Source organism: Trachypithecus francoisi, unplaced genomic scaffold (assembly GCF_009764315.1).
Source record: "Trachypithecus francoisi isolate TF-2019V2 unplaced genomic scaffold, Tfra_2.0 Lachesis_group0, whole genome shotgun sequence".
In the NCBI taxonomy this organism is placed as follows: domain Eukaryota; kingdom Metazoa; phylum Chordata; class Mammalia; order Primates; family Cercopithecidae; genus Trachypithecus; species Trachypithecus francoisi.
Genome location: NW_022681453.1, coordinates 84,659,333 through 84,731,421, shown reverse-complemented (window position 1 = coordinate 84,731,421; position 72,089 = coordinate 84,659,333). Strand labels below are relative to the sequence as shown.

Below are 72,089 nucleotides of genomic sequence, written 5' to 3'. Positions count from 1 at the left end.
TTTATTATCTTTCACCACAAAGTTCAGGAAAGTGCCCCAAGTGAAATTCATCCCATTCAAACGCCATCAATCTAATTCTTTATATTACAAATGACTGATAATATTGTGCCTGTTAGTGTATTTTCTTCCACAGTTTATTCCATCCCAGTTCTCCATGAGAGAACACTTTAACAATTGTGCTGCTGTCTTAAGCCGGGCTATCTTTGTTCCACTACCACCAGTGAGGTCCTCTGTCATCTGGCCAACTTATGATCCAGCTCTAAGATGTTAGCATGAGGCCCACTTTCTTTGCCAATAACCATTATCAACTATTATATGTTATTTACCTGGAAAGGAGATATTGAGGTGGAAACTGGCATGTGGATATTTATAGGGGAATGCATACCAGTGAGGGAAGGAAGGAGTCAGAATTAGACTGAAGGAACATTTAGCTTCAATGAAGTCACAAGAAGGCCTTGTGAAACTGGAATTACTTTTCTGATTTATCTTTAGTTGGGGAAAAGGATAGGAAAAATACAACTCCAAATAAGCCAGTCATTGGTTTTAGGCTGACCCTAGAAAGAATGTGTGATCTTGTCAGCCATATCTGGAAAAAGCTGTCAGCTGAGAGCTCTTAATCAGCAACAGTCTCAGAAGTTGAAGCGAGGGTTTTGCTGGTTGAGTGCAATATGCATTACCTTAAGGTTACCACTATTTTGTTTCATGTTACATGAATTCTCAGCAGTAGTTGATAGTCATGTGTATGAAATGACATGATTTGTTTTTTTTGTCTTCTTCTGGTTACATCTTTTTGTTTTTTACACTTAATGTATTCTTTTCTTGCTCTAAACTTGCTTTTTAGATTATCTCATCTATTCCCTGACTTAAATATCATCTATATAAATCAGGACTCTGTAATTCATGTCTCCAGTCCACATTTTTCCTCTGAGTTCTAGGCTCATATATATCCATTTGCTTGTTAGACAATTCTGCCTCATTGTCTAAAAGGTAATTCAAAATTAAATCTCAAAAGCAAAAGAACAAATTTTGATTTTATTCATTATCTCAGTCTAAATCTGTTTGTCTACCAGTTTCCTAATTGTCAGCAAATGTAATTACTATCTAGCCTGGTGATCATATCAGAAATCTTGAGGTTATTATTTATACCTCCCATGGTCCTCACCCTGAATCCAATCCATAATCAAAGAGTATCAGTTTTCTCTACTGCCTTCACCTTATTTTGAGCTACCGTATTTGTATTCTAGACAAAGTCAATAGTCTCCTTATTGATTTTTTTGATTCTATCCTTTTCTCCTCATCACTTTCTTCATTCAACATTGACAGTAAACCTCTCAAAGCATAAATCAGGTCATTTCACTGCCACCATTGCAATAATTTTTAAAATATTATTTATAAATTAACATCTCTTTATTATGGCCTACAAAACCCATCTTGCTTGTGGCTTCTCATTATCTTGGCTTCCCCATACTAACAATCTATATTTCCATTTCATCTCCCTATTCTTATTTCCTCAAATTCAGCAAGTTATTTCACATATTAGGGTCTTTCATATGATTTTTGTTTTTCTGCATCAAACTTTCTTGAGTTCTTCCTATGACTGACAGCTGCCTTCTTTTCTTCAGACTTTAGCTTGTCACGTTCTCAGAGAGGTCTTCCCTGCCCACTGTTTCTGCGTATAGCCCCCACACGGGAAGCTTGTTATTCGTTATGCCTGCACTGTGATCATTTATGTAACTTATTGCCATTCCTCATCCTATATTTTTTAGTTGTTTGTGGTTTCTCTACTCTAACAGACTTTGAGCTTCACGCAAATGTAGACTTCATCTACTTTGTTGTTTTTGCTGTTCGTTTATGTGAATATTTGCCTGAAATATAGTGGACTTTTATTATATATTTTATGAATATACATAAATATCAATTTACTGAATACAAATTGGGTTTTACAGATGAATCACAGAAAGCTTGTGCTGCTGTGGGCATGTCTACATTGTAGATACCTAATACAACCTGAAAACAAGCACATTTACATTTTCAAATAAATCATTTTTAGCCACATGAATGGGAAGCTTCCAGTAAAAATTTCTAGTCTTATTGTGAGTACAAGGTTGGAGTGAAGCCATCAAAAATAGTATCAAAGTTTAATAAAATTAACACATCAGATATAACACATTTAATCATTCTATTGAAACTATTTTACCCTTATTTGACAGCAAAACTACTTATAGATCAACCGCAAGGGATTTTGAGATATTTAGGATTTAAAAAAAAAGAAAATTACCAATACTTCTGCAATCAAAGGAGAAGCAAGTGAATTAATCTATATGATGCTTTACAGTTTTTTTATAGTTTTCTGAAATTTGAATATTTTATAATGAAATACATATTATTGTGAATATTTGGTCATTCTATTATTAATTGTTCTATTATATTTTTACACCTCATTTTTTACTGAGGCCATATATAATCTTGACAGCCTTTGATTTCTTTCTACTTTGCAGCCACTTTCTACATCCTTATACTCAAGGGCAGCAATATCACGAAACTACTTTTAAATGCCACAATCTAAAAAAAAAAAATCAATTTGTTATTTTATACATACAACATTGGGTATATTTCATTTATTCTGTTCATAGGAATGAGAGTGTCTTAATCCAAGATCATATTTAATATTTCTAGAGAGAGATTTCATTCATGATCTTTCCTGTAGCCCTAGATTAACTACCAATTGCTACCATTCGTTGGTTTGAGCTATTTAAATATTTCACAATCACCTAGATTTGCTTCTTTACACAACCAATTCTTTTTTATTATTATTATACTTTAAGTTCTAGGGTACATCTGCACAACCTGCAGGTTTGTTACCTAGGTATAGGTGTGGCATGTTGATTTGCTGCACCCATCAACTCGTCATTTACATTAGGTATTTCTCCTAACGCTATCCCTCCCCCAGGCCCCCACTCCCCAACAGGCCCCAATGTGTGATGTTTCCCTCCCTGTGTCCATGTGTTCTCGTACAAATTCCATTTACGAGTGAAAACATGCGGTGTTTGTTTTCTGTCCATGTGATGTTTTGCTGAGAATGATGGTTTTCAGCTTCATCCATGTCCCTTGCAAAGGACATGAACTCATCCTTCTTTACAGATGCACGGTATTCCATAGAGTATATGTGACACATTTTATTTATCCAGTCTATTATTGATGGACATTTGGGTTGGTTCTAAGTCTTTGCTATTGTAAGTAGTGCCGCGATAAACACACATGTGCATATGTATTTACAGCAGCATGATTTATAATCCTTTGGGTATATACCCAGTAATGGGATTGCTGAGTCAAATGGTATTTCTAGTTCTAGATCCTTGAGGAATCGCCACACTATCTTCTTTAACGATTGAACTAATTTAAATTCCCACCAACAGTGTAAAAGTGTTCCTATTTCTCCACAATCTCTCCAGCATTTGTTGTTTCCTGACTTTTTAATGATCGCCATGCTAATTGGTGTGAGATGGTATATCATTGTGGTTTTGATTTACATTTATCTGATGACCAGTGATGATGAGCATTTTTTCATATGTCTGTTGGCTGCATAAATGTCTTCTTTTGAGAAGTGTCTGCTCATATCCTTTGCCCACTTTTTGATGGGTTTGTTTTTTTCTTGTAAATTTGTTTGAGTTCTTTGTAGACTCTGGATATTAGCCCTTTGGGAGACGGTTACATAGCAAAAATTTTATCCCATTCTGAAGGTTGCCTGTTCACTCTGTTGATAGCTTCTTTTGCTGTGCAGAAGCTCTTTAGTGTAATTAGATCCCATTTGTCAATTCTGGGTTTTGTTGCCATTGCTTTTCGTGTTTTAGTCATGAAGTCTTTGCCCATGCCTGTGTCCTCAATGTTTTTTTTTTCTTTCTTTCTTTTTTTTGAGACAGAGTCTCGCTCTGTCACCCAGGCTGGAGTGCAGTGGCACGATCTCGGCTCACTGCAAGCTCCGCCTCCCGGGTTTATGCCATTCTCCTGCCTCAGCCTCCCGAGTAGCTGGGACTACAGGGGCCTGCCACCTCGCCTGGCTAGTTTTTTGTATTTTTTTAGTAGAGACGGGGTTTCACCGTGTTCACCAGGATGGTCTCAATCTCCTGACCTCATGATCCGCCCATCTCGGCCTCCCAAAGTGCTGGGATTACAGGCTTGACCCACAGCGCCCAGCTATGTCCTGAATGTTATTGCCTAGGTTTTCTTCCAGGGATTTTATGGTTTTAGGTCTTACATTTATGTCTTTAATCAACCTTGAGTTAATTTTTGTATAAGGTGTAAGGAAGGGATCCAGTTTCAGCTTTCTTCACATGGCTAGCAAGTTTTCCCAATACCATTTATTAAATAGGGAATCCTTTCTCCATTTCCTGTTTTTGTCAGGTTTATCAAAAATCAAATGGATGTAGATGTGTGGTGTTATTTCTTAGGCCTATGTTCTGTTCCATGGTCTATATATCTGTTTTGGTACCAGTCCCATGCTACTTTGGTTACTGTAGCCTTGTAGTATAGTTTGAAGTCAGGTAGTGTGATGCCTCCAACTTTGTTCTTTTTGCTTAGAATTGTCTTGACTATGTGGCCTCTTTTTTTGTTTGGTATAAAATTTAAAGTAGATTTTTTCCAATTATGTGAAGAGAGTCAGTAGTAGTTTGATGGGGATAACACTGAATCTATAAATTACCTTGGGCAGTATGGCCATTTTCATGATATTGATTCTTCCTGTCCATGAGCATGGAATGTTTTAACATTTGTTTGTGTCCTCTTTTATTTCATTAAGCAGTGGTTTGTAGTTCTCCTTAAAGAGGCCTGCCACATTCATTGTAAGTTGGATTCCTAGGTATTTTATTCTCTTTGTAGTAATTGTGAATGGGAGTTCACTCATGATTTGGCTCTCTGCTTGTCTGTTCTTAGTGTATAGAAATACTTGTAAATTTTGCACATTGATTTTGTATCCTAGGAGCTTGCTGAAGTTGCTTATCAACTTAAGGAGATTTAGGGCTGAGACGATGGGGTTTTCTAAATACACAATCATGTCATCTGCAAACAAAGACAATTTGACTTCCTCTTTTCCTAATTGAATACCCTTTCTTTCTTTCTTGTGCCTGATTGCCCTTGCCAGAACTTCCAATACTATGTTGAATAGGAGTGGTGAGAGAGGGCATCCTTATCTTGTGCCATTTTTCAAAGGGAATGCTTCCAGTTTTTGTGCATTCAGTATGATATTTTCTATGGGATTGTCATAAATAGCTCTTATTATTTTTAGATATGTTCCATCAATACCTAGTTTATTGAGAGTTTTTAGCATGAAAGGCTGTTGAATTTTGTTGAAGGCCTTTCCTGCCTCTATTGAGATAATCATGTGGTTTTTGTCATTCATTCTGTTTATGTGATGGATTAGATTTATTGGTTTTTGTAAGTTGAACCAGCCTTGCATCCCAGGGATGAAGCCAACTTGATAGTGGTGGATAAGCTTTTTTGTGTGCTGCTGGATCCAGTTTGCCAGTATTTTACTGAGGATTTTTGCATCGATGTTCATCAGGGATATTGGCCTGAAATTTTTTATACTGTGCCTCTGACAGGCTTTGGTATCAGGATGATGTTGGCCTTATAAAATAGATAGGGAGGATTCCCTCTTTTTTTATTGATTGGAATAATTTCAGGAGTAATGGTACCAGCTCCTCTTTGTAGCTCTGGTAGAATTCAGCTGTGAATCTGTCTGGTCTTGGACATTTTTTGGTTGGTAGGCTATTAATTATTGTCTCAATTTCAGAAACCGTTATTGGTCTATTCAGAGATTCAACTTCTTCCTGGTTTAGTCTTGGGAGGGTGTATGTGTCCAGGAATTTATCCATTTCTTCTACATTTTCTAGTTTATTTGCATAGTGGTGTTTATAGTATTCCCTGATGGTAGTTTGTATTTCTTTGGGATCAGTGGTGATAGCCCCTTTATCATTTTTAATTGCATCTATTTGATTCTTCTCTCTTATCTTCTTTATTAGTCTTGATATCAGTCTATCTGTTTTGTTGATCATTTCAAAAAATCAGCTCCTGGACTCATTGATTTTTTGAAGTGTTCTTCGTGTCTCAATCTCCCTCAGTTCTGCTCTGATCTTAGTTACTTCTTGCCTTCTGCTAGCTTTTGAATTTGTTTGCTCTTGCTTCTCTAGTTTTTTTAATTGTGATGTTAAATTGTCAATTTTAGATCTTTCCTGCTTTCTCCTGTGGGCATTTAGTGCTATAAATTTCCCTCTACATACTGTTTTACCTGTGTCCCAGATATTTTGGTACATTGTGTCTTTGTTCTCATTGGTTTCGAAGAACATCTTTATTTCTGCCTTCATTTTGTTATTTACCCAGTAGTCATTCAGGAGCAGATTGTTTTGTTTCCATGTAGTTGTGTGGTTTTGAGTGAGTTTCTTAATCCTGAGATCTAAATTGATTGCACTGTGGTCTGAGAGACAGTTTGTTGTGATTTCTGTTATTTTACATTTGATGAGGAGTGTTTTACTTCCAATTATGTGGTCAATTTAGAATAACTGTGATGTGGTGCTGTAAAGAATGTATATTCTGTTGATGTGGAGTGGAGAATTCTGTAGATGTCTATTAAGTCTGCTTTGGGCAGAGCTGAGTTCAAGTCCTGGATATCCTTATTAAACTTCTGTCTCGTTCATTTGTCTAATATTGGCAGTGGGGTGTTAAAATCTCTCATTATTATTGTGTGGGAGACTAAGTCTCTTTGCAAGTCTCTAAGAACTTTCTCTATCAATCTGGGTGCTCCTGTATTGGGTGCATATATATTTAGGACAGTTAGCTCTTCTTGTTGAATTGATCCTTTTACCATTATGTAATGGCCTTCTTTGTCTCTTTCGATCTTTGCTGGTTTAAAGTCTGTTTTATCGGAGACCAGGATTGTAACCTCTGCTAATTTTTTGCTTTCCATTTGTTTGGTAGATCTACCTCCATCCCTTTATTTAGAGCCTATGTGTGTGGGATGTGTCTCCTGAATACAGCATACCGATGGGTCTTGACTCTTTATCCAATTTGCCAATCTATGTCTTTTAATTGGGGCATTCAGCCCATTTACATTTAAGGTTAATATTATTATATGTGAATTTTATCCTGTCATGATGCTAGCTGGTTATTTTGCCCGTTAATTGATGCAGTTTCTTCATAGTATCAATGGTCTTTACACTTTGGCATGTTTTTGCAGTGGCTGCTACCGTTTGTTCCTTTCTATGTTTAGTGCTTCCTTCAGGAGCTCTTCTAGGGCAGGCCTGGTGGTGACAAAATCTCTCAGCATTTGCTTGGCTGTAAAAGATTTTATTTCTCCTTCACTTATGAAACTTAGTTTGGCTGAATATGAAATTCTGGGTTGAAAACTCTTTTCTTTTTTTTTTTTTTTGAGATGGAGTCTCACTCTGCCACCCGGGCTGGAATGCAGTGGCCGGATCTCAGCTCACTTCAGCTCACTGCAAGCTCCGCCTCCTGGGTTCATGCCATTCTCCTGCCTCAGCCTCCCCAGTAGCTGGGACTACAGGCACCTGCCACCACGCCCAGCTAATTTTTTGTATTTTTTAGTAGAGACGGGGTTTCACCGTGTTAGCCGGGATAGTCTTGATCTCCTGATCTCGTGATCCACCCATTTCGGCCTCCAAAAGTGCTGGGATTACAGGCTTGAGCCACCGCGCCCGGCCGAAAACTCTTTTCTTTAAGAATGTTGAATATTGGTCCCCACTCTCTTCTGGCTTGTAAGGTTTCTGCCAAGAGAGCAGCTGTTAGTCTGATGGGCTTCCCTTTGTGGGTAACCCAACCTTTCTCTGTGACTCTCCTTAAAATCTTTTCCTTCATTTCAACTTTGGTGAATCTGACAATTATGTGTCTTGGGGTTGTTCTTCTCAAGGAGTATCTTTGTGGTGTTCTCTATATTTCCTGAATTTGAATGTTGGCCTGCCTTGCTAGGTTGGGGAAGTTCTCCTGGATAATATCCTGAAGAGTGTTTTCTAACTTGGTTCCATGCTCCCCGTTACTTTCTGGTACACCAGTCAAACATAGATTTGGTCTTTCCACATAGTCCCATATTTATTTGAGGCTTTGTTCATTTCTTCTTACTCTTTTTTCTCTAATCTTGTCTTCTCACTTTATTTTGTCCATTTGATCTTCAATCACTGGTATCTTTTCTTCTGCTTGATTGAATCAGCTATTGAAGCTTGTGTATCCTTCAGAAAGTTCTCATACTATGGTTTTCAGCTCCATCAGGTCATTTAATCTCCTCTTTACACCGGTTACTCTAGTTAGCTATTCGTCTAACCTTTCTTCAAGGTTTTCAGCTTCTTGCCATTGGTTAGAATATGCTTCTTTAGCTAGGAAAATTTGTTATTACCAACATTCTGAAGCCTACTCCTGTCAACTCATCAAACTCATTCTCTGTCCAGTTTTGTTCCCTTGCTGGTGAGGAGTTGTGTTCCTGTGGAAGAGAAGAGGTGTTCTGATTTTTGGAATTTTCAGGCTTTCTTCTCTGCTTTTTCCCCATCTTTGTGGTTTTATCCACCTTTGGTCTTTGATGTTGGTGACATATGGATGGGGTTTTGGTGTGGATGTCCTTTTTGTTGATGTTGATGCTGTTTCTTTCCTTTTGTTAATTTTCCTCCTAACAGACAGGCCCCTCAGCTACAGGTCTGTTGGAGTTTGCTGGAGGTCCACTCCAGACCCTGTTTGACTAGGTATCACCAGCAGAGGCTGAAGAACAGCAAATATTGCTGGGAAAACCTTCCTCTGGATGATTCATCCCAGTGGAACACCTGCCTGTGTGAGGTGTATGTCAGCCCCTAATGGAAGGTGTCTCCCAGTCAGGCTACACAGGAGTCAGGGACCTACTTGAGGAGGCAGTCTGTCCATTATTGAGCTCAAACCCTGTTCTGGGAAAGTCACTGCTCTCTTCAGAGCTGTCAGGCAGGGACGTTTTAGTCAGCACAAGCCATCTGCTGCCTTTGTTCAGAAACTCCCTGCCCCCAGAGGTGGCATCTAGAGAGGCAGCAGACCTTGCTGAGCAGTGATGCATTCTGCCCAGTTCGAGCTTTCCTGCTGTATTGCTTACACTGTGAGCATAGGACTGCCTACTCAAGCCTCAACAATGGCGGACGTCCCTCCCCCTACCAAGCTCCAGCATCCCAGGTCGATCTCAGACTGCTATGCTAGCAGTAAGCAAGGCTCTGTGGGCCTGGGACCTGCTGAGCCAGGCACAGGAGGGAATCTCCTGATCTGCCGGTTGTGAAGATCATGGGAAATTCGCAGTATTTGGGCAGGAGTCTACCATTCCTCCAGGTACAGTCACTTATGGCTTCCCTTGGCTAGGAAAGGGAAATCCCCTAACCCCTTGCACTTCACAGATGAGACAAAGCCCCACCCTGCCTCAGTTTACCCTCCATGGACTGCACCCACTGTCCAACCAGTCCCAACGAGATGAACCAGGTACCTCAGTTGGAAATGCAGAAATCACCCATTTTCTGCATCAGTCTTGCTGGGAGCTGTAGACTGGAGCTGTTCCTATAGGCCGTCTTGGAAGTGACACTACACAACCTATTCTTATGGACCACTCCCTGCATTCCAGTTATGTTTCTACCCAGTGTGGTTACTCTATGCAAAAAAAGCAGACAAAAATCTCACCTTTGAAAAGCAAATATTATTAAAGGATGACAGACATGGAACCATAGTAAGTTGTATAGTCCATTAGTAGACATTAATTGTTACCAAAATAAACAAAGAAAGAGAGAAAACAACATGTAAGAGGAACTTAGAGTATGGTGTTGGGGAAAATGTTACTATTATGAATAGTTAACTTTCTTAAAAGGATACCTCATGAAGAAGTTATCTTTGAACAGGCTTGACATTAGTGAATAAAGGAGCTATCTGGATATATGAAGGAAGAGCATTTCAAAGAGAAGCAGCAGGTAATGGAAAGGCCCTGAGGTTGGTATATCCCCAGCATTTCTCAACATGACACAAGAAACCAATATACAAAGTGTACGAGAGAAGAAGAATAGGTCAGAAAGAAAATGTTTAGGACAGGGACTAGAAATGGGAGTCAAGCAGATCTCTTAATGTCTCAAATCTATAATACAGACTTTCATTTTTATTCTAATTTGATTCTGGAACTATTGGATGGTTCTGGGTAAAGTTGTGATGTTATCTGACTTGTTTTTTAAAGCCCATTTTGACTGCTGGATTAAGAAACTATGTTAAAAACCTAAGTAAGAGATAATGGTGGTTTTGACCAGGAGGAAAGTGGTTAAAAGTAATGCAATTCTGCATATATTTTGAAAGTAGAGCAAAAAGAATTTACTTTGAAAAATGATATCTGTCAGCAAAAGATATTTTATTTCTAATACTAAAATATATTTCAGGTTATTCTATTCCACATCCATAAGATACCTATCACAGGAGCATCCAGGCACTTTGCAGAGGAACTAAAGATAAAATACAGATAATTCCCATTATATCACCAATCTGGGTGATACTACTGTCAAAACCAATATTCTTATAAGATAAATATATGTGCATTGCCTATCTTGCAAGCGTAGACTAAAAATTTTCAGTTGGGTTAAATTTTATAAGTGATTTGAACATATATAGACAAAAACATCTCACATATTTTATAGATATACATGAATCTATAAATAAAGAAATGAAAGAAATACACAGCACCCAGATCTGTTACAGCAGAAAGGAAAAGAAGGGTCCATTAAATTTTTGCTGTGAGGTATGCAGTGGTAATAACTCATCTGCTCCCTGTGGTAATAACAGCTCTGTTGCCAACATTCAAGATTTTTTAAAAATACTATTTGTTGAAAATGAATTGTCTGAGTGTCAACCACCAGTATTTTTCAAATAGTAGTGTTTTATTTCCAGTTAAATTATCTTATTAGTTTTTCCTATCAGCATAGCAGAGCAGTGGCTACTACTATTCTTTCCCAAATTGGAAAAATGAATAACCAAGATACTCTTTTAAAAATATTCATTTCAATGTGTTTGCAGTATTGAAATAAAATTTAAAAATGCAAGTGACTCCAGATGACTGAAAATTTCTTCAATATATGTAAACAATTCACTTTATTAGGAAAATTATCTTCAGTGTACAGAAACACACTCATGCATATTCATATTCTATGTTTAATTTAACCTTTGAATTCTAATGTGTAATATATAGACATCTAACACATTTATTTTGTTTTCCTTTTATTTCACTCTCTCTGTTTCTCTCTCTTACCCATTTTATTTTTGTTTGTTTCTATTATCTGCTCTTCTAAAAATTTTAAGTGAAACAGAATATTATCTCAATATTTAAGTTGAGACCATTGTACACCTGATATCATGCAGTCATTTTTATTAAGATCACTAATATAGATGGATCTTGGTTGTTCTTTGGGTTATAGTAATAATTCTGTCAGTGAAATCAAAACAACTATTAAGCAGTCTATGCACAATTTAGAATTTACTCTTTCAATATAATTTTAAAATACAGAAAAGTCAACCATACTTGATATAATTTTAAGCATCTAATCCTAGAAAATTAGCAAAATAATATACAAAAATTCAGAAAGAATTGATGTATATTTACCATTGCAAAATATGAAATTAATATATGGCTTTTTCTTTTTTTATTTCTGATTAAATTATAGCTGAATTTTTATATTCCACACAAATGGATAAAAATAATAAGTGAAAAGGGAATTTGCTGATAGTATAAACACCTTATCTCAAGATTTAACTCTTGCTGCTGGGTCTTCATCTTTTCATGTAGGTACATTATTTACCATGTAACACTGAAGTTCCTCGCAGAGTTTCAGAGGACACTGTTCTCTATCTGGTTTTAGGTTTAGCCAAGTGATTTGATTTGCCAAATGGGGTGGGTGTGACATAAGGAGAACCTTAAGATGTGCTTGTGCAATGGGATTTTTCTTTTGTGTTTTTAACATAACCATGAGAAGAGATTTCCTCTGCTATCAGTTGCATCTTCAGCTTGGGCCTAAGAATAATTTCTTATGGCACATAGCCTAAAGAGGCTGAAGAAAAAAAAAAAAAAAATAGAAAACCTGAATAGAACTACAAGGAATAAAGATATTGGATAGATAATTAAATACCTATCAAAAAATAAAATGGTTTCACTGGAAAATTCCACCAAACATTTAAAGAAAGATTAATACCTATTCATCTCAAATTATTCCAAGAAATAGAAGAGAAGGGAATACTAGTTAACTTATTCTATGAGGCTAGTATCACAAGGACACCAGGATAAGACACCTGCTTTCACCGCTTTCACTTAACATAATACTAACAGTGCTGCTTAAAATATGACAAGAAAAAAAAAATCCAAAGACAAAAGGAAAAAGGAATGGCATTTTCTAGATAACATGAGTCTATACATAGACCATATTAAAGAATCCAGACATACCCAAAAACTGTTGGAGGTAATAAGTGAAGTATCAAAGTTGCAAGATACAAAATCAATACTCAAAAAATTATTTGCTTTACCATAAATTACCAATCAATGATCAGAAAAGAAAATTAAGAAAATAATTATATTTATAATAGCATCAAAAATGATAAAATACTGGGGACTAATTTAATCAAGATGGTACAAGACCCTACGCTAAAAACCACAAATCATTGCTGAAATTAAAGTAAATCTAAACAAATAAAAATATATTCCATATCCATTGACTGCATGACAGCATTTTTAAGATGGCAATGTTCCCTAAAGCAATCTATACATTCAAAGCAAACATTTATAAATATCTGCACAAAAATGCAAAATTTCTGCAAAAATTTATCTTTTTAAAACAGAAACAGAAATCCTAATATTTTCATAAAATTAAAAGGGTCCAGAATAGCCAAAACAATACTGAAAATAACAAAGTTAGAGGATTCACGTTTTTCAATTTTAAAACTTACTACAAATCTACCTTAATCAAAACAGTGTGCTATTGGCATAAGGCTAGACATAAGAGTCAATGAAATAGAATTGACTATTGAGAAATCAATACATACATCTATAGTAAATTTACTTTTGTCAGGGGTGCTGAGACCATAAAATAGGGAAAAGATAGATCTTCAACAAATTATGTTATGATAACTGATATTCACTTGCCAAACAAAAAAATTACCCTATACCATATATAAAAACATAACTAAAAATTGATTTAAAAAATCTAGATATGTACTAAAACTATGAAACTCTTAGAAATGTAAATGCAATTACATTTTAAGGACCTTGGATTTGTTAAGAGATTCTTAGATGTGACACCAAATGTACAATAAACAGTATATTAAAATAAATAAATACATTACACTTTATCAAAATTAAAATTATTTTTACATCAAAAGATATTATCAAGAGAATGAAAAGACAATCCACTGAATGAGAGAAAATATTTACACATTATTTCTCTGCTGAGAATCTAAGAATTCCTACAACTCAACAACTACTAAATAAACAATCCAATTTAAAAATTGGTAAAGGACTTAAACAATATTTTTTTAAAAGAAAGATATATTAATGGCACACAAGCACAGGGAACAATGCTCAATACCATTAGCTATTTAAGAAATGCAATTTAAAACCACAATGAGATACAACTTACCCAGGTTGTTAAAAGGAAAAGTTTTTGAAGAATGGTGCTACTCTAGTGAGCACACAAATAAAAAGAAAGTAAAACAGTCTTATTGCTGACATGGAGAAAATCTTAGTGGTCTGGATAAAAGATCAAACCAGCCGCAACATTCTCTTAAGATAAAGCTTAATTTAGAGCAAGGTCTTAACTCTCTTCAATTCTATGAAGCCTGAGAGAGGTAATAAAGTGGCAGAAGAAAAGTTTGCAGCTAGCGGGTGTGGTTCATCAGGTTTTAGGAAAGAAGCTGTCTCCATAATATAAAAATGCAAGGTGAAGCAGCAACTGCAGGTGTAGAAACTGCTGCAAGTTATCAGAACACCTAGCTAAGGATTTGATAAAGGCGGTTACATTAAACAATAGGTTTCTAATGTAGACAACACAACCTTAAATTAGAGGAAGATGTTAAGAACTTTTCATAGCTAGAAAGAAAAAGTCAATACCTAGCTTCAAAGTTTCATAAGAGACTGCCTCTCTCATTTGGGGTTAATGCAGCTTGTAACTTTGACTTGAAGTCAATGCTCATTTACCATTTTGAAAGTCCTAAGGCTCTTAAAAATAATGCTAAGTCAACTGTGCCTGTGCACCCTGTGCCCACTCCACCCACTCCACCCACCACATCCACCACACCCATCACACGGCCATTGTCAGAGCACTGGCAGGCACAAAGCCAGCCAGCCCGATCCCTTTAAGCGCCTTGCCCCTGCACCAGGGTTGCTGGCATGAAATTACACATGGAAAACAATGAATCCCCTCCCAGTGCTGAGGAGCCACTGTTGCAAGCCCAGCATGAACAAGACAGAGGGTGCATGCAGCCCTGGGCCTATCACCACCCTGCTCTTGTGCTAACACTGCCACCAGTACAAATGCATACACAGTCACCAGTGGGCCCCACCCAAAGCCATACTGCTACCACTGCTGCTGCAATGCCCACACAGAGGCTTAGAACCCTGGAACCTGGTAGTTTCCTGCCCCAGCTGGTAAGCAGGCAGCCTGCCATGCTGCTGCTGCTGCTGCTGGAATGTATGAATAAGGATGGATCTCACTGTCACTGCCTTTTGAAGTACTTTGGCACCTCCCATCAGAGTGTTGTGAACAGCAGTCTGGGAGCACCTGGACCCCTCCAGGGCAGCAAATTTCTAAGTTCAAGGATCAGAGGTCAAAGTCGGGAACCAATAACAGTCCCCTAGATTAGAGTACACAGCTCAGGAGTAGTGAGCTGAACCTTGGCCCCCTAAAATGTTAGAGTAATAAAACCAGCTGATTGAACCTACTTTATACACAACCAAACCCCAAGGTTATCTAATAGGATAAAAGCAAACAATAAAACTCATCCAAAGGACAGCAGCATCATGGATCAAAGGAATATCAGTCCAGAAAGATGAGAAAGAACCAGCACAAGAACTCTGACAACTCAAAAAGCCAGAGTGTCTTTTTTTATCCAAATGACCACATGAGTTGTCCAGCAAGAGTTCTTAACACAGTTGAGATGACTAAAATCACAGAAATAGAATTCAGAAAGTGGATACGAATGAGGATTTTCAAGATTCAAGAGAATGATGAAACCCAATCTAAAGAAGCTAAGAGTCACAGTAAAATGATACAGGAGCTGACAGACAAAATAGTCAGTATAGAAAAGAACATAACCAACCTTATAGAACTGAAAAACACTCTATAAGAATTCCATAGTGCAATAACAAGTATTAACAGAAGAACAGATGAAGTTGAGGGAAGAATCTCAGAGCTTGAGCTTGCTTTCTGAAATAAGACAGTTGACAAAAAAAAAAAAAAAAGTAGAACAGAAAGGAACAAACAAAACCTCCAGGAAATATGGGATTATATAAAGAGGCCAAATTTATGACTTATTGGCCTCCATGAAAGAGATGGTAAGAATGGAACCAACTTGAAAATTATATATCAGAATATCATCCAGGAGAATTTTCCCAACCTAGCTAGAGAGGCCAACATTCAAATTCAGAAAATGCAGAGAACTCCCACAAAATACTTCACAAGAAGATTATCCCTAAGACACATAATCTTCAGCTTCTCCAAGGTAAAAATGAAAGAAAACATGCTAAAGGCAGCTAGAGAGAAAGGACAGGTCACCTACAAAGGGAAGCCTATCAGACTAACAGCAGACTTCTCAGCAGAAACCCTACAAGCCAGAAGAAATTGGGGGCCTATATTCAACATTCTTTACAAAAACAAATTCCAACCCAGAATTTTATATCTGGCCAACCTAAGCTTCATAAGCAAAGGAGAAGTGAGATCCTTCTCAGACAAGCAAATGCTGAGGGAATGTGTTACCACCAGGCTTGCCTTATAAGAGATCGTGAAGGAAACACTAAATATGAAAAGAAAAGATTATTACCAGTCATTACAAAAGCACTCTTAAGTACACAGACCAGTGACACTACAAAGCAACCACACAAACAAGTCTGCATAATAACCATCTAACAACAAAAAGACCGGAAGAAATCCTCACATATCAATACCAACCTTGAATATAAACAGGCTAAATGCCCTAGTTAAAAGGCAGAACATCAAGCTGAATAAAGAAGCAGGACCTAACGTTATGCTGTCTTCAAGACACCCCTCTCACATGCAATGACACTCATAAACTAAAAATAAAGGGATGAAGAAAAATTTACCAACAAAATGCAAAACAGCAAAAAGCAGAGGTTGTAATTTTAATTTCAGACAAAACAGACTTTTTTCAATCAAAAAAGATTTAAAAAGACAAAGAAAGGGATTACATAATAGTAAAGAGTTCAATATAAAAAGAAGACATCACTATCCTAAATATATGCACACCCAACACTAGAGCTCCCAGGTTCATAAAGCAAGTTCTCAGAGACCTTCAAAGAGATATAGACTCCCACATCAGTAGTAGGAGACTTCAACAACCCACTGACAGTATTAGACAGATGATCAAGGCATAAGATTAACAAAGATATTAAGGACCTGAACTCGACATTGCACCAAATGGAGCTGATAGACATCTTCAGAACTCTCCACCTAAAAGCAACAGAATATACATTCTTTTCATTTGCACATGGCATATACTCTAAAATCAACCAAATAATTAAATATGAAACAATCCTCAGCAAATGCAAAAGAAAGAAAATCATACTAACCTCTCTCAGATCACAGTACAGTAAAAGTAGAATTCAAGACAAAAAAATTTCTCAAAGCCATAAAATTAATGAAACAATCTGCTCCTAAATAAAGTCTTTTGGGTAATAAATAATTTAATGCAGAAATCAAGAATTTCTTTGAAACCAATGAGAATGAAGACACAATATATCAGAGTCTCTGGGACACAGTTTAGGCAATGTTAAGAGGGAAATTTATAGCAGTAAATACCCATATCAAAAACTTAGAAAGATCTCAAATTTACAACTTAAGATCACAACTGAAAGAATGAGAAAAACAAGAGCAAACCAACCCCAAACCTAGCAGAATACAAGAAATAACCAACATCATCACTGACTTTAAGGAGATTGAGAAGCACAAAATCAACCAAAAGATCAATGAACCCAGGAGCGGTTTTTTGAAAAAAAAAAAAAGTAGTAAGATACATACCAACTAGCTACACTAATAAAAAGAAAGAGAGATGATCCAAACAAACACAATCAGAAACAGCAAAAGGAATATTATCACTGTCCACAGAGAAATACAATTAACTATCAGAGAATATTATGAACACCTCAATGCACACAAACTAGAAAATCTAAAAGAAATGGATAAATTCCTAGACACGCACACCTTCCCAAGACAGAATCAGGAAGAATTTGAATCCTTGAACAAACCAACAATGAGTTCTGAAATTAAATCAGTAATGAACAGCCCACCAACCAAACAGCCCTATGTCTGATGGATTCACAACCAAATTCACAATCAAATCAAAGAGTTGATACCATTCCCACTAAAAGTACTCCCAAACAGTGAGTAGGAGGAACTCCTCCCCAACATATTTTATGAGGCCAGCATCATCCTGTTACAAAAATCTGGCAGAGAAACAACAAGAAAAAGAAAACTTCAGGCTAATATTCTTGGTAAATATTGATGTGAAAATCCTCAATTAAATACTAGCAAACAGAATCCAGCACCACATGAAAAAAGCTAATTCATCACAATCAAGTAGGCTTTATCCCTGGGATGCAAGATTGGTTCAACATACACAAATCCATAAAGATAATTCATCATATAAAGAGAACTAGACAAAAACCACGTGATTATCTCAATAGATTCAGGAAAGACTTTCAATAAAATTAAACACCCTTCATGTTAAAAACTCTCAGTAAACTAGGTATTGAAGGAACATACCTCAATATAATAAGAGTCATCTCTGATGAACCCACAGCCAACATCATACTGAATAGGCAAAAGCTGGAAGCATTCCCCTTGAAAACCAGTGCAAGACCAGGATACCCTCTCTCTTCACTTCTATTCAACATAGTATTGGAAGTTCTGTCAAGGGAAATTAGGCAAAAGAAATAAATCAAAGGAATTCAAATAGGAAGAGAGGAAGTCAAACTATCCCTATTTGCAAATGACATGATTCCATAACTAGAAAGCCTTATAGTCTCAGCCAAAAACCTCCTTCAGCTGATAAACAACTTCAGCAAAGTTTCAAGATATAAAATTAACGTACAAAAATTACTAGCATTCTATATGCCAACAACAGCCAAGACGAGAGCCAAAACAGGAATGCAATCTCATTCACAGTTGCCACAAAAAGAATTAATATGCCTAGGAATACCAGCTAACCAAGGAGGTAAATACTATCTACAATGAGAATTACAAAACAGTGCTCAAAAAAATCAGAGATGATACAATTCAAAATACATTATTCAGAAGATTGAAATGGCCATACTGCCCAAAGCAATTTACAAATCCAATGATATTTCTATCAAACTACCAACAACATTTTCACAAAACTAGAAAAAAAGAAATAACTTATCTGAGACTGAAAAAGAGCCCAAATAGCAAAGATAATCCTAAACAAAAAGAACAAAGCTGGAGGTATCATGCTACCAGACTTCAAACTACACTACAGGGATATAGTAACCAAAACAGCTTGGTACCGGTACAAAAACAGACACGTAAACAAAGGCAACAGAATTGAGAGCCCGGAAATAAGGTCACAACGTACATCCATCTGATCTTCAACAAAGCCGACAAAAGCTGGCAATGGGGAAAAAAAATCTCTATTCAATAAATAAATGGTGCTGGGATAACTGGCTAGACGTATGCAGAAGATTGAAACTGGACTCCTTTCTTACACCATATACAAAATTCAACTCAAGATGGATGTATTAGTCAGGATTCTTTAGAGGAACAGAACTAATAAGCATATGAATATATAAAGGGGAGTTTGTTAAGGAGTATTGATTCACATAATCACAAGATGAGGTTCCACAACAGGCTGTCTGCAACCTGAGGAGCAAGGAGGCCAGTCTGAGTCCCAAAGCTGAAGAACTTGGAGTCCAATGTTCGAGGGCAGAAAGCATCCAGCATGGGAGAAAGATGCAAACTGAAAGACTAATATAATCTAGCCTTTTCACATTCTTCTGTTTGGTTTTATTCTGGCTAAGCTGGCAGCTGATTAATTTGTGCCCACCCAGATTGAAAATGGGTCTACCCTTCCCAGTCCACTGACTCAAATGTTAATCTCCTTAGGCAACACCCTCACAGACATATCCAGGAACAGTACTTTTGCATCTTTAAATCCAATCAAATTGATGTTTAATATTCACCATCACAATGGATTAAAGAATTAAATGTAAAACCCATAACTATAAAAATCATGGAAGAAAACCTAGGCAATACTATTCAGGAAATAGGCACGGGCAAATGTTTCATGACAAAGATGCCAAAAGCAATAGCAACAAAAGCAAAAATTGGCAAATGGAATCTAATTAAATTAAAAAGCTTCTGCACAGCAAAAGAACTATAAACAGAGTAAACAGAAAACATACAGAATGGGAGAAAATATATGCAAACTATGCATCTGACAAAGATCTGACATCTAGCATCTATAAGGAACTTAAACAAATTTACCAGAAAAAAATATTAAAAAGGTGGCAAAGGACATGAAAAGACACTTTTCAAAAAAAGACATATATACTGCCAGCAAGCATATAACAAAAATAAAAGCTGCATATCACTAGTCACTGGAGAATGCAAATCAAAACCACAATAAGATATTATCTCATACAAATCAGAATGGCTATTAAAAGAAAAAAAAAGATGCTGGCAAGAATGCAGAGAAAAGGAGGACATGTTTTTGGTGAGAGTGTAAATTAGCTCAACCATTGTGGAAAACAGTATGGTGATTCCTCAAAGAGCTAAAAACAGAACTACAGTTCAACTCAGCAGTTTCATTATTGAGTATATACCTAAAGGAATATATAATATTCTATCATAAAGACACATATGTACTTACGCTCATTGTGGCACTATTCACAATCGCAAAGAATGGAATCAACCTAAATGTCCATCAGTGGAAGTCTGGATAAAGAAAATGTAGTACCTATACAACATGGAGTACTATGCAGCTGTAAAAAGTATGAGATCATGTCTTGCAGGAATATGAATGGATCAAGAGGCCATTATCCTTTTCAAACTAAAGCAAGAACACAAAACCAAACACTATATGTTCTCACTTATAATTGAGAGCTAAATGGTAAGAACATTTGGACACAAAGAAGAGAACTGGAGCCTCCCAGAGGGTGTAGGGTGGGAGAAGGGAGAAGAGCAGAAAAAAACAATTGAGTACTAGGTTTAGTACCTGAGTGATGAAATAATATGTACATCAAACCCCCCGGCATGAGTTTACCTACATAACAAACCTTCATATGTACATCTGAACTTAAAATAAAAGTTATAGATAAAAAATAGTAAATTAATTTAAAAAGATAATACAATATTTTGGCTTAACAGGGCACTTAGTCAGCCAAGAGCTCTGAAGCCCTGATGGAGACATTCAAGGAGATTAATGTTTTCATGCCTTCTAACACAACATTCATCCTGCAGTCATGAATTAAGAAGTAATTTCAACTTTCAAGTCTTATTATATAAGAAATATACTTTGTAAGGCTATAGCTGGCACAGAGAGTGATTTCTTTGATGATTCTAAGTAAAATAAATTGAAAACCTCTGAAAAGAGTTCACTATTACACATGCCACTAATAACATTTATGATTCATGGGAGGAGGCCAAAATTTCACCATTAACAAGAGTTTGGAATAAGTTGATTTCAACCCTTGTGAATGACATTGAGGGGTTCAAGACTTAAAGTGGAGGAAGTAAATGCAGATGTGGTGGAACTAGAGGTGGAACCTGAAGTTGTGACTGAATTCCTGCAATCTCATTCTAAACTTAAATGAGTAAGGAGTTGCTTCTTATGCATGCTCAAAGAAAGTGGTTTATTGAGATCAAATCTACTCCTGGTAAAGATGCTGTGAACATTGTTGAAATTACAATAAAAGAGTTTGAAAATTACATAAATTAAATTGGCAAAGCAGTGGCAGGGTTTGAGAGGATTGATACTAATTTTACCAATTTACTATACTTATTAAATATCATCACATACTGCAGACTAGTATTCCACAGAAGAAAGAATCAATTGATGTGGCAAACTTCATTTTTGTCTTATTATAAAGAATTGACACAATGATCCCAATCTTCAGCAACCACCACCCTGATTAGTCAACAGCCATCAATATCAAGGCAGATCTTCTACCAGCAAAAGGATTGTATATGACTCACTCATGGCTCAGATAATTGCTAGCATTTTTTGGTAACAAAATATTTTAAGTTATATATTTATTGTTTTTTAGCCATAATACTGTTGCAAACTTATACTACAGAATAGTGTAAATATAACTCTTGTGTGCACTGGTGAACCAAAAAAATTGTATGACTCACTTTTTTGTTGTGGTCTGGAATCATATCTCTGAGATATGCTTTGTAGACAACCAAGACTTCTACTCCTCATATACACAGAAACTTACAAGTATCTTTCCACCATTTTTCTTATTTCAGTTTTTCTCTAGCATTACTGCACTTTACCCTAGTGTACCTTGTTAAGGGCTCCTGCTGAATCTTGTGCTTTATGAAATGCCTCATTCAAGAAATTTTATTTCTTTTACATCAAGACTCATTTGCCTTATATCATAGTGCCTGATACTTTGGCCCTTTGGAAGGAATTTTATAAGCCAACTAATGGAAACACATGTGGTCGAAAAAAATCAAGTGACATAATTTAGTAAACCCTTAACAGGTAGATTGTCTATAGCAAAAGTTCAAGTTTGGTTGGGATTATCAATTAGGTTTATAAGAGATGCTATATTTAAAAAATAATAACCTAATGAAATAGGAAACACATATTATGCCAGACAGAATTTAATATATCACTCTAAATAATAATAATAGTATAGTACATTTATTAAGTACTCACTTTGTTCCAAACACAGTGCTTAACTTTTTAATTCATTGTTATTGCATCTTCAAAATGATCTAATTAATTAGGTACTAATAGTATCTAATTTATACAGATGGGAAAACTTGAAGTCAGAGACTTTACAGGGTTTTCTCAAAATGATATTTATTAAATGAGAAAGATGAAATTTGAACCCAGATATAGCAGGCATTAAAGAGTGCTCTCCATTGAAACCATTAGATTGTCGTACTCTGCCTATTTCATTATGGGTGCATATAGAAATCACAGATAGTTATTATTTCATTTTCTTCCTTTTTAATTGCAATCCAAATTGTATTTTTAAACCTCAATTTTATTATACTAGTTAGAGAATATAGGCTCAGCCAGTTCAAGATGTTCTCTCTCTGTTTCCGAGGGTTGTTTCTGAGTTCAATTCAGTTTCAAGAAGTGTATGTGTGTGATGCAAAATATATTAGGTGTTTAATCAGAGTTTTCATCTATTCATTCTACCAGTGACTTTTCTATCATTATTCGATTCTAGTTTAACCTATGGTCCACTACTGGATTCTAGTTTAACCTATAGTCCACACAGCTGCCTGCTGTTTTGTCTGTTTATCTTATCCAGGAGTTTCCTTGGATCCAGCACCTCTCTTTCAGGTCCTTAAGAGTCCACTCTTCAAGCCATAGAAATCTTAAATATCTGATTAGCACTATTTTTACTTAATGTTTCAAAAATAATATTCCACCAGATAATAAATGAATATTTCTATCTCTTTAGCAACTCTATGCTTTTTGTATGTCTTCAGCAACTCTGTTAAACAAATGAACAAGCAGTTTTATACCCATTCTGCACAAGACAAAATTGAGGCTTTATACATTATCTAACTTTCTGAATGCTTTGTGACTAAAATCTGGTAGAATGAGAAAAATAATCCAAATATTATATATTCCCAATTTAGAGCTTTGAAAGTAAAACAAAAGTGCTGCATAAATCAATTGAAGAAAGTGATTATGTGTGGTCAGAAGGCTGAAGTACATAGGGAATAGAAGTATTGAACAAGATTAGAAGCAGCTTCATGACAAAAAGTGTCATTTTAAGTAGATAAAGAAATAAACAAATACCACATGCTCTCACTTATAAGTGGGAGCTAAATATTGGGTACACACAGACATAAATATGGGAACAGAAGGCACTGGGGACTCCAAAAGAGGGGAGGCAGTGAGGGAGGAAGGTTTGAAAAACTGCCTATGGAGTATTTTGTTCACTATTAGGGTGATGGGATCAATGGAAGCCCAAACCTCAGTATCATGCTATATACCCATGTAACAAACCTGTACATGTACCCCTGAATCTAAATGTTTTCTAAAACACAATATATCTTAAAAATCTCTCAAAATTCATTAATAGAAACCAAACTCCTATTTTTATTACATAGAATTATATTATATTGGTGTATAATAATTAATTGTATCAATTCCCTTTGAGGAACATTTGTTTTTCTCCTAATCTTTGGTTACAAACATTGCTACAATAAGTAAAATTATTTTACTTGTAATCAAGTACACATGAGGACCCATTCTGTAAAGAGGAATTGCTGGGTTGACAGAAGTAGGCTTCAGAAGGTGGATAATAACAAACTCCTTCGAGCTAAAGGATGCCTGAGCAAGTACATTTGCAATTTTGATAGATACTAACAAATTGGAGGGCTAATTATTTAATATCCATTATGTATTTTAGGATGCTCATTAAGAGTGGTATTGTAAAAATAAGCCACAACAGAAAATTTTAGTTACCTAATAGTGACCATTCCTATTGAATTTGTATCTATAAGGACTGTCAAAACATTGTCTTGGGTTTCTCAGAAGTCATACCTGATGCTTTGAAGTGGTAATATCTTCCACAAAGCAAGTGATCACTTTTTATGCTAGTATATCATTTCATGTTCACTCTGTAAAGAATTATAACTTAAGACATATAAATTTACTCCACACACACAAAAAAATAACATCAAATGATTTGGAATGGGTAAGTGGGTGGAAGAGAAGAAGGTGGCTGCAAAATAAGAATAAGAGTAATGGGGGTGGCTGGCAAGAGGGTCAAATAGGAACAGCTCCAGTCTGCAGCTCCCAGCGAGATCAACACAGAAGGCAGATGATTTCTGCATTTTCCAACTGAGGTACCGGGCTCATCTCACTGGGACTGGTTAAATAGTGGTTGTGGCCCACAGTGGGTGAGTAAAAGCAGGGTGGGGCATCATCTCAACAAGGAAGCACAAGGAATCAGAGAACTCCCTCCCCTAGCCAAGGGAAGCCAGGAGGGACCGTGTCATGAGAAACTGTGCATTCTGATTGAGACACTATGCTTTTCCCATGGTCTTGGCAACCCACAGACCAGCAGATTCCCTCAGGTGCCTATAACACCAAGTCCCTGGGTTTCAAGCACAAAACTGGGTAGCCATCTGGGCAGACACCGAGCTAGCTGCAGGATTTTTTTTTTCCTACCACAGTGGCACCGGGAATGCCAGAGAGACAGAACCGTTCAATCTCCTGGAAAAGGGGATGAAGCCAGGAGGCAAGTGGTCTAGTTCAGCAGATCCCACCACCATGGAGTCCAGCAAGCTAAAATCCACTGGCTTGAAATTCTCACTGCCAGCACAGCAGTCTAAAGTTGACCTGGGATGCTCAAGCTTGGTGAGGGGAAGAGCATCCACCATTACTGAGGCTTGAGTAGGCACTTTTCCCCTCACAGTGTAAACAAAGCCACTAGGAAATTCACAATGGGAGGAGCACACCACAGCTTGGCAAAGCTGCTGTAACCAGACTGCCTCTCTAGCTTCCTCCTCTCTGGGCAGGGCATCACTGAAAGAAACGCAGCAGTCCCAGTCAGGGGCCATAGATAAAACTCCCATGTCCCTGGTACAGAGCACCTGGAGGAAGGGGTGTCTGTGGGCTCAGCTTCAGCAGACTTAAACATTCCTGTCTGCCGGCTCTGAAGAGAGCAGCAGATCTCCCAGCACAGCTCTAATAAGGGACCGACTGTCTCCTCAATTGAGTGCCTGACCCCTTACCTCCAGACAGGGAGACACCTCCCAACAGGGGTCGACAGACACCTCATAAAGGAGAGCTATGGCTGGCATCTGGCGGGTGCCTCTCTGGGGCAAAGCTTCCAGAGGAAGGAACAGGCAGCAATCTTTGCTGTTCTGCAGCCTCTGCTGGGCATACTCAGGCAAACAGGGTCTGCAGTGGACCTCCAGCAAACTCCAACACCTGCAACAGAAAGGCCTGGTCTAGCTCAGCAGATCCCACTGATGTGGATCCCTGGATGTTAGAAGGAAAAATAACAAACAGCAAAGAACAGCATCAACATCAATAAAAAGGATGTCTACACAAAATCCCATCCAAAAGTCACCAACATCAAAGACCAAAGGTAGATAAATCCACAAGATGAGGAAAAAACAGTGAAAAAAGGCTGGAAATTCCAAATACCAGAACGCCTCTTCTCCTCCAAAGGATCACAACTCCTCACCAGCAAGAGAATAAAACTGGATGGAGAATGAGTTTGACAAGTTGACAGAGGTAGGCTTTAGAAGGTAGGTAATAACAAACTCCTTCAAGCTAAAAGAGTGTGTTCTAACCCAAAGCAAGGAAGCTAAGAATCTTGAAAAAAGGGTAGAGAAATTGATAACTAGAATAACCAGTTGGCACAGTGCTACTGCCAAATATATATATGTGTGTGTGTGTGTGTGTGTATATACATATGTACATACACACACACACACACACACACACATATTTAAGTATTTTCTTCAATTCTGTGGCTTGTGTTTACATTTTCTAAAGTGTGTTTTGAAGAATAGAAGTTTCTAATTTGGTGACACCTGTAAACTGTAATAGAAAGCTTGATTTTATTTTTATGTTTGTGGACAGCTTTCATGCCCAACACATGTCACTTTGCGTTGTGCCTCACTTCTATGAAAGCTGTTAAGAAATTTCAGGTACTCCGCCGGGTGCGGTGGCTCACGCCTGGAATCTCAGCACTTTGGGAGGCCAAAGTGGGCAGATCACGAGGTCAGGAGATTGACACCATCCCGGCTAACACGGTGAAACCCCGTCTCTACTAAAAATACAAAAAAACTAGCCAGGCGAGGTGGCAGGTGCCTGTAATCCCAGGTGCTCAGGAGGCTGAGGCAGGAGAATGGCGTGAACCTGGGAGGCGGAGCTTGCAGTGACCTGAGATCGCGCCACTGCACTCCAGCCAGGGCGACAGAGCAAGACTCCGTCTCAAAAAAAAAAAAAAAAGAAAAGAAAAGAAAAAAGAAAAAAAAAAGGGAAAGAAAAAAGAAAATTCAGGTGCTTGACTCCCTTATTTGGTGTTGGCAGGGAGTTCAAATCAAGCAAGCCCCAGCTCATGCAAGAAAACCCTAGCTCCACCTCATAATCAGAATAAAACACCAAAGCCAATCGCTTCTTGCTGTCTTAACTTTTGAACCTGCTTAGAAGCTTATGTTGATTTTCCCAGAGAGCCTCAATTATGAGAGCTGAGGCGGGAGGATCTCTTGAGCCCAGGAATTTGAGACTAGCCTGGGTAAAATAGCAAGACTCTGTCTCGAAATAATAATTATAATAATAAAGAAATTAGCCTATTTCTGTCCTCTTGGTGCATGTGTGACATCATCAGTCTTAATATTTGTATCAGTTGTCTATTGATACTGTAACAAATTACCGAACAAGTAAACTGACTTTAAATAGCACAAAGTCATTGTCTTATGTGTTCTATGTTTTAGAAGTTGCACTAGACGAAAATTCATGTAGTGGCAAGATTAATGAACTTTATGGAGTCTATGGGAAATAATTAATTGTTTTGCTTTTTCCAGCTTTTAGATATCGCTTGCAATCCTTATACGACAGCTTCTTTCTGCATCTTCAAATCCCCAGTATTGCATCTTCAAATGTCTTTCTGACTCTCACCCCTCTCCTTCCATATTCTACTTTATTCTTACATCAAGTCCACGCAAATAATCTGGATTATTTTCCCATTTTGAGGTCCGCTGCTTAGCGACCTTAATTCCATTTCCACCTTAATTTTCCTTTATTCCATAAATTAACATATCTGCAGGTTATTAATCCGCAGGTTAGATATTCCTTTTTGCCTAGATGTCCATAGGATTTTTAAACGGCACGATACTTCACACTTCGCTTTTAATTACTCGCTAAAAGTACAGGCTTTTTTCTTCTTTTTGCTTTGATGGTTTCTACCTCTTTTTATATTCTCTGCCAAAGTTGAAACATTTGATGTGTCTAAGTCTCTCCTCAGAGGTGTTTGGTACTCTCCGAAATTCAGTCCCTCTGGCCGCCCTGCAAGCTTAGCTCTTAGATAAGCTCAAAAGTATAGTTTTGTAGATTATTCTGCTTTTTCTGGTTTTTATTGTATGGCATTTACTTACAGCGTTTTAAATTTTATGTTCTTTTTTCTTTCTTTTTTTTTCTCTCTCTCTCTTTTTTTTTTTTTTTTTTTTTTTTTTTTTGAGTCGGAGTCTTCCTCTGTAGCCCAGGCTGGAGTGCAGTGGTGTGATCTAGATTCACTGCAACCTCCGGCTCCCAGCTTCAAGCCGTTCTCCTACCTCAGTCTCTGGAGTATCTGAAACTATAGGTGCCCGCCACCACTTTTTTTTTTTTTGTATTTTCACTAGAAATGGGGTTTCACTATGCTGGCCAGGCTGGTCTCAAACTCCTGATCTCAGGTGATCCACCCACCTCAACCTCTCAAAATGCTGGGGTTACAGGTGTGAGCCACTGTGCCAGCCTTTTAACATTTTAAGTCAAAATGCAACCTATTTACTCCTTAAAATTCCTTTCAATGCTAACATTTGGATCCACATGCAGAATGATCATGTAAATCAAAGTATTTACAGAGTAAGACCTCACTCTATGACTAAAACTATGTTTTCTTCTCAAGTAATAATAACACACATTTATTGAAAAATTAGAAGAGCCGTGAACAGTGCTGTTTTATATGCATTATTCTCATGTAATCAGCAAATCAACCCTTTGAGGAAGTTGCCTTATGATCCCCATTTATATAAGAATATCTTGAAGTGCCCATAGGCACACAGCTAGATAGAATGTGGCACAAAAAAAAAAAAAAAAAAATCCAGGTTTTAAAATTTCATACCTATACCCTTAATTATTAAGTAATAAAGTCCCCATTTAATAACATATTCTTATGGACAAGTCACAAATGTCTGCCTCATTTTATAAGTCATGACAAAGCCTAAAGTCAGATATCTGAAATATGTAATCACACAAGATCTTTCAACAAAGGCTCCATAAATGTGTGAATATAGTCTCAATCTTCAGTTATGAAAATCAGCCTTGCTCATGTTTTTGTATTCCTCTTTTTAATGGGACCCCTGTCACAAGTTTCAGGTTTATGCCAGATGGTTGTAAATGGAAAAACAAATAAAAGGGGAAATAAAATATCCTTTTGCTTCTGTTCCCTGGCCACATATATCCAATAAAAACAGTAGAGAGCAGATTAGTTTTGATAATTAATTGACTTTTAGCAAAGAGTATGTTACCTTAAGAAAAAATCTGACAAAAAAAGTTTTATGGGACACTAGGGAATGAGTGTCTTTTTAACAAAGTAAGAGAAAAGGAACTCTAAACAAAGGTAAAACTTATAATATATATTTCTAGAAATAAAGAGCTCAAATCAGTGAAGTTCTAAGTCTCTCATGGTACTGGAAGTTGGCTGGAAGTGGTGATAGTGGAAGAGAAATTTTACTGAACCATAAAAATGTCAAATGATTGAGCTCTCTTTTTGAACTATTCTTCAGTCTTGTCAGACTACTTTCTTTTATTATATTTAAGAATTCAACAGCCAAAAAGAAGAATCTATTTCCAAAAAAGCCAGAGGAAAACGGAAGTGTCTTCATTCCTTTTGCAAATATTCTCCCTTTTTATGAGAAAAGAAAGCCATTCTGACAGAAAAAGTGAAGAATATGCTCGCTGAATCTCTTTTATTGTACAATCCCATCTCTCTTCCTTTGTCTACCTTGTCATGTTTCATAGTCATTTCTTCACTTTTTATCATCAAGCTTTTTTTTACCTTTTTCTGATCTTTCCCATTCTTCTTAACAGTACCTTTTCTTCATCTCCCTTCACAAAATACACCATATTTCATCTTCACGCAATATATACTTTCTTTTTTCTTCACTGTTATATTAATTCCTTACTTCTAAATGGGGTAATAGGAAATTGAATCACTACCAATTTCCTTCTGGTCTAATTGGAATAGCAAAAAATCAATAACTGGGAATAGGTCAACCAAAGGTCTTATAGAACCCCATTAATCAATGAAATAACATCTAGTTGTGTGTGTGTGTGTGAGTGTATGTGTGTGTGAGTGTATGTGTGTGTGAGTGTATGTGTGTGTGAGTGTATGTGTGTGTGTGTAGATGTGGTAGTTTTTCTCTGTATGTTTTCATGTATGTATGCCTATGTGTGGTATAGATATGCTTGTGTATGTGTGCATATATGGTGTTTATGTGTACATGTTTCTGTGTGTGCTGTGGGCGTATGCTGGCAAAAATATCCAATATGTCGGTAACTCATGTCAGATCTTGCAAAAAATGTTGTCTTAAATATATTTTAAATAGGTTTATAGTGAGTTCAGAAACTCTATTTGTCTTCATTTAAAGTCTGATGTGGAAAAAAGTCAAGAAAAATATACTTGCAAAAGTAATTCCCTAAGAAAGGAAGTGGAAGGAAGTTTATGCTGCTTGCATTTTATAATTTAAAAAGTAGTTGTACTAGTTATATAAATTAAATATCCAAATATCTAGTGTTTTTCATTGTATACAGAAAAAGGTAACATCTGCTCACAAAGGTAAATAATTTGTTACAGAATCATTTTCTTCCACAGTGTGCTCATTGTGATACCAATGAGGCTTCTACAAATCCAATCCAATTAATTCATTAATATAGTTACAGGGAAAAATTTCCAGTGATAATAATGTCCTTATTGTATTGACTTAAGTGAAGTTCCACTGATATTTTCTGAAGGGTTATTATAATCAGGAGTCAAATACTTGCCTAGTAGATTCATCTGGTATACACAAGTAGCCATGGCTTCAGTGTAGGTCTTAAAAATATGTTTTAAATTTCATTTCTGTAGTATATTAATATGTAAGCAACAATACACTGAAAGTGCCATTTTCTGGACTAATGCTGAAAAGATGAAAATACCTATTCCAATAAATATTGCAATACAAATGAGTAAATAGTATTTCACTTGAAAACTGAAAGTAAATATCAAGCAAAATGTTGTTCTTAATACAAAATCTCTCATTAATGTTTCTAGTCTCCAGTCTTATTTTCAACATGCTTAGTGAACTATATGTTCCTTCTAAGAGATAGTTTGATATATTTGTCTTTCTCAGGAAAAGCAAGCATGAGAGGAGTAAGATGAACCGTGATGGTGTTTTCTGTTGTTATTAGTCTTGGTAGAAATCATGAAGAGCCTAATGTAGTTGAACTAAGTAAGCCATATGGAAACAAAAATAAGTCATATTCCTTATTGGATGCCACATAAATAAATTCTACATGTAAAAAGAACTACAATAGAATCGTAAATGATTCCCTCTGTTAAAGAAATACTGAAGGAAACATTTCAGGATAATACAAATAAGATAAATAAGAACATATAAAACTGAAACTTAATGGTATAATAAGTTTTATCCTATTGCAGTGATTTTTAGGTAAAACTAAATGCTAGAATATGTTTTTGTGTTTTAAGATTTTCATCAACCATCACAAATGAGTGAAACCAACATACTCAATCAGAAAATAAATTACACTGTTCTAACAACTATTTTTCCTAGATAACTTTGTATTAAACATAAAACTGAAACAAATGTTGACATCAAATAATCCAGAAAGGTTTAAGAAAATTATTACTTTTAAAAAATAACGCCAGGCGCGGTGGCTCAAGCCTGTAATCCTAGCACTTTGGGAGGCCGAGACGGGCGGATCACGAGGTCAGGAGATCGAGACCATCCTGGCTAACCCGGTGAAACCCCGTCTCTAATAAAAATACAAATCTAGCCGGGCGAGGTGGCGGGCGCCTGTAGTCCCAGCTACTCCGGAGGCTGAGGCAGGAGAATGGCGTAAACCCGGGAGGCGGAGCTTGCAGTGAGCTGAGATCCGGCCACTGCACTCCAGCCTGGGCGACAGAGCAAGACTCCGTCTCAAAAAGAAAAAAAAAAAAAAAAAAAAAAAAAACACTTGTGTTAGAAAGTTCGCAGTATTACAGATTGCAGAATAGATAGGAAAGTGGGGGAAAAAAAAATACATAGATTCCCCGTGTCTATAATTGCTGAGAAATTATCTGAATGCAACAAATTCCATAATTTTTAAATGTCAACCTTAAAGTATTGGAAAAATCTTCTATTTGTGCTGGTTATGAAAATCAGCTAAATGAAATCAAAATCTTAGAATGAATATTGTTATAGTCCTGTAAAATGATCTCCATATAGAAAAACACTATCGATCTCCAGGCGCAGTGGCTCATGCCTGTAATCCCAGCACTTTGGGAGGCCGAAGCGGGTGGATCATGAGGTCAGGAGATTGAGACCATCCTGGCTAACACGGTGAAATCCCGTCTCTACTAAAAATACAAAAAATTAGCTGGGCGTGGTGGCGGGCACCTGTAATCCCAGCTACTCAGAGGCTGAGGCAGGAGAATGGCATGAACTCAAGAGGCGGAGCTTGCAGTGAGCAGAGATCACGCCACTGCACTCCAGCCTGGGCAACAGAGCCAGACTCCCTCTCAAAAAAAGAAGAAAAAAAAAGAAAGAAAAAGAAAAACACTATCGATCAATGCATGATCTAGGAAATTATTTGAGTCCTATCTTAAAAATATGGAAGTCCATCTTCTCCTATTTTTTCTTCTTTATCATGTATCTTAGTGAATTTCAGCAAAATTGCACTTTATAAATAGTTGTGTTGACATCCTTGAGGGCAATGAATCTGGAAAGAAATCATTAGGAGTCTTTTGAAATATTTAGTGGAGAGGAATAGTAATTCTAGAAATATTTTGAAGGTAGAATCAATATGGTTTGGTCAACAATGGAATGTGTAAAGGTAATTACAAGGGGCTTATTTCTCATTTCACTTATTTCTCATTTCATGTATGATAAAGGTATCATACATTTATTTTAAAACAAAAATAATTTTAAAAATTAGATAAGCCGGCCGGGCGTGGTGGCTCAAGCCTGTAATCCCAGCACTTTGGGAGGCCGAGACGGGCGGATCACGAGGTCAGGAGATCGGGACCATCCTGGCTAACCCGGTGAAACCCCGTCTCTACTAAAAATACAAAAAAACTAGCCTGGCGAAGTGGTGGGCGCCTGTAGTCCCAGCTACTCGGAAGGCTAAGGCAGGAGAACGGCGTAAACCCGGGAGGAGGAGCTTGCAGTGAGCTGAGATCCGGCCACTGCACTCCAGCCTGGGCGACAGAGCGAGACTCCGTCTCAAAAAAAAAAAAAAAAAAAATTAGATAGGCCACTCATCTGTGTGTGAGTATGTGTGTGTGTGTATGTGTCATGAGATGTGACTCATGTTATGGGTGACACTATAATACTCAGTCAATTAATTAATGTATAAGCTAATTTTTATAGTAATTAATTATACTATCCAAACAAGTTTTATATCCTTGAAATTTTATTACAATGTATATATACCCTGTACATGCTTCTTTATCATTAATTATTCTCCTATAACATTATTTAAATAGGTATATATGTTGGTAAAATATTTGAATATAACATAAATTATTTAACCAATCCACTATTTTTAGAAGTGTAAATGGTTTGCAGCATTTTACTATTAGAAGTATTGCTGCAGTATACAATAATTTATGATACATTTTCAGAAATGAAATTAAAGGGTATGTTTTGTAAAACTTGATAAATATTCCTAAATGTTATAACCTTCTAAATAAATAAAATTCATATTAAAATTGTTAATTTTTTCTTAGACGGCAACTCTGAAATCAGCATGTGGCAAAGTGTTCTCTGTCTGGATTCAACTCTAATTATTAATAATGTGATGCAGAGTTGTATTTAAAGATTTTTAAAATAATTACCTGACAAGGCAAAATTATTATCCGTTGTTCTAATACTTGAATCCCTGTTTAAATTTCTCTAATCTTGTACTTAGTCACTTTTTACGTGAGCCAATATATTGGTACAAATTATATTACCTCCCAGGTACGCCACTTGAGAATGGAAAATTCTCTCACCAAATTCTTCTTTGCATTGATATTATTCTTTGTCTAGTCCTTGTGTATTGCTCTGGGGGCAAGCAAAAAAAGTTTAGTTTATCTTATTTTTAATATATACATAATTTAATAGGGTTTTGTTTCCACCTACTTACTACTTTCTTCTTCTTCTTCTTCTTCTTCCTCTTCTGGGTTTTGTTTTTTTTTTTTTTTTTGTCAACTTCATATGACATGATTTGAACTTCTGCCAGAGACTAGCCACTTTTTCCTTTACCCCCTGCTTATTTTTTTATTGTGGTACCTAGACCTAAAAGGAATCTCCCAGTTATCTTTTGAATAATAAAGAATAAAATTAAGCTTATCATTGCTAATTGATTATCATGCAACATGTATTTACATTTCATTTATTGGCATGAACACCTGTTAGATCAAATTAAGATTTATTTCAACTAAAATTCTTCCCTTTACCGTGATATTTAAAAGTCTATATATTTCTATTTTTATTCTGTGCCTATGTAGCTTCTATCTATCTATATCCCACATGCACCATGTTTCTTTGAGGCATGAATTAAAACATCCGGCGAACAGGGATACAAAAGCAATCATTCAACGCGGGATAGTCTAGCTTTTAAAATGTTATTTTTTGGCCACTTTATGGGATATGAAACCACCATTTTTTGTGCTATTTCCCATAATTTGGAGAAAATGCTACATATCCAAATATTATGAATAAATATTAAATTATTTAATAGCCTAACTAATCATATGACTTTTAATATGGCAACAAATAATACATGTAAAATGAAAAATTTTATCTGTAAATACACCTGGACATTTTTACTTTTGTAGAAAATTGTTGCTTGACTATGTTTCATACTGCCTCATTTTCATTTTCAGATTTGAAATTTTTTCAGCTCATTTATTTATTCAATAAATGTTTACCTCAGTAAAACAACTTTGTGACAGCAGTTTTCCAGGTACTGAGAATAAATCTGTAAATAAAACAACTCAATATTCCTATGCACATGGAGCGTACAAACTAGTAAGGAGAAACAGGCAATAAACAAACAATTTAAATCTATAGCCTGTCATATGATGATAAAGATTATGGAAAAATTCTAGCAGGGAAGAACATTAAAGAGGGCAAAGGCCAGGGTACTATTGTTAATAGGATGCTCAAACAAGATCTCACTAACAAAGTGCCATTTGTGTGAAAATCTCAAGGAGAAATAAAATAAATGAATCATGCAGAGATTTGGCTAAAGAGCATTTGAGATTTAGAAAATGAGCCAGACAGAATCCATGAGACAGGCACATGCCTGGCAAGGAAGCCAGTATGATTTGGGAGGGAATAGGATGTGAGGTTAGAGGAAAAAGAGAGGGCCAAAGAATGAAAATTCTTGTAGGTGACTTCTTGTAAATTCCTTGGCTTTTATTCTCGCAAAGATGAGAAACTATGAGGAGTTTGAGAAGAATGAGATTATTTGTCTTATATTTTTAACGGATCACTCTGACAGTGTTCGCTTGAGAATAGACTCTAGTGGGCTAAGAGTAGAAGCTGACACAGTGATAAAGTCTGGTGCTTTATTTTTGCAGCTTATATATGCTGGAATTTTATCTTGCCAAGTATTGCCTTATGTTGCTACTTATTTACAGCTGCATAAAATCCTTTTCCACAATGGCATCACCTGATGTTCTGTGGTTTTCTTCTATATTACAACGGATAAAAGATATGGCTCCCTTGAGGAAAGATAAATGACAAAGGTGAGTGGCAAGGTAATTACAGAAAGGTTCTCTCTATGTTTTATAAGCTTTAATTAAGTCCTACAATATCCTTCTCTAATGCACAAATACTGTGAAACCAATTTTGTGGAGGGTGAAATTGAGGCAACTGAAGTAACCAATCAAAAAAGTTCCAAGATCGGAATTGTTTTTCTCTATGGAAAATATGTGCATCCTTTTTGTAAGGATGAAAACCTTGTTTCTATCTCCATCAGTTTTTCTTACTATTTTCTTGATGCTTTGTTTTTGGCTGACAGACTTTCTTTTCCAGGAGATAATTAGGAAGTAGAGTCATGTGAGAAGCTGAACTGAGCTCTAGTGGTCATAACATGGTAGGTAAACTGTTGGAGATTAATTGCTTGCTGACACTGTCACTGCTGAGCACTCAGAATGTTTTAGCTTTACTGGTTTCATTAAATGTGCAGTAAGAAAATTGTTTGGGCTATTGAAAAATTATTCATGTAGCTGAAGGAAAACTAAGGATGTGAAGAAGCAAAGTTAGTGGCAAATCCCAGATATTTTAAAGGTGTTTCATCATGAGAGGCAGTTTAAATAATATAAAAGACATGTAAAGAATACTGACTATTGATTTTTTCCGGATTTTGATTCATTTTATAAAAATATTTTGAGGAACATGTCTTTTTTGTTGAGATCTGTGTTGTGCACATGGGAGATAAGAATGTAAACTAAGGTCATAGTCCAGAGCAGAAGCAAACAAGTCAACTACCTTGTATTTAAATGTAGCTTCTGCCACTCAATGTTTGTAATACCTTGTAAACACTACTAGACCTCTCTGTATCTCATCTCTTCGTCTATGAAATGATAATAATTATAACATCTTACTGAGTTTTGTAAGACAGAAATAGATAATATATATTCTTAGAACAAATATAATAAGAGCTCAATAAGTGTTACATGATTGGTATTATTGTCATATTCATATAAGGCATGTCCCTGCCTCAAGAAGTTTGTATTCTATCCTGAACTATAAAAATAAGGCCTTTCAAAGAAAATGTGACGTATGTGATAAAGCAGGTGGTTCTACAGAAGTTCAAATAGGAAAGGATGAGTAATCTGGTACAATGGCCAGAGAATGATGTAGAAGGCTTTAGTTGTGAGCCAAGCCTTGAAAAAAATGTATTAGAACTGTGGTTCCAACAGATACAGTTCAAGGAGAATGGCAGCTCAGAGGACAGAAGGAACCTGTGTAAAACTGAAAAAGCTGCAGTGAGTTTTCACATTTTATAAGAGAGAGGTAAAATAAGATCCTATGTTAAGGTATGACTCGACTATGGAGAACACAAAAGGCCACATAGGTGACTTAGAACATTGGAAGCTTTTGAGGAGATCTCACTTTATTTAAGAAGTGCTTACAAAATAAAATGGCAGCAGAGGCCAGGAGAGATGCCTAGTTGCAGTCTGAGTGAGCCAGTATGGGGCTGATTCAATAAAAACCTTCCAATTGTGAGCAGCCAAAGCTACAATGAAGGCAGTGGGACAAAAACAATTGTTTAAGTTTTCCTAAAAATTACTAAAGACTATAATAACAGAGTAGATATAGGGGAAGACACCGAGGAAGCCTGGGATGAGTGACAGTGGCTCCAAAATTTTAGATAAACTGGAAAATGTTGACAGAGACTGGGAAAATATCAGGAGTCACTGGAAGAAGGGGGTGAGTTGGACAGATTGGTCAGTTAAAATTTGGAAATGTTAAGATTACTATGACGTTGGAGATTCAAGTGGAAATTGACATCCATTGGACTGGAGTTCAGGAAAAGTAAGATAGATATAAAAAATAATATGAAAAAGATATAGAGTTTCTACCATGTATTCAAAGTAAAATAGTTTCAACATGTTTCCAGATAGATTTGTTTTATTATAACATTCAGAAAAGGATGGAAAAACCAGTTAAGTCTAATTATAACCTATGAACATGGGAAAAATTCATTGTTACATTAAGCAAGAAGTCAAAAAATAACAAATACTTAACCAAAAGTTCTCTACTGTAAACCCACTTTTCTTCTTTCTTAACCTAACATCTATGTATAAACTAAATCAAGCAGCTGAATGGGAGTTCCAGGCTGCAGCGAGCTATAATCGTTATAATCATGTCACTGCACTCTAGCCTGGACAACAGACAAAGACCCATCTCTTTAAAAAAAAAAGGATAGAACTTTTATTTTTAATTCAGAACCAACCATTCTTTCGTCTCTTAAGAACTTAAATTCTATTAAGTAGCTGGGAGTGGAAGAATAAATTGCATAAATCTATTTGGAGAAGTAACATGGAAAATTACAGTGTCACAGCCAGTATTTCCTTACATTTTATTGGTTGCGATCTCCACAGAGGATTTAAATAATTGAATTCGTTACTTTTTTAAAATTTGTATTTATTTATTTTGGGATGGAGCCTTGCCTTGTTGCCTAGGCTTGAATGCAATGGCGTGATCTTGGCTCACTGCAACCTCCACCTCCTGGGTTCAAGCGATTCTCCTGCCTCAGTCTCCCAACTAGCTGGGATTACAAGTGCTGGCCACCATGACCAGCTAATTTTTGTCTTTTTTGTAGCAGCAGGGTTTCACCCTGTTGACCATGCTGGTCTCAAACTCCTGACCTCAGATGACCCACCTGCCTCGGCTTCCCAAAGTGCTGGGATTACAGGCATGAGTCACCATGCCCAGCTGAATTTGTTACATTTTAAGAAAGTAGTTCTGCCCTATGAGACTTTGAAGCAGAGGTGCAGGTGAATGGAGGAGATACAGTGCTTTACACTAAATGGATCCAGCCAGCTATGGTTTCCAAGCTCTTGAGCCTGCTCTTTACAGTTTCCTTTAAAATGGTTATGTCTGCTCTGGGAAGGTAATGCCAATAATCAAGTTTATTAGATGTGTACATAATTAAAGTTAATAGTCCTTGAGAAGTGTCTTGAGGGCCCTTCAATGAGGAAAGGACATGAGATTTCAAGGCATGGGCTTCATAAAATCTCTTTTGGTTACTCAGATACATCCTGTAGTTTCTTTTTGTTTCAGGGTGAATTTGAGGGTACTTAGACAATTAGAATGTTACTGTGAATACATCCCTAAATTTATTGTTTATTATCATGTAATATACCTTATTTAAATCTCCTTGCAAATTTTCAAATTATTTCTAATGCACATAGAAAATATGGCGGATTTTTAAATATTTGGGATATCAAATTGATTAAGAATGTTAAATTCAATATTGAGAAATAATATGAATTAAAATATGTAAAATTTAAAGACTGTTTCAAACATGCCCTAAGCATTAAAATTTTCCTAAATTTTTTGTGAATCCCATTTTAAAAGTTGAGAATGAAGGAATTCTATTTTATGCTGATAAAAATCGATTGGAGTTCTCATACAAAGGTGGTCCCTCCCTTCACAAATTTAGTTGGGAAATTTCAAACACCATTCGGTGAGGATGCCAGGAATTATTAACTTCAAACTTTTCAGTCCCATCTCACACACATATCTTCACACAAAAAACTAAAGCACACAGTTACAGCAGATGTCACATAGCTAACAGTTGTGATCCTGGGATGTAAAATGTGACTTATATTAAAGGCTCTTTAATTATGCCCTTTGATTTTGTCATCATTTGAAATTTTTTACTGGTGAACTTTTTCCAAAGTGGCAGGTTCTTTCTATGGGTTTACTGTGAACTCTCTCCATGATTCTCTATCCACCTCTTTACTCTCTTCTCTTCTCACTCCTGTACATTTTTATTGATTACTTATATGGAGTATTTAGCTGTCTTTTTGTGTTTTGATCATCCTCTGTATATCAGAGATTAAGCTCACACTCAATAGTACTTACAAATTTATTTCCAATTATAAAATGATTTCCTGCCTATGATGAATTCTGGCATTATGTATTAAAATAGCAATTCGTATTTTTCTTTTCCCTACAAAATGTTTAAGTATAACATCATTCACATTACTTTATTAGGAATCTGGCTAAATATATTGCTTTACATTAGTGCAGTACAGCTCTGGACAAACTGTTTTTTCTCTTTTTAACTTCCTGGAATTTGGGGAAATATGGTTGCTCACACAATGAGTCTGGTCTTTTGTTTTCTAAATGTCCAATATGCTCAAAAAGGCACTGAAATCATTTAATGTAATATTTAAGCCCATTTATACTGACATTGCCTGAATGAATATGAAAATTTGCATTTCAGCTGAATATCCTCACAGTTTTAATCTACAAATTCTTTTTTTTTTTTTTTTTTTTTTTTTTTGAGACGGAGTCTCGCTCTGTCGCCCAGGCTGGAGTGCAGTGGCCGGATCTCAGCTCACTGCAAGCTCCGCCTCCCGGGTTTACGCCATTCTCTCGCCTCAGCCTCCCGAGTAGCTGGGACTACAGGCGCCCGCCATCTCGCCCGGCTAATTTTTTGTATATTTTAGTAGAGACGGGGTTTCACCGTGTTAGCCAGGATGGTCTCGATCTCCTGACCTCGTGATCCGCCCGTCTCGGCCTCCCAAAGTGCTGGGATTACAGGCTTGAGCCACCGCGCCCGGCTTAATCTACAAATTCTAAGACCTGTATAGTATTAAAATTTTCCCATATGATAAAGCAAGAAAAATAGCTATAAGTGGGAATTATAAAATGCAAGTATGTGGTACTGTCTTGGTCCATTTGTGTTGTTGTAAAGGAACACTTGAGGATAGGTAATTTATAAAGAAAATATATTTATTTGACTCACAGTCCTGCAGGCTGTAAAAGAAAAATGGCGCTAACATCTGCTTCCAGTGAGGGCTTCAGACTGCTCTCACTCATGCTGGAAAGCCAAGAGGAACCAGCATGTGCAGAGATCACATGAGAAAAGCAGAGAGATGGGGAGAAAAGTGCTAGACTCTTTTAAACATCCAGCTCTCACAGGAACCAGCTGAGCTAAAATTCACTCAACACTCCACCTCCCAGAAAATTTTTCAATGGATACTAGTAATTGAGTTTCTACACTGAGATAAAAAAAGGAACAGTTTGTTATACCAGAGTATTTCAAAGTAAATAGCACAGAAATATATGTGATTGTTTCTAGATGCTAAGTAGTAAGTACTTTTGATCAAGAAATGAAAAACCAGGTGGCAAAAAACACCCTACAAGGGATTATGAGAAACCAGACCAATATAAGAAATTGAGAAAAATCTGGATCTATGCTTAATATTTCATATATATGTTTTTAAATTAATGAATAATATTTCCACATTTTATGGGGTACATGAAATATTTTGTTAATTGCATAGAATGTGTAATAATCGTCAGGATATTTAGGTTATCTATCACCTCAAGTGTTTATCATTTCTGTGTTGAGAACATTTCAAGTTCTCTCTCCTAGCTCTTTTGAAAAAAAGCATGATTATTAACTATAGCCACCATACTCTGATATCAAACATTAGAACTTATTTCTTCTATTTAAATATATATTTGTACCCATTAACTAAGGAAGAGCTGGAGAGACAAGTGGTGGATCAGGTAAAGAGCCAGGAGCAGCTGGCTGCGGAGCTTGCAGAGTACACCACGAAGATCGCACTCCTGGAAGAGGCACAGAGGCGCAAGGAGCACGGGGGCGCCAGGAGGATGAAGTTGAAGAGTGGCAGCACAGAGCCAGAGTAGCCCAGGATAACCTGGTGAAGACCAAGGAGGAGCTGCACCTGGTGATGACGGCACCCTCTCCCCCGCCGCCCCTCGTATAGAAGACAGTGAGCTACCATGTCCAAGACCGCTTGCAGGACGAGGACTCGGAGCCCACTGACTACACAGAGCGGAGCTGTCTAGCGAGGGCATCCGGGATAACCGAAACGAGGAGAAACACATCACCAAAGCGGAGAACGAGCGCGTGCAGCGGCCTCTGCTGATGCTGAGCGGCGAGCTGTCCCAGGCCCAAGGTGAGAATAAGAGGACTCATAATTACATCATCCACAATGAGAACATGAGGCAAGGTCGGGACAAGTACAAGACGTTGCTGCAGATCCGGCAGGGCAACACCAAGCAGTGCATCGACCAGTTCGAGGACATGTAATGGCCAGGCCAGGACTGAGGGCAGAGAGAGGCTCTGCTGCGGGCGCTGCCGCCCTCACCGCCAGCCTCCTCACGCTTGTGTCTTTAGTGCTCCAAGTCTAGGAACCTCCTCATCAGATCTCAGTTCCTTTTAAAAGCAGTTACCCAAGAGAAACGTCCTGGTCTGAGAAGCAGTGGAGGCGTCCTGGTTTGTTTTCCCCGATTGTATCATGGTTCCAAGCAGACCAGATTCTGGCTATTATTCTCCAATCACCTCCTGTGTTGTGCTGGGAGCAGGACTGATTGAATTAAGGAAAATGCCTGTAAAGTCTGAGTAACACACTTCATGCTGGCCAGTATGATACAAGATTCAATAGCATTAAAGGAAACCATGTCGTGGCTTACACCTGTGCCATACTTTTTCTGTATTTGAAATAAGCGCAAATTGATTGATTTTTTGTTTTTAATTTATATGAAGGATCCATCTTTGTATATTTACATGCTTTTAGGGGTAAAATTTTTGGAAATTGAGTCTGAGGCACTCTTGAACACACACAATGATTCTTTCCTCCCGTCACTCCACGTAGCTGGCAGAGATCGCAGTGGTCACCAGCGTAAGCGGCCTAGGACACTCGGATAAATTTGAAAAAATATATATATATTTTGTTGTTGCTGAACAGTTAGAAGAATACATTGTTGGACTTATACACCTAATTAATGATCAGCTATATAGTATTTATATGCAAGTGATAATACAGATTTGTAAAACATTAATTTTAAACAGGGAAAGTTTTGTTCTGTATATTTTGTTTCCTTCACAAAATAAAAGAATTACATGTTAAAAACCAAAAAAAGGAAAATATATCAAAATGACAGAAGTTTTTACCTATCTATAACAAACTTGAACGTAAAGAATTTAAATTTCACAATTAAAAATTATTGACTGGCTGAATGGATTAAGGAAAAAAAAAAAAAACAAGACCCAATTACATGCTGCCCACAGAGCTTCTTTTCACCTGTGAAGACACACATCGACTAAAAGTGGAGAAATGAAAAAAAAAAAAAAAATCCACAAAAACGGAAATGAAAAGCATCTGAGAATAGCTATACTTAGATATAACAAAATTTAAACCTAAAGGTACAAAAAGAGACAAAGAATGTCATTATACAGATTAAAAAAGTCAATTCAGCAAGATAATATAATAATGGTAAATATATATGCACTTAAAACTAGAGCACCGGCCGGGCGCGGTGGCTCAAGCCTGTAATCCCAGCACTTTGGGAGGCCGAGACGGGCGGATCACGAGGTCAGGAGATCGAGACCATCCTGGCTAACACAGTGAAACCCGGTCTCTACTAAAAAAAAAAAAAAATACAAAAAATTAGCCGGGCGAGATGGCGGGCGCCTGTAGTCCCAGCTACTCGGGAGGCTGAGGCAGGAGAATGGCGTAAACCCGGGAGGCGGAGCTTGCAGTGAGCTGAGATCCGGCCACTGCACTCCAGTCCGGGCGACAGAGCGAGACTCCGCTTCAAAAAAAAAAAAAAAAAAAAAAAAAAAAAAAAACCTAGAGCACCCAGGTATATAAGCACGTATTGTTAAAGCTAAAGAGAGAAATCGTCTCTAACACAATAATAGTTTTGGACTACAACATCCTGTTTTTAGCATTGGACAGACAATGTAAACAGAAAATCAACAAAGAATTATTGGACCTAATCTGCATATTAGGCCAAATGGACCTAAAATATATTAACACAACACTTCATCCAACAGCTCCAGAATACGCCTTCTTTTCAAAAGCACATAGAACATTCTCCAGGATAGATCATATATTAGGCCATGAAAAAAGTCTCAACAATTTTTTAAAATAGAAATTACATCAAATATATTGTCAGACCACATAGACTAGAACTAGAAATAATAACTAGACAATTTTAGGAACTGTACAAATACCTGGAAATTAAACAATATGCTCCTGAATGACCAATGGGTCAAGGAAGAAATTAAGAAATAAATTTTATCGGGCATGGTGGTGTGCAACTGTAACCCCAGCTACTCCAGAGATTGAGGCAGGAGAATCACTTCAACCTGGGTGGCAGAGGTTGCAGGGAGCTGAGATCGCGTGCCACTGCACACTCCAGCTTGGGCTAAGGAGCAAGACTCCATCTCAAAAAACAAAACAAAGAAATTTTAGGCCGGGCGCGGTGGCTCAAGCCTGTAATCCCAGCACTTTGGGAGGCCGAGACGGGTGGATCACGAGGTCAGGAGATCGAGACCATCCTGGCTAACACAGTGAAACCCCGTCTCTACTAAAAAAAAAAAAAAAAAAAAAAAAAAAAAATACAAAAAATTAGCCGGGCGAGATGGCGGGCGCCTGTAGTCCCAGCTACTCGGGAGGCTGAGGCAGGAGAATGGCGTAAACCCGGGAGGCGGAGCTTGCAGTGAGCCGAGATCGCGCCACTGCACTCCAGCCTGGGTGACAGAGCAAGACTCCGTCTCAAAAAAAAAAAAAAGAAATTTTAAAAATTCTTGAAAATAATGAAAAGGAAACACAATATACCCAAACCTATAAGATATAGGAAATGTAGTGCTGAGGGAGTTTTATAGCAATATTGGCCTATGTTAACAGTTAGAAAGATTTCAATTAAATTATCTAACAATGCACTTCAAGATACAATAAAAGAAAGAATAATCCAATCCCAAGTTTACGAGATAAAAAGAAATATAAAGACTTAGAGTGGAACTAAGTGGAGACTATAAAATAGTACAAAGAATCAATAAAATAATTTTTGAAAAGATGAACAAAATTGACAAATTAGTATTAAAATCACAAAGAAAAAAGAGAGAAGACTCAAATAAATAAAATTAGAAATTAAAAAAAGAGACATCATTACTGATCATACAGAAATAAAAAGGATTATTAGAAACTATTATGAATAATCATATGTTAACAAATTCAAAAACCTAGAGGAAATGGAAAAACTCCTAGACACATATAACCTACCAGGACTGAACTAGGAAGAAACATAAAATAAAAAGACTAATAATAAGTAACAAGATTGAATCAGTAATAAAAGATTAACAGAGAAAAGCCCAGGACTGAATAGCTTTAATGCTGAAGCCTACCAAAAATTTAAATAACTAACACCAATATTTCTTAAACTCTTCCAGAAAATTGAGTAGGAGGGAATTCTGCATAACTTATTTACCTTGCCAGTATTATCCTGATACCAAAACCAGGTAAGGACACAACAAAAATAGCAAACTACAGGCCAATATTTCTGACAAACATAGATGCAAAAATCCTCAATGAAATAATAGGAAACTAAGTCTAGCAACATACCAAAAATTTAATACATCATGGTGAACTGCTGTTTATCCCAGGGCTGCAAAAATAGTTTTAACATATGCAAATCAAGAAATGTGGACATCATATGAACAGAATGAAGGACAAAAGCCATAGGTTTATCTCAATAGATGTAAAAAGCAAACAAACAAACAAACAAACAAAAAAAAAGCACTTGAGAAAATTCAACGCACCTTTATGATAAAAACTCTCAACAAATTAGTCCTATTTTTAGTTTTTTGACAGATCTCCATGTTGTTTTTCAAAATAGCTGTACTAATTTATATTCCCACTAACAGGGTATAAGAGTTCCCTTTTCTTCACATCCTTGCCAGCATTTGTAATTTTTTGTCTTTTTGATAATAGCCATTTTAATGGGTGAGATGATATCTCATTGTGGTTTTGATTTCCATTTCCCTAATGATTGATGATGTCGAGCATTTTTTATATACCTATTGGCCACTTGTTTTTATTTTTTTGAGAAAATGATTTCTCATTTTTTTAATGTGCACCTGTTGGTATTAACCACATAATTACTGCATGAGATTATGACTAATTTGACAGTTTCCCCATTCACCTGCACAATCCCATTCTCAATTCTTTCAGATAACATAGGTTAATAAATTAGTGGGTATCCTTCCTTAATCTACCCCCATGTTCATACTATATGGATAAGATGTAGATATAGACTTATTATACACATGTATACTGTAATAGGTTGTGTCATAATTGTTCTTTTCAAACCAGAGTTATACTTTACACACGGTTTTGCATTTTGCTTTTCTTTTTAAGATTTTGCAAAATCTGACCTACCCCCATGCCCAGTCTGTTTACTTGTTGAGTCCCAATTCATTCTTGTTAATAGTTATATATTATTCCATGGTAGATATGTAATATACAATGTATTTAATTACTTCTCATCACTAATCATCCAGTTTATTTCAGTTATTTTGCCATAATAGGCAAAAATCCTTGAATATATAACCGTTTCAACTGGGGCATTTATTTCTAAAGCATAGGTTTCCATGAGTGAGATTTTTGTGTTAAAGAAATAAGTATTGTTTTTTTCTTAAAAAGTTTTGCAAGAATGCTTTCATAAAGAAGTATAAAATTGTAGCTTCTATTAAGGGTATATGATAGTGCATTTTCCCCTACATTATTAATTACATTCATTTTAAACTTTTTTCTAAGATAGACGATATGAGGAAATATCTCATTATTAATTTCAATTCCATCTCTTAAAATTCTAATGATTTTATGCATCTATTTATGTTTCTTAACTAGTTGCTCCTCTGTGATTTGCCCATCTTTGCACTGGTTTACATATCTGTGTATAGATTATAGATTATCACTTTTATTATAAATATAGCACGCTTATTTGATATTGTCATTGCACGTTTTTAAATATCTAGTCTTTTTACTCACTACGTATGGTGTGTTTTGCCACACAAAGGCTTTTCGTGTCTACCTGGTGAAATGTTCATTATTCTTTTATGAGTTTTGTGCAATTAGCATTCCCTACTGTGGAGTATGCCTCACTGATTTTTATTTCCTGTTTTGATGTTTCTGGAACTGATTTTGTAACTGGTTTAAATGCTGCTCCAATTTTATGGTATTTCAGATGGATAACCTATATTATTTTATTTCTAAATAAACTATTTTTTTTGCCATATATTAGAAATTTCCTATATATTAGAATCTTATTTTAGGGGATCTATTTCTGGATTGCATAGTCAGTTCCGCAGGTCACTAGCTTTTCAGATCTGTGTTCTGATAGCTGAAAAGGACACTAACCATTCATCATTTTATTTCTTCACATATTCCTTTCTATTTGCCAGCATTTATCCTTCCATATAACTTTAAAGACAAATGAATGCTGTTTTTAAAAGAGTGAACTTTGATTAGAATTGTTTTAAATTTATACAGTATATTCAAATTTAGTTGAATCACTATAGCAATACTATTTTCTCATACAAGAAAATGGCAAACCACGAATGTGCTTTTCACTTGTTACGATTAGTTTTCCATCAGTTAGTAGAAATTCTAGCTATATTTATATTGATCCTTGGTCAATATTAAATTTAATCTTTAAAGATTACAAATTTTTCACCATCTTAAAAATAATATCTCCCATTTTAATGTTTTGGTATTCAATTTAGTTTAAAGTTATTATTTTTCTGTGTTTAGCTTGTATGAATCTGCTTTACTAAATTTTTTGATTAATTCAGTCTAGCTGGGCTTCTTTTTCTAACTAGAACCTCCTCTTTGTTTTTCTACATTACATGGCTTTAGAGTTGATTCCATGTAGCCATTTTAAAATGGCTATCCAGTTAAATAACTCATGTTTATTAAAAAGTCTAACTTTTCTACTTACTTAAAATGGCTGCCTTGATTTTATATATTACATTTCTAAAATGACTTGGATTTATTTGTAGGCATCCTATCGTGTTCCATTGGTTTATCTCTTCTTCCAGTTAAACTACACTATTTTAATTTTTTAAAATGTAATATATAATTCTGTTAGGACTAACTCTCCCACATTATACTTTTTTCAGTAATTTTTATCAAGATCATGTTAAATTTGTAAATTAACTTAGAGGAAATTGACACATTAACAGTGTTGAATACTTCTATCCATGAATATTTGTTCAAATCTATTTCAATGTCTTTCTAAAGTGTTTTACATATTGCTTAGATAGGTCATACACATTCTTAGGTTTATGACTCTCTCTCTCATATATATATATATATGGTTCTATAGGCTATAAAATGAAGTCTTATTTATTTTGTCATTTGTTAGTTAGAGTATTTATATATAGTTATAATATATAGTTACATATAGTTTTATACATTTAGTTAGCATTATATGATATACAAAATTCATTGTTATACTTTGTATATTGATTTTATATCCTGCTATTTGCTTAAGCTATTTTACTTTTAAGTAGTTTTTTAAAAATTATTTGTTACATGTTTATATAGTTATGTTAAACTGAACAAATAATGCTTATACTTCCTTTCTAATCCTTGTTCTTGAAATACATTTCTCATGCTTATTTTGGTTGCCTTTTATCCCTAACATATATTATTATATAGTTGTGGCAGTAGTAGATATCTTTAACTTGTTTCTGACTACAGCAGGAAATAAACCTGTCTTTACTCCAAGTACATTGATGACTTTCATTATATATTTTTGATATTTAAGAAATATAGTTCTAGGTATGGTAGCGCACCTTTAATCCCAACACTGGGAGGCTGAGACGGGAGGATCGCTTGAGCACAGAAGGCTAAGGCTGCAGCAGTGAATCATGTTAGTGCCACTGCTATACAGCCTAGGTGACAGAGTGAGACAGGCCCTTTCTCAAAATAATTGATGTTGAATTCTCTTCAGTGCTTTTTCAACATCTCTAAACATATTTACATTTTTCTACTTAGATAAATTAAGACAACTCACATTGACAAATTTCTCTATGTCAAGTCAGAATTGTTTTTCTGAATGAATTTCGCAGGCTTATGACGAATTGTTTTAAAAAGTATATATTTAATTATTTATTAATAGTTTGAAATTGTTCAATGATATTCACATAAGATAATTTGCTAAAAAACATTTATTACATTTTTGCCTTAACTTTATCTTTGATTCACAAAAAATAATTCAATATATTCTCTACTGTTTATGCTCTGAATTTTTTAAGAACATTTAGTCTATTCGAGCTTCTTTAAAATTTTGGTCAAATTTAACTCTACCAAGGCCTAATGCTTTGTTTTATAGAAACTTATGTAAAACTCTGCTTTTATGACAATTTTCTGTTCTGAGTTTCTATCTTTAGTGGGTCACCTTGGCGAAATTATATTTTCCTAGAAAACCTTACATGTCATCTAAGTTTTCAACTATGTTTGCTTAGCAATGTGCAATGAATACTCTTACTAGTTTTTCAAAATTTAATCCACTTGAAGGGTTATTTCTTCCTTTCCATTTTTATTTCCAGATATCTGTTCTTTCTCTTCTTTCTCTTTAATTAAGTTGAAATAGTTTGTCTTTTTGGTTGATATCTGTGAATCGTATTTAACTTACATATTAGTTTTACATGTTTATTTGTTTTCTAACACAATAATCTTTTTTTTTTTTTTTTTTTTTTACTTTATGAATGAATTCCTTACTTTGACTATCCTACTTCCAAGAGAAGAACCTCTTTTCTTTCTTTTTTACAATATTTTATTAATTTCTCATTTTGTTGCTGTCATGGGGCAGATAATCATAGATAAATATTGCTAGTAACTCACAATGCACATACAAGGTAGGCTTTACTGGGGGGAAGCATACCAGCAGAGAAGTAGCAGACCACACACAGTTCTGTGAACCTGACATTTCACAGCATAGGCTGAGCATAACTGTGCTGAATGCACTTGGAACAAGGTTCCAACTGCCTGGACATCTGATTGAGAGGCCTCCAAGGTCAACTATGAGCTCCACTCCAAAAAAATGTTTGTGGAGTTTGCTAAAAGGCATTGGGGAATACTTAGCTTCTCTAAGTAACAAAGGACAGATAAAGGAATCTCCAGGCCCAGAAGTGATATTAGCGATTCTGCAAGTCAAGAGCCAAAGTCTTCACACTAAGACCCCAGGGCAGGGGGAACAGCCTTGCATGCCAGCCAGACTGACATTAGCCAAAGATATTGCCTCTGCATAAATATCCTCAGGGCAACTGAAACTGAGCCAACTCTCTTCTGAGCCTCTAAAAGGAGAGAGGAAATGAGCCTCTGATGCTATTCAGATATATATCACAGTGGTTGCACCATGGTCAGAGAACACTGTTTCTAATATTCATAATGTTGCCATTGATTCAAGTTTTCTTTGTCTTCTACTATGTGGTCAGATTTCATGTCCTTGTAAAGAAGGTTCTCATATTGGAGTATGGAGTTTGGTATACCCTAATTGTTTATGTCTAGTGTGAGAAAAGTATATTAAAATCTGTTTTTATTCTCTTTGTTTTTCTTTGTGTCCATGTCTATTTTAGCTTTCATTACTTAGTGGGTTTTTAAATAACAGATGTTACTAGTTAATTTGGTGCACTGATATTAATAATTGTCGCATTCCATTAGGAATTATAACTTTTAGTATTAAAACAAATTTTTGTCTTATGTAATGCATTTGTCCTATTTCAGATTTTTTACAATTTTGTTTGAAGTGTTTTACTCAATCACTAAGAGAGGGTTTCCTACAAGCAGTGGTGACGGACTATAGTATCTTTTTTTAAGTTTCTGGGTTTTACATTTTGTATGACATTGTTGCAGTGAAGAACTCAAACCATGATATTTTTTTGTGACCTCTTCTTTGTCTCCCAGAGATTCAGGAATGCGTTTTCTAACCTCCCGCTCCATGTTTCCTCAAGTCATGTAGCCCTTGTTTTTGAAAACAATTTTCCTACTTTTAGATGTTTATTTTGCTGTACAGTAATATCTGGATTTTCACTCTCCTGGGTATTTTGTATCTTGAAATCTGAACCTATTCTCTTTCTTATCCATAGTGTTTTTGCTTTGCTCAACTTGATACCTTTTCCTATGTCTCCTCTAAATTAAACTCAGTCCTTATGGGAGGGAAATTTTTTGGATATTTCTGAAAACCACAGCAGTATTTGATCTTCTATTGTTAAATATTTATGGCTATTTTGTTTATCTGTCTCTGCCTTTACTTACAACATGGGGCTCATGAAGAAGTATCCCAGATATTTCTGATGTCCAGGGACTTACTCAATCAAGTTTCTTCTTAAAGTTTTGTTGTTGTTGTTTTCCATTTGGGGTTTTAATTTATTTTAATTAATTATTTTGCAATATTAAGGTTCCAGAACTCACAGGGGCAGTTTCCCTTTTATTCCTACTACACATGCCAACAAACTGCTAATTTTTCACTGCTCCTGCTGTTGGTGGTTTGGTCATACAACCCCCATCTGCATATCTTGTGCCTCATGGTGATGCCACATTTCTTAGTTTCTACTTTCTGGAAGATATTTTTTGTGGAATATTTCTTTTGCTGGCCAAGTAGACTTTTGGTTTTTAGGAGGAGTTTGGGGCAAATTCAAAATTATGTAGTCACCATGATCTCAACAGCCACAATGAAAATATTATGTTTTAGTGTGTATAACCATCACAGCCTTACAGTTGCAAAAATACAAGAAATTGTTTTTCTCCACACAAATAGAGAATATTGCTTGGTTTTGTGTCATGCAGTAATTTGTGAGCTATACCTCCCTTTAAATTGCTCAGCATCACTAAAAGGAGCTTCAGTACTCATGTTTTATGCCTTTCATATTGTCATATGTTCACAATGTTTCATCAGTGAGGTTTCTTTATTTGAAAGCAAATAAAAGCAACGCAGTTATAAGCAAGATTCACTTTATTAAAGTGATTGTGAGAGAGCCACTTAATTCTTACAGGCTAGAAAATCAGGATTGGAAGCTATGTGGCCAGGAGCTATGCCCCAAATGATCCAGATTTGTTCAGTAAAGATCTTTCTGCCAAAGCACCTGAGAAGAGTTATTTTAGCTTGCCCTGCTAACATTGCTCACATTGGCACTAGAAGCCACCCCGAGGAACAATGTCTTTGGTACCTCTGAAACTAATTGCATGTGGAAGCACTGCTGTCACTTATTGTCTAAAGAGATCCTCATTCTCTTCTATTCAATTTACAGGATAGGTCATCTCATTGAGGAACCTAAGATATATACATATTTTCTACTTACATTTTTAGTTTCTTTAGTGGGAGATAATTATTACTGCATAAATTGAGAATATTCTCAATGATAGAAATGTATACTTATTGAGCAGCAGAGAAGATGGAGTATGTCACTACAATAATAATTTGCCTCACCATATTATGATTTTTTAAGAGGACACGAACTTTTTATGGTCATTATATGTGGATTGGCTTTGAAAGAAAACTATGCATGTGTGTGTATAAATATATCCATGTATGTGTGTGTACATATATATACTGTCAGAAAGTGAAAATTTTCTCTCTAAAGTCTAAGAGTCTAAGTCAGCTGAAATGAATTGACAATAAATTAATAGAAGAAAATATAAACATATATAAATTTATGAATGGCCACATGGATAGAGGAATTCCACAAATGTTGTTACAGGATTCCTTTGGTGCCACTTCTCCAGCAGGAAATCTCTGCAGCTACCATGACCCTTTTCTGGGGCCTCACTCAGGCTTGCTGGTCTTACTCCACCCACTCAGCCTGGTAGACTGTGCTTGGCTCACAGCTTGCCCCGGATCCCACACTGGAACAGAGACCCCATGCTCAGTCCATGGCTGGACTAGGGGTACCACGAGTGGCTTCCACACTGGGCACCTGTATTTAGACAAGGGGAATGTGGTGGCACTCGAAAACTCGGAGATGCCAGCAACCATGGAGCCCCAGGGGGTGTTATAGTTTTCTCCTGGGGAGTCCTGAAGTCTGAACCTCCAAGAAATGTTTTGGCTTTTGTAGTACAGCGAGCCAGCCAGGAGGGAATAGTACTCAGTGGCTTCACTTCTTCAAGCCCACAGCTAGGCAAATGGGGGCATATTACAGCTCTCTCATTCCCATTGCCCACAGCTCTGTGAACAGGAGAGTTGACACTCATTTGTTCCTGCTGCCTGAAGCTCAGCAAGTTCTGGGTTCTTGTCCCAAAACCAAGAGGAATAAGGTGCATGGGCACCAGAGAATAAGGCAGATAAGAATTTTAAGTGACAGAAAGAAAGTTCTCAAATGTGAGAGGGCACCCTGAAGTCAGGTTGCCCTCAGCTGCAAGAGGGAGCCCAAAAGTGGGTAGCCCTTTTTGTAGCTGAGTCTGGGGTTTTTATGGGCTCATAAAATAGGGGAGTGTGTGCTGATTGGTTCATGAGTGGTCTTAGAAAAAGGACCATTCAATTGGTTAAAAGGCATTGAGGAAGTTCTCACTCCAGTCATGGGCTCTATCTGGAACCAGCAGTGTGGGTTTCAGGTTTCAGGCTGTCTTTGGCTTGAAGACTGGGTTTCACTGGGGACATGTCCCTGTCTGCCTAGGAATTTGTCTGTTTCCTATCACTGTCCATATGAGACTCAAACAAGAGCCAGATAATTGAATTGCTTATATTGTACTTAAAGGAATAGAGGCTTGAAATATGGTGGCAGGTGAAGAGTTGGAGAGGGAGGAAAGATGTTATTAGCAAAATGTGTCTTGCTATGCACATGAAGCCTGACAAGTAGCAGCCCTCAGAAAGAACAAATGGTAATCTCCATTAGATCTTTAAAAGTGTCAAACTTTCATTCTCCTTCTCCTGTGAGTTAATCTTTCCTAGATTTGGATAAGGGAAACTCAGAGAAAGCTTCTGCATCTGCTATTGACTAATGTAGATTTTCTCTACAGATGCAAATCTCCCCCACAAGGACAGCTTTTCAGAATTATTTCTGTGTCTGCAGCCCCTCTAAATAGACATTTTAAAATGTGCCAAATATATTTTGGGGTGTCATATTTTGGTTTCCTTGAGTCCCCCATTTGAAACTTTATTTTCAGAAAGTTTCACATGTTAAAGTAAAATTGGTAGCTATGGTGATTTCTTTGAATTAGAAAATTTAAGAAAAGAGATTGGCAGAGGGGAAGAAAACATAGATTGGAACAAGCAGAACAGAAAAGAATTGAGTGCACTGTACCACATCTTCTTGAATCAGTATGTTAGTCCTTAGAGTAAGTCAGTTAAGTTAAATAGTTATGTCTTTTTTTCAGGTGGTAACACTGCAGATATACTTTTTCAATGTGAAGGCTGTATATCAGAGATCCCCAATCCCTGGGCCACAGACCAGTACCCATCCGTGGCCTGTTAGGAACTGGGTCACACAGCAAGAGGTGAGTCACGGGTGAGTGAGCATTACTGTTTGAGCTCAACCACCTGTCAAATCAGTGGCAGCAATAGATTCTTATAGGAGCCTGAACCTTATTGTGAACTGTGCAAGTGAGGGAGCTAGGTTGCATGCTCCTTATGAGAATCTAATACTTGATAACCTGAGGTGGAACAGTTTCATCGCAAAACCACACTCCCCCACCATCTATGGAAAAATTATCTCCACAAAAATTGGTCCCTGGTGCCGAAAAGGTTGGAGACTACTGCTCTATATGGTGCAAGCATACACATATTTAACAAGAGATTTTTATTTGGAAACAAAAATAAAAACAAAAGTTAATAATGTCTGGAACAATCTTTAAGTTAGTCTCTGAGTCTTGATGGTAGCCAGTGGAGAAGATTTTTGAATCTGGGCTGAAGCAACTTCAGTTGGACCAGGGTAATCAATGGCAATCTGACAGAGTTACCTACTTTGTGGTTTAAATGTCATAAAGGTTGTCTAAACACAGGCCAGTATGGTAGTTTCTCTGGAGTCTGTTTCTCAACTATACCCACTTTAGCTCATAGAACCTCAGGAAAAACAGTTTTAATTATTAGTGAATCCAAGTCAAAAGGGTGAAAAAAATTGTAAATGATGTTTTGGAGATTTATAGCCAGATACAGGAGGAAATTAAAAGTATTTGGTATTCAGTCCAGATAACAAACAAAAAATAAAGTCTCAAAAGTAATGATCTAAAATCTAATAACAGGTATACTATAATTTTATTCTAAAACATGATTTTTTTTCTCTACATACACCTCCATTTCTACCAAAGATGTCTATGTCAAGACTAATTTGTTTGCAAAATAAGGTTAGTCTTTGGTATGATTATCTACATAGATTATTTACATGGTTTAGCAAGAATAGTGATTGGTATTACAGGCTCTTTTTAAAGTCTGCTGTGCTGAAACTTTTTGTAAGAAATCTCAAATTTGACTTCTTTTTAAGGCATCTCAAGGCTAGGAAACCAAGTAAAAGATTTGACCTCAAATTCTCCCTGCAATATCTGTAGTATCTGGATGAATTCTTCTCTGCTCGAGATTCTCAAAACATCCTGACTTTTCAGAAGCTGCTAAGAAGTGGTGATCTTCACCTACCCGTAAGACAACCATGTGAATTGTGTATTTAAGGTACCAGACCAGTTTTTCCAAGAGCTTTTTTATTGGTTCCATAAAGTCAATCTTAATGTCTTAAAGCACACTGGACAATTTCAAAGATATGACATTATGCTCAAAACCTTGGTAAAATGACCAGTGTTTCTAATTGTGTTCTATTATAGAAGAGGACAGATTCTTACTGAACTTATACTAATTACCATACTGCCATAAAATAAGAATACTCACAAATAGTTTCTGAAATCTGGACGGATCAGGCAAAGAGAAAGATAAATGTTTAAATGTTGTTCACAAAAGTATACATTACCAAATTGCTATAAAGCTATAGATAGTTTAAGAAAAAAAAAGTTTTCTTAACATTAGAAGACAAAACATAAAAAGAATCAGCAATGCTTCAAACGACAAAAAAAGGCATAAAAATTATTTCAGTACAATGTAACTAATTTTTGTTTTCCTTGGTGTTAGATTGGGAGTTTTATGAACCCATCAGTTTCTTCGTAAGAGTTCTGGAAATTCTTACACAGTCCAATGACACGATTCTAAAATTACCAGAAATCTATATTCAAGGGCATTTGTTAGGGTCTTTCCCATAATTCTCCTTGAAGAATAAGCAAATTTTAGACTGTAGCTGATTGCAAAGCACTTTTAGAAATAGTATCAGAATAAAACAATTAACTGTGAGCAATGAGACTTAAAGTAGCCATGGCTAAAGGTCTTATGGTAGCTTATTGTCACCCATAGAAGACAAATAAATGTGGTTAGTTCTGTAGAATGTAAAATGTAACATAATATCCAAAAATCATAACTGATGGCATACTAGATTTTTAGTAATCTCATACAATTTTGGAATACGAACATTTGCAGAACATTTAGCATCACTTACCTGACAATGCTTTCCATATAATTTGAAACACTGAATCTGGTTGATTAGTTTAATATCTGTTCTTTAGGTGTTCAGGAGCCCTCTGGAACTCCAAAAGTTATTTTGGCATCAAAAAGATCAAAGAAGATCCCCAAAATTTGATTTTTGAGAAGTTTATTAAATATCAAATGATTAAAACACTTGATAAAAATAGAATCACAAGGAAATATGAAATGCTAGTAATTCAGGGTAATAACTAAAATATTTTAGAAGCAAATACAGGAAGTTACTTTTTTTGTAGAAAAACTTATCTTTAATTCAGTTTCCCTAAATAATCAAAAGGCCTAGTAAAGATAACTGAGTCACACATATAACATGTTTCTCTCTCCCTACGTTTTTTTTTTTTTTTTTTTTTTTTGCCATTTACTCCAAAGGTGAACAAAAATCTTTTATTATCTCTTATTAATACTACATGAATATCTTTGAAAAGCAGTTTCTAGTTTTGTATCAGTGTACTATTAATGTTAGGTCTCAATTTTAAAACCCTTATAATACATTTAGTAACTTTTTATCATTTTAACCACACAATATTTTTTTTCATTATCTTTCTTTTCCCAACCTTCTGTATTTATTCAGGTTTAGCTCAGTCATTCTTATCTCCATTTATTTATTTTGAGTCAACCTTTAAATAACCTCTACCTAGACAAAATGATTTCTTTCCTCAACAAAAACACATGTTTATACCTTATAATATCTTAATTTGCCTGTACACTTTGTATACAGAATTGTTTCCTTTATTATTAGTAGTTTTAATTATATATATTAATATCCAGTGACATAATCCTAATAATCTTAATTTCTAGTGAAAATCTAAGAAGTAAGCAACTTTGAAGTCACATACTAACCCATTTTATGACTATATACTTAATGACTTCTAGAAGCATAGATTTCCTGATAGAATATATTTTCCAATGTGGAAAAGGACATATTTGCTAACAAACTCAAATATATTTTCTCTTTCTATTTAAACTGAAACCTATGTTGAGCAATGAATGTTTCAATCTTTTATCTTCTTTAGAAATGAACTAGATATTCAATGAATAGCCATCATTTAATTTAACTTAGCAAAATTCTAACGACGTAGTTACCAAAGAGATACACCTTTATCTCACTCACATCTATTTGATTTACAGTTTTTTGAACCAACAATATTAAGCTAGTTTTATTTACAAAAAATGTATTCAAGTCATATGAATTTGAAAATAATTTGAGTTAGTTTCTATAATTTTAGGAGCCTAAAGTATTTAAGGTATGTATGTTCATTTGTCTTTTAAATCAATTTGAAATTCAATGAAGGGATTTTGTATCATGTGGACACAACAGATATCATAGATGCATATGTGTATAAACATAAACAATCATACAGATAGATACAAAGATCTTATGGATTTTTTTCAAAGGAATGCTATGAAGTCCTAGAGAAGACAGGGTGAGAGATTTATATCTCAAAGGCATAGAGAAAGAATATAAGTTTTCTCAAGGAGTTTTGAGTGCTTTAGGTGAGATAAAGAGGAAGATTTTAAATGAATGCTAAGGTAATAAAAAATTATAAGAATTAGAGGATTTTATAATAAAGTATACATGAAACTGCTTTTGCAAAAATTATGACTGAGACAATGATTATAATGAAAGAGGTCTGACCTAACAAAATCCATCTAGCTTCTAACCTCCAAGCTATCTTTGTTCATTCCTGGGCAGAGGCCAAACTAATTTTGGGAGAAACTTGATTTATAGTTTAACTTTGAAACAGAGGTGATAACAGCCCTTTCCCCAAACAAGCCCCCTTTCTGCCTGGGGGACCAGACTGTCTTTGCAGGACTATCAAATTCTCTAAAAGATTAGGAATTATGGTTTAGGAACCATGCAGCTGGAGGCTGCAAGATTCTAAACATCCCAAATTGTTTCTTGGGATAACATTACTATTGTAAAACCTAAGATCAATGTTTGAGATCTTTTGCAGACCCTGCACTTGATGGATGAGCTAGCACTACCCAGATCCAAAAACTGACTCATCTGGTCTTGTGGCCCCCACACGGAAACAGATTCAGCACAAGAGAACAGCTTCAACTCCCTAGGATTTCACCTCTGACCCAACCAATCAGCACTCCCCACTTTCTGACCCTCTACCCACCAAACTATCTATGAAAACCCTGATCCTCGTGTTTTGGGAAAGATTGATTTGAGTAATAATAAAACTCTGATGTTCTGTACAGCCAGCTCTGCATAAATGAAACTCTTTCTCTGTTGCAATTTCCCTGTCTTGACAAATCGGTTCTGTTTAGGCAAGGTGAACCTATTGGGCGGTTACATACAGATGAGCCTAAAAGACAATTCAGAAGCCTGTTTAAAATAACTGTCTGATTGTCAGTTGGGTCTGACTTAGTCACATATCTGAGTCTTTTCTTACCTAAGCATGCAAAGAAATGAAGAAGCTAAAAAGTAAGAATTTGCCTTCTGTAGTAATAACTGGTTGCTGTAACATTGTTAGTTACCTTTAAAATTGTAGCACTTACCAGTGACTTGTCAGTTATAAAGCAAGCCTTAGTACCCCAGCTCCTAACAGCCAGGAGATTAGGGAGCTTCAAATGAAAGACAGTAGAGCCTTGGACCTGAGAGGAACTGACTTCTCACTCTTAAGGCTTTGTGAGGATGACAAAAAGAGGGTCAGTGACACCTTTTCTTTGTTCCTCAAGGAGTATCAAGATGACAAAAGAAAATGGGGGCAGAGGTAAATAGAAGAACAAATTCTAAAGCACCCAATTGGGGAGTTTTCAGAAAATGTCAATAAAGTTGTATATTATTCTCAGCAAAATTCAAGCCAACAAAAAAGGAAGCAGACAGAGGAATTGAACATATAATTAAAAGGAGCTTCTGTGGACTAAAAGAAATTCCATATTAGAAACAGGCTCAAAACAGAAGAAGCAGGGAGGCTTTAAAAAAATTGTAGCCTGAATATCAGAATTTAATTAAGTCAATTTTTGACCATAAAGCTCTTAAAAAAGAAATCTTTAAATATCTCATCAGAGGTTTTAGACAAGCAAACAGCAAATATTTGGTTTCCTGGCTTTTCTTTCCCTGAAATTTGCATTTTAAAAGGAATTATTTCTCAGGTAAGACTGGAGAGAGAATTTACATCTCAAAAGGCACAAAGAAATAATGAAAGTTTTTAGAAGTTCAGGGTAATTACTAATCAAATTTCTTCTTTTGAATATAAAATTTCCTGTTAGCTCAAGTGAGAATGCAGGAAGCAAACAAATGAAAAGTTTTAAAAAAATTATTCTCTGAATATAAACCAAAATCTTAACTAAAGATATATCTAACAAGTGACTCAAGACTAAACTAATTAGCCTCTCTATGGTTGTAACCAAGGACTCCAAAGAGGAAAGAGAAAGACTAGTCCTTCTAAGATTCAGACCACTTTCACAGAACAGCCAAAAAAATCAAAACTTCACTAGCTGCAAATGAGGTATAACTCACATTTCTGTTTGGCCATATTCTTGGGGATCCTAAACTTTTCATTGTCCACCTGTGCATGAAGGCCAGATCATTTCATATGACCTGGATAGATAAAACATCAAAATGAGAGATCAATCAATAAGAAAACAACAACAACAACAAAAGCTAGAAAAACAAGTTATCCATATTAGGGTGTTAGCAGCAGAACATATCCAAGTCACACAGCACCAATGCATGTTCCCGGCAGTAAATCCATACTGGTCTGCCACAACCTCATTTATTGCCTCCTCAGAAGAAATAATATAACCCAGGAGGCATAAGGCGGAAAGAGACCAAGACAAAATTTAAAGCAAGAGTGAAAGGTTATTAAAAAGCTTGAGAGGCCAGGCAAAGTGGCTCATGCCTGTAATCCCAGCACTTTGGAAGGCTGAAGTGGGCTGATCATTTGAGGATCAGAAGTTCAAAACCAGCCTGGCCAACATGGTGAAACCCTGTCTCTACTAAAAATAAAAAAAAATTAGCTGGGCGTGGTGGTGCATACTTGTAATTCCAGCTACTCGGGAGGCTGAGGCAGGAGAATGGCATGAACCCAGGAGGCGGAGGTTGCAAGTGAGCTGAGATCGCACCACTGCACTCCAGCCTGGGTGACAGAGAGACACTCGATCTCAAAAAAATAATCATAAAATAAAGAAAAGAAAAGGCTTAAAGCAGTAATAAAAAGAAGTACACTTGGAAGAGGGCCAACTGGGCAACTTGAGAGATCAAGTGTGCAGTTTGACCTTTTGACTTTGGGTTTTGAGATGCTTCCAGGATCTTGCATTCCTTCTCCCCTGATTCTTCCCCTGAGGCGGGCTGTCTATATGTGCAGTGGCCGGTCAGCACTTGTGAAGGGAGCATGCACAGCGTATTTACTAGTTATGTGCATGCATACACTTAAGGCATTCTTCCCTTATCAGTCAAATGTCCCTAGAAAGTCATACACTAGTTAAACTCTGCCATTTTGCTTCTTAATGTGCATGATTGAGCCAACTCCTCCAATTCCTGAAATCTTGTCAGGAAGCTATTGATCAGCAGTTTCAGGTGTTTCTATTTATTGGGAGACTGCTTTTCCCTGGCACTGACTGTGAACAATTATTATTTTAGAGAGACAGTTAACAACTACCTGACCATCACCTGATGGTCACCTGACATTCGTAGTGTGTGTCAGGGAATCGGGGAAGCCCTTTCCTGTTCTCCTCACGTCTGGGTTAGCTACCTACTGTAACAGGAGGTGGGGAGGCAGGGACCATTAATGAATGTCAAGAATCATACAGAGAGGGCCGGGCGCGGTGGCGCACGCCTGTAATCCCAGCACTTTGGGAGGCCGAGACAGGCGGATCACGAGGTCAGGAGATCGAGACCATCCTGGCTAACACGGTGAAACCCCGTCTCTACTAAAAATGCAAAAAATTAGCCGGGCGTGGGGGCGGGCGCCTGTAGTCCCAGCTACTCGGGAGGCTGAGGCAGGAGAATGGCGGGAACCCGGGAGGCGGAGCTTGCAGTGAGCCGAGATCGCGCCACTGCACTCCAGGCTGGGTGACTGAGCAAGATTCTGTCTCAAAAAAAAAAAAAAAAAAAAAAAAAAAGAATCATACAGATAGTTTCCAAATCTCCAAATGTGTACTTACTTCAGTTGTGACTCAAAACTATTATAGTAAGCCCTTTTATGGCTTAAAATCAATAAACACAAGAATTTCATTTCAAAAAGGGTACATGCAACTCCTCCCAATATTTAAAGCTCCTCCTAAAGATAGCTTAAGAAAGCAAAGATGGGCTGGGCGCAGTGGCTCACACCTGTAATCCCAGCATTTTGAGAGGCCAAGGTGGGTGAATCACAAGGTCAGGAGATCGAGACCATCCTGGCCAACATGGTGAAAACCCGTCTCTACTAAAATACAAAAAACTAGCTGGGCATGGTGACACACACCTGTAGTCCCAGCTACTGCTACTTGGGAGGCTGAGGCAGGGGAATCGCTTGAACCAGGGAGGCAGAGGTTGCAATGAGCTGAGATCATGCCACTATATGCAGAGCAGGACTCTATCTGAAGAAGAAGAAAGAAGAAGAAGAAGAAGAAGAAGAAGAAGAAGAAGAAGAAGAAGAAGAAGAAGAAGAAGAAGAAGAGGAGGAGGAGGAGGGAGAAGAGAAGGAGGAGGAGGGAGAAGAGAAGGAGAAGGAGGAGAAGAGGAGGAGGAGGAAGAGGAAGGAGGAGGAGGAGGAGGAAGGAAAGACATAAATTTTTAGGCAATGAAGACTGATAATAAAGGCATTTTTTTTTTTGTGAGAACCTACACATTTGGAAAAACAGACATTTCAGATTCCCAGCCTAGCATATATCTAGCAAATATACCCTCCAGAGTAGTGGAGACCAGAAAATAAATTTGGGGATTACAAAGCCAAGTTTCTCAAGACACAAGAACAAGATGATAGGAGAAGCTTATTATGGTTTTTCTCCTTATACCAAACCACACAATGGACAGAGACAAGAAAAACAAGGATTATCTTTGGATGTTTAAAGATTTATTACCAATAGTCCACAAGGGGCACAAATTTAAATAACTAATTTTTGAAAATATTTTCTCTCCTTAAATTTGGAAAGAAGAAAGCACGAAAAATAGACTTTTACCACTCACCTGACTAGTCCTAAGGCAGAAACCCAAGGAGGCTTACTGATAAGAAATTTCTTAACTTTTTATATCTTTTTGCTATTGTCTGTCAGTTTCCATGGTTTCTTGCTGCAGCCTTGGGTATGGGCAGAGTGATTTGCTATAATCCTGCCAAATATACCAAAACTGTAGAGAAGTTCAAATTTTCCCCCTGAATGTTCAAGTCTGAGTCTGCTGAAATGAACTGACAATAGACAGATTAACAGGAGAAAAGGTATGCAGATTTATTAATAAGAATATGGATGCTGGAGTCCTATGAATATGAGACTGAAAGCATAGCAGGACGAGCCACAGACAAAACTCCTCAGACACCGAGTTAAAGAAGGAAGGGGTTTATTCGGCCAGGGGCATTGGCAAGACTCCTGTCTCAAAATCTGAGCTCCCTGAGTGAGCAATTTCTGTCCCTTTTGAGGGCTCAAAACTCTAAGGGGGTGCACGTGAGAGGGTCGTGATTGATTGACCAGGCAGGGGGTACGTGACTGGGGGCTGCATGCACTGGTAGTTAGATCAGAACAAAACAGGATAGGGATTTTCACAGTGATTTTTCTATACAATGTCTATAATCTATAGATAACATAACCTATTAGGTCAGGGGTCGATCTTTAACTACCAGGCCCAGGGTGTGGTGCTGGGCTGTCTGCTTGTGGATTTCACTTCTGCCTTTTAGTTTTTACTTTTTCTGTCTTTGCAGGCAGAAATTGGGCATAAGACAATATGAGGGGTGGTCTCCTCCCTTATCCCCCCCCCCTTTAAGACTATCACTCAATAGTGCGAGTTCTCACTTTCATTTTTATTACCCATGTCATCTTGCAAGACAGATTGATAGTGATTCACATAGTACACTTGTGCTGAAGCATTTTGGTAAACTAAGGTAGTGTTGAAGCTTTTTATCATTTGAAGAAGTACAGGTGGCAAACAAGGGAGCAGTAAGCAGGTTCCTATTACTATTGTAACTTTTATTATAAGAGTTTTAAATTTTTTTAGCGCTGGGAACCATTTTCTAAACATGCCCCAGGATCAAATCCATGCCACACTTGCATGGGCACATGTGCCAGTTTTGTCATATCTCTAACTATGTCTTCAACTACTTGCCCTTGATTATCTATGTGTAGGCGGCAATTAGTAAGTTTAAATTTACTACAGACCTCTCCTTCAGCTGCTAGCAAGTAGTCGAGAGCCAATCTATTTTGATAGATAGCATTTCTCATCTGAGTTTCTGGCCGGGCCAGAATGGTCAAGGCTCTGCCGGTTTTATTAGCGATTATTTTTAAGACAGCTTGTAACCGTATGATTCGGTTGATCATGTAAATGGGGGTCTGGTATCCTCACGAGCCGTCTTGTGCCTTAGCAGCAGGCCTATAATATTGTATGATTCTCTCAGGGGGGCATTTATCATTTTTTCAACTTTCTATAGCTATGCTTCTCTTTTCGTGGGAAGCATAGACAGGGAAGCCTAGGGGTTCACCAGTTTTTATGGGCAGTAGGAAGAAAGATGGTTTAATAGTGCCAATAACACAACTACCTGCCTACTGGTCAGGTAATCTGGCATAAGCTCTGTGCCCACATATCCAGTATAATCCAGTGAGAGCTGTCCAGTCCCAGTGGGACTCTGGGTGGGTTCACACAGTTTGCAACTTTGGAAATTTACTTAATGGATTTCTCTCTCTGTGATTTGAACTCCACCAAGTGACTGTTTTTGTGGTACCATTAATAGTTTCTGTTTCAAACAACAGAGTCATTCTACGGGGTGAGTGAATTATTTTCCTTCTCTAGCTATGCAACATTGTCCAATGATTGAGGCTTTTAGAACCTAGAAATTATCAGGGTGATTCTTTTGAGCTGGGAATTCATCAGGAACTGGGTTTGTAAGTACTAATTCTTGGGTTTCCTGTGGCCATTGATGTCTTATTACAGTTCCTCCACATACATAACATGAAGTGACATTGAGACACTGGGTTACATGCTCGGTTAATTGCCAAAACAAATTATTTGTTTTTCCTGGAATTTCTGGTACTGGCACATTTAGTTCATCATAGAAAGTTTGAAACACTGGCTCAGGAGAGCGTTTGTAAACTTCTCCTCAAAGCAAGCTATTTACTTGAGCATCCAGTCCGGCCCTGTCGATTCCTAAGGTCACATACTCCTCTTTTTCCTAGCAAGGATCAAGGAGATCGGTTATTACTAGCTCTAAGGGGTTACATCGTCCCTTAGTACAGGAAGGGCCATTTTTTCTTTTCTGAAGGTGGACTGGACCCTTTTTATTTTTTAACTAAGTGGCCTAAATGACACAAGACCAGTATTTACATTTATTTCCACACAGTCCTAATTTATGACAGATGTACTTATTTTTTGCCATATAGCCTCTTTTCTAATTAAGACAACCACACTTTATTCCTAATTTATTACTATTAAGGACAGCACAGGCATCAAATTTTAAGGTGACTTGTTTGGGCACCCCTTTTTCTTCTGTTTTGGCTAACACTTTACTCGTATTGTTTATGAGCCCTTAACAATCCTCAGTCCTTAATCTTACTTTAAAAACTGTTGTGTTGGGAGGCTCAGATGGGGCATAACACACATCCAGTTGGTCATTTCCTGGGCTACATACCTTGTATAGAATAACATTATACAAACAAGTTCTTTTTAGAGTTCCAGTACACTTATAACAACTATAAAATAATAGGACCGTAACAACGTTTTGTCCTACCTCAGTGACTTGATGTATACACTGGGAACAGTCCTCAGTCTGAGAAAAGTCAGTAGAAGTCTTTACTGTAAAAGACCAAATTTTAAGGAAAGTGAATCCCGCGATGAGTTTCCTCATGCTTCAGTCGTGCGTGGACCAGTCAGCTTCCAGGTGTGACTGGAGCAGGGCTTATAGTCTTCTTCAGAGTCACTTTGCAGGGGTTGGCGAAGCTGCTCCCATCCATGTACCGCTCACAGTCTGCTGATGTTTAAGGATGGTCTCAGAGGTTGGGCCTGCTAGAATAAACTGAGTCCAACACCCTCTACACAGTTATGTTCACCTGGGCTCTCTGATACCAGGAGCGAGGTGGTGGTGGGGTTTAGGGTGTTGCATACTTCGATGGTCACATGGGGATTTGCACATAGCAAGCTTTGATACTTGGTTTATCTAGCATTTGTTAACCAATGATGTCCTGTGGTAGTCATTAAAGTTACCACAGCATGGGGGGGCCTTTATATTCAGGTTTTACCTGAGGATTAGTTTACCTGTTTCTTGTGCTGCTAGGGCCCTTAGACCTGGGGGCTAGCCTTTGGAAACTCTGTCTAGTTATTTTGAGAGATAGGACACTGGCCTTGGCCAGGGCCCCACAGTCTGGGTTAACAGTTCAACTGCCATTTTTTTCACTTTCTGACACATAGAGTGTAAAGAGTTTTGTCAGGTCAGGTAGCCTCAGGGCTGCAGCTGATATGAGTTTTTCTTTGAACTCATGAAAAGCTTGTTGCTGTTGGTTGTAATAGATGTAGTTTATGTAATCTACATTTTTCTTAACTGTCACCCACCAAAATATGGACTCAAATCCTGCAGGTATTTGATTTCAAGCTTTAAATTGATCTGGTATTCCTCTTGGGACTCCAATTGCATCTAAATAGGCATGAGAGTCAAAAGAACCCTAAGGGGCTTCTCTTGCTTAACGATGCCTTAATTTTCTTTTTCCTTCTGGTTGATGAAAGGGATAGCCAATTGGACTAAAGTACAAGTGCCACTCCAGTTATTCGGCAGAGTGCCCAGTAAAGGTCCACCACAATACCACCATGCATCCACTCGGGGTTGAACAAGGGCTGACTGATTGATAAGCTCTTGAAAATTCTTAAGCTCACTGCATCCTTTCAGGTCTCTAAGGAATGCTAAGTTTCCTCCCTGTTGTGAGAGACACGAAGTGAACTTAGTGTTGGGAGATGGAAGCTGAATGGCCCTCGGGGGCTGACCCACAGGATGCCAGACTTTGGCACATAGCAGAGAGAGCTTGGCACAACTTATTACTCCAGGCTGTAGAATCCTGGAAAAGAGCTACCATGCAGCCTACACCTGGTTGACTGGAGGACCACCTTAGTGGAAAGGGGACAATCTGGGCCTCTGGGCTGCCATATGCACAAGCATAACAATTGCTTTTGTTTAACATGCGGATGGAATATTTGATCCATTTTAACCAGGCATTGGCATCTTGGTATCCTGTCTTAATTGCTAAAGTTTGTTTTAAGTCTTTAACTTTTATGATCCTCTAGTAAAATGAATGTATGGTTTTAGGAAATTACAAAAACCGATTGAGACCGTCCATGCTTGCTTTTTAGTGGTCCACAGAACGCTGGACCAAGTATGGCATCTACATCGGGGGGAAAGACTCCTGGTTGGCACTGGGGTCTTTATTGAAATCTCCCTGGATTAAATGGTCCTAGCTTACTAATGCCCAGTCTGAGGAGAGTCAGGAGAGTCAGGAGGGACAGAATTACTCTTCTGAAGTAGAAAGTTGTCTTTGACTTGGCAAGTCCTCATAGGGTATAACAAGGCAAGCATTAAATGCAATAGTTTGAGGCAAAATTGATTTGGTTATGTTAATAACTAGATGGTCAGCAATAGAACGAGGAAAGAAGAAAGAGTAATAGAACAAATGAGAAGAGTTACATTTTTCTTAGCTTTAGTTTGGTAAGGTTTTCCCCTCGGACTATGGTCCATGACTCTGGAGGGAGCTTTTTTGACTCAGGTGTGATGAGTCCACCTTTTTTTTTTTTTCTTTTTTTTCCTGTATCAACAGCAGTCTTGGTGGTTAGCAGCACAAAGTAGGGTCCTTTCCAGGCTGGCTCCAGTTTTTCTTCTTTCCACCCTTTGATGAGAACGTGTTCTTCAGGCTGGTGCTGGTTTACTGGAAATTCTAGAGGTGGTACATGTACTAAAAGACTTTTAGTTTTTGAGAGAAAGGAAAGCGGAAGATAAGCCAAGTATATAATTTTTAAGAAATTGACCTTTTGTTTTAAATGTGGGGACCTTGGCAGTGGACTTTATAGTCCTTAGTGCCTTTTTAGTGAGAAATTTTCTTTAGCACCTATTTTTATTAGTTTTTAAACCAAAGAAAGCCAAATACCATTTTACATTTAACAATGCTTCTCATATGATTTTTATACCAGATAAGCTAAATTTTAACTTTATATTAGTGTGTTATTAATGTTAAAACTAATTTTAATAAAACCTTGTAGACGTATTTATCTAATTTTTAATGTTTGACCATAAGGTAAGATTTTATAGACTCTTTTTAACCTTTTATAATTTTTGCTAAAGAGCAGGTTGGTTCTTTAAGAAAAACCTGTTATGTTTTTACTTTAATGTTCAGTTCACAGAAAAACTGGATGATACTTCTTTAACTTTAGCTAATATGTTTACACATAGAATTTTCTTTACAATTAACATTTTAAAAATTGCTTAAACCTTCAAAACAATAATTTTTAAAAAACTTTTTAATGTAGGTAAAAATGTACATTCTTATGCCTCCTTATAATCTTTTACCAAAGGTATATTTTACTTTTCTTATACACCTTGCACATAAACTGTTCTTTTTCCAATAGTTTTACATTCGGGAGGCCTAGTTACTTTTAAATTATATAACATTTTTTGTATAAATTCTTTTTTATAACATTTTTCTCTTTCATGACTTTTGCAGACAATTCTTCGACATGCCTCAACTTTCTGACTTATGACAAATTTTTTTTTTTTCTTTAAACAACCAGTTAATTTATTTCAGGACAAGAATTTACCATATAATACTCTTTTTATATAAATTCTGCCCCCCCTTCCCCCCCGCCAAGATACTTCTGAACTGGTGAGGTGTGCTCACAATGAGGTTTCCTCTAAAAGTTATTTTTTGTTTTACTTTTTTTTTTTTTGTTTTTTGTTACCAGACCAGTTGCCACTACAGATTGAATGCATTTGGGCCATCCATGGGTTACTGGGTTAAGGATTTTTGATAGGAAGGCCTCTGTGCTTTCGGGATACCCCCTTGTTTACAATGAAAACAAAGTGGTATTGCAGTGTTGTAGGGTTACAGAGAATACCTTTAATTATCAATTATAGGTTTTAAATTTACCTTGACTTTTAAAGGAATAGAGTACATCTTTTTTCTTAACTACTTGTATATCTCTCTCTTTCTGTCTTTCTCTCTTTGACTTTGTCTCTCTCTCTTTGACTTTCCTTTTGCCTCTGTCTCTTCTTCTCTCTGTGTGTCTCTCTCTTTCTCTCTCTCTCTCTCTCTCCCTTGACTCCCTCTGTCTCTTCCTCTCCCTCTTTGCCTCTTTTCCTCTCTGTTTCTTTCCTTTCTCTCTCTCTGATGGTCTTTCCTTGCCTCTGCCAGCCACTTATGCTGCTGTTCTCTCGACCCACTGTGTGTTGGGGGGCAGGGCATCTAAAACCAGCTGTAACCAATTATCTAGGTATGGGAACTGGTCTGGGTTCCCTGGCTTACAGGTTACCTTGTGCCATACCTTTGAAACAAGGGACCTGTCCAGGCTTCCTTCTAATGGCCAACCTACTTCTAATGCTGGCCAGTCTATTTTATACAAAGTTTTAAGTTTTCCTAGTGTAATAGTACTCCATAGTCTCCTTTAAATTCTTTTTTGAAAATTTTCAACATAGTTCCTAGTAGGGTGGGCTTATTTGTGCCTGACTTATGCTTCTTTGAGACAAAACACCATGCTCACATCACACACATACTACAAAACAAAGAACGGGTAAAAAGGGCACACACACACTTTTGCAGTTTGCACCAAACCAAAATCAGAGTATCAAGAAATCCAAGCCAGGTCAAAACCAAAACCAAAGTATCAAGCAATCCAAGTCAAATTAAAAACAAAAACCAAAGTGCTGGTACAGGTACACCATGGGTGACCAGGCCATGCTTCCACTCAAATGGAGTGGGCAAGTTCCCAAGACCAATCCTGTCAAGCAATTCAAAGCAAGTCAAAACCAAAACCAAAGTGCCAACAACGGCATGCTGTGGGTGATCAGGTCATGCTTCCACTCAAACGGAGTAGGCAAGTTTCAAAGACTAGTCTTACCAAGTTTTAGATGTCCAGACTCCAAGTGCCCGTTCCTTCCCGGTGTTCAGCCACTGCGTTGATCCTCCACGGGGCCTGCACACACTGCTCTGGCGAGGTGTCCCATCAGGGCAAATGCCTATCCGGCAGCGCTCTCAGGATCCGTGTTTCTGGGGCTGATCGGAGTCCCCCGCAAGGATGTTCCACAGGGCAGGTTTAAGCCGCCAAGGAGCTGCCTCAACCATCCGCCAATCACCTCGCTTCTCAGTCAGGGAACCAAGAAATGTAGCAGGAGGAACCTCAGACAAAACTCCTCAGACACCGAGTTAAAGAAGGAAGGGGTTTATTAGGCCAGGGGCATCGGCAAGACTCCTGTCTCAAAAATCTGAGCTCCCCAAGTGAGCAATTCCTGTCCCTTTTAAGGGCTCACAGCTCTAAGGGGGTGCATGTGAAAGGGTCATGATCGATTGAGCAAGCAGGGGTTACGTGACTGGGGGCTGCATGCACCAGTCATTAGAACAAAGCAAAACAGGATAGGGATTTTCACAGTGCTTTTCTATGCAATGTCTGTAATCTATAGATAACATAACCGATTAGGTCAGGGGTTGATCTTTAACTACCAGGCCCAGGGTGTGGTGCCAGGCTTTCTGCTTGTGGATTTCACTTCTGCCTTTTAGTTTTTACTTTTTCTTTCTTTGGAGGGAGAAATTGGGCATAAGACAATATGAAGTGTGGTCTCCTCCCTTAAAAGAAGAGCCAAATGACAAAGTTTTTATATTTTACAGAAAGAAATTGAGGCTTGGAGCATGGTGACAGGTTATGGTCGAGAGATGGGGATAAAAGGCTTGGTGCACAAAGTCTGTCTTTTGATGCACATGAAGCCTCACAGATAGTAGCTCTCAGAGTAGACAGTGGTCTTTGGTAAAAGTTTTACTCTCAGGATTTTATAAGTGTCAACGTTTTCATCTCCTTTTCTTGTGAATTAAGTTTTCCAAGATCCAGATAAGAGCACCTTAATAAAACGTCTCTGCATTTGCTATTTACTTTACTAATGTAAGTTTTCTCTACAGATGCAAATCTCCCCCACAAAGGATAGCTTCCAGAGCCATACTTGTGTCTGCAATCCTTCTGAATAGCCATTTCAAAATATACGAAAGAATTATATTTTGAGATGGCATATTTTAATTTTATTCTCTCTATATAATTATTAATCACTTTTTATGTTTAAAAAATGAAAAGCAACATAATAAGATTACAAGTAAATACATTTTCAAACCTTTTGGAATACAAAAACTTATAACTCAATTTTAAAAAAATTAATTTAAATGCATAAAATTTAATCATAACTTAAAAGATACTATATTTGGCCAGGCATGGTGGCTCACACATATAATCCCAGGACTTTGGGAGACCAAGGCAGGCAGATCACCTGAGTTCAGGAATTTGAGACCAGCCTGGTCAACATGACGAAACCCTGTCTCTACTAAAAGTACAAAATTTAGCTGGGTGTGGTGGTGGGCATCTGTAATTCCAGCTACTCAGGAGGCTGAGGCGGGAGAATCACTTGAATACAGGAGGCAGAGGTTGCAGTGAGCAGAGATTGCATCACTGCACTCCAGCTTGGGCAACAAGAGTGAGACTCCATCTCAAAAAAAAAAACAGAAAAAAAAAACAATATTCATATTTTTATTTTGTATATAATTAGCACTACAAAATAATTTTTAAAACATAAAGTGTTATGTCCATGATAGGCAAGAGTGTGAGCGAATGAGACAGCTAGGAAATTTAATACTAATATGCACTAAATATACTCATTTTAAAGAATAAAATAGATGTTTTCCACAGTCTATTCATTCCTATATTTTTTAAAAATAGGATAATTTTTTTCTACCTTGAAAGGGCATCATATTTTTTACAAGTGAAAAATAATTGTATTTCAAGACATCTCATAAATGTATTAAGTTTAGGCTCAAATAATGGGATAGCATTTGCTTTTGTATGTTTGTGGTTCTTTAGTCAATAGATGATTTTAGCAGCACAATTCTTCCATAGTCACTCTTCGTTGACATTATGGTTAATTATGATTTCCAGGACACAAGATGTTTACTTGCCAAAATGAGTTGAAGTTGACTCCTTTTGCCATTGTCCGGTGCTTCATCTTTACTCCCCTGTCCACTCAGCAGGAGATGGGGGAAAGGGTTTATCAGGGTGTTGTTTGAAACACTGTCACAAACTGATTATTATGAATACTATTTCCTTTCACTTATTTTACCTTGTTTCTTTAGTAGTAGGGATTATAAAATAAATTATCCTCAGATCAGAACCAGATGAAGAGAAATGGAATAGGTCAGTGACTTAAGAAAACTGCATTACAAAAATCTGATTGCTTTTATTACACATGAAGAGATTGTCTACCTTCAGTAAGTGAAATGAGAGAGCAAAAGACAACTGAAATTTTCAAGGTCTGGTTAGCCATGTGAGTGTGTGTGTGTCTCCACACACAGCTAGGCACCACATGTATTTCTACCACTACAAAGGAAAACCTTGTCATAGAATAGTTTACCTTTAGTAATGTCAGATCACTAAAGGCAATACACACTAGACTTAAGTGTGTGTATGTGTTTGTGTATGTAAATTAGATGCCCAATTTCAAATCACATTATTAGATAATGGTATATTTTTATCCACATTTCATCTCCTAGGCATAAATTGTGTATTTATGTTGTTCAACTCTCAATAGATCTTGGGATGATAGATCACAATAAATCTCAAAGTTTTCAATATGGAGGGGATTTATCTGCAAAACCTGTTGCATTTTATTAGTGCTTTGCAGTACATTTCTGTCACTTGAGTAAAAATATTTTCAGTTCAGCAATTAAATAAGATATACTACCTTAAGTTATGATAATAATGTATATTATTATTGTTTGTATATATAATCCTGCTTATAGATGCATGTGCTTAAATTCATATACATATAAATTTATGAATTAGAACTAGTTTATTACTTCACAAATAACTAGATTTTAAACACAGTTTATATAAAATGATTTCTTTGATGAGCACTTCTTTAAATTCAGAAAATAATTAGTAACTAAATATCAGCTTCTTTTTACTTACTGGCATTTAGAAACTTTTCGTCGTGTAATGCATATGATCCAGTACCGATGGCAAACAACATCTCAATTATCTGTTTATTGTTAGTTTCATTTTTTATGAAGTTTATACTCATTCCTAAGTCATAAAATCAACATGTCATAAAAACATGCATTTAGTATCCACTACAAATGTCGTATCTAGTACATCCCCAACTCCCCAACTGTATATATATATGTGGGCATATAAATATGTAATCACAAATCACCACATCAAGAAATAACCTCTTC

General features: G+C 36.8%; 1 pseudogene; it reads left to right on the top strand.

Moving 5' to 3' along the window:
• Nucleotides 1-36,779: 36,779 nt before the first annotated feature.
• LOC117078319 lies at nt 36,780-41,242 on the top strand (annotated as a pseudogene).
• Nucleotides 41,243-72,089: the final 30,847 nt, after the last annotated feature.